Genomic DNA, 72,089 nt, shown 5'->3' with positions numbered 1-72,089 from the left:
TTTGTGGGAAACTGTAATCGTGATGGAACATTACACACCTGAATGTTTGACACAACTGGTAGGAGATAACGCTGCATTTTAACCCAACCTCGCGCCTCCTCTCCGCATCCTTCTATGACACGAGCACAGGATTCTCCTCCTATACCGCTACAGAGCTGCTGCTAGCCCAGCTGAGACTTGGCAGCACCGTCAGAACCATTTGGCAACACTGTGACAGTGCAGTCACTTCCACGTATGGTACTGAATTGACTCGCTAAATTCACTTGATGTTTCCATTCCATTTGAATGACTCGTGCTATATAATCCTCATGTAAACTAAGACACTGAGACAGAAAATTCAATTTTTTGACTAAAGAAATGCTGTTCTTCACATAAGTGACAACTTTTATTATCTTTCACGATGAGTTATGAGGCTGAGCGACCAATACCATGATGAGAGTGGCGTGCTGGCAGCAGTGTGTCCATAGCCCCGTGGTACAACCCGTGTCTCGTGTCGCAACAGCTCAAGGATTCGTCAGTTCTAACCGTGGAAGGGGACAGCGTGTGCGAGCTTTTTTTGTGGTTTATTTTATGGAGCTGCGAATTTCTAGAAAAAATTCTGTAACGAAATCAGAAGAAAACCTTCACACATCAAATCCCCTTGGCAGCTCAACTCAGTAACTTGTGTTAATGGTCATAGATCTCGGTTTTCTGACTGCCAAGCTGCTTCACAATACAAGGGTCTCTAAAGAAATTCGAATTGACTGTCAACGATATGAAATTCAGTATTGTGCTTCACTTAACACTCGCACGCCAGGATGATAAGAATGAAGGAAATGAATTGATAAGCAAATCGCAAGAAAATATTTTCAGCTCATAGTGCAATGGTGAAAAACTTACAATGCTGCACAACAGGTAACGCCTCTTTCCGCTGCAGACAAGCAAATTTTGGGTTTCTAGGAATACATAACTTTATTTATGAAATGCTACATTTGCATACCTGTTGAATATGACACAGCATACCAATTAAACACAGACCCAATCGAAATGTAAATAGCCGGCCGGTGTGGCCGTGCGGTTCTAAGCGTTTCAGTTTGGAACCGCGTGACCGCTACGGTCGCAGGTTCGAATCCTGCCTCGGGCATGGATGTGTGTGATGTCCTTAGGTTAGTTAGGTTTAAGTAGTTCTAAGTTCTAGGGGACTGATGACCACAGCTGTTAAGTCCCATAGTGCTCAGAGCCATTTGAACCATTTGAAATGTAAATGAATAGTATTTTACTAATTCGTGCCAATAGAGGCACACTTGTGTACAGATACTCAATTTTATTAAAACAGACTTTCGTCGTAAGGTTATCGTGGGTAGTTTTATTTCATTTCTTATAATACAGTGCACTAAGGTTTCTTTTAGTGTTATGAAAACAATACCAAACATAAGAGAGAGACTAATCATCAACGACATATGTGAATTCTCTGATGCTATCTATAAGAGTCTGACAATGCACATGCAGTTTATTGATTACATGCATGTAGGAAACTTGTCCTGAGTTAAAACTGTCAAACAAGGTTTGAAGAAGAATAAAATTCCATTACCAGACGACAGCTAATATATATAATTTTTTTCCCACTATTTTGGCATGATGCGCTCTCCCCATATTTAATACAAAAGCTTCGAGATGTATCTGCTGCCTGGCTGTCTATTAAACATTAAAATAACAAAATGACACAGAAGTTAGCCCTTTTTTCACATGCGACTACTTTTTGTTGAGAAGTGAAGGGAATTATGTTCAAAGTTCCATTAAATTGATAACTTCAGCAGACAACAGAATTGCGTTTAAAAAAATGTAGCATTGAATGGAACAGAACTCGCGACGTTTTATCTACAACGCGCGATGCTTACCGTTATGGTACTAGTTGTCACGTAGCTGCAGAACGTCCACAAGTCAACAACAGTTCCTCCAGAACTTCCGCATTCCACAGTGCAGTGAGATAATGCATATGGCTGGATCTAGACTTCTGAGAGACAGACTGTTACAGATTTTCTTTTGCACTGCACGACAGTTTCAACAAACGGATAACACAATAGAGTAGCTCAAATGGAAAGGAACACTTCCCATTTAAATTTCTACATCCCACACTGTTGGCAGTTCTGTGTAGGTGGTAGCTACTTTATTTTATTTTGGTGAATGCAAAAGAAGGTCCAATGTATGCACTGGATAGCCGAGGCGATTCGGCCAACCAAACCACTACAGGGAGCCTGTGTGTCAGAATTCTCATCAAGTGTGCCGCATTGGAGTTCTGATAGAAAAATCAGTCATAGAGCAGAGGGTGTGGTCGTCTGTTGGATTGATGATATGTTCATATACTGAGGGTCTAGGTTCGATTCCAACTTCTGCCGATGCTTTTTGATAGGGAGAGACAGATTCTATTCGCTTCTGGCTACGCCAAGTGAAGAAGGTATAATGTCATTGTGGTCTGAAATTCATGTTAAACATGATATTCCTTCTCTACCATGTAGACATTTGGTTCAACCACAATAAAGTCAGGAGTGGAGACATGTAGAAATTGTATCACCAGTATCCTTTCTTATACTAGTTACTTATTTTTAGTGATGAAACAAACTCTATCTAGGGTAACAGGTCACTTATTCCATCTTTTATTTGAGCTTCTGTATGCCGATAAAATTGGTTCTGAACTCAGACCGCCCTTAACACGGAATTTGGTCCCTTCGTGACAATACAGCTTGATTAAAATTTGTTGTTTGTTGAAAACTGCAGATTCCTCGACATCTCCACATATTGCGCGTGAATGGGTTCGAATCCTGGACCAGCACTCTGGTTTTCATTATGAAGTATCAAGCTCTAGCATGAGAGCACCTATCTGGTGGTGGATAATAATTTTGATTTTTAATGCATTTTCATTCGTTGTCAACACTAACGATATCTGACGTTTTTGACTCCCAGTGAGAAATATAACTATTTGCGAGATCACTGTAAGTCAAGGATGTTATTCAGAGCTGCTGGTGGAGAAAAATTCGGTAGCTGAAGTCTGTTTGTGTGTAGCCAACAACGATATGTGTGGGGTTAGATTTCCAGTCAGCACTGAACTCTTCGTCATATTATTTCTAGTTCAAACGTGGTCACATATCGCTGCTGGTTTAACAAACCCATATTTAACGTTCGTTTTCTCTGGAATATAACACCGATAGGTGCCAATTTTGAGTCCTGGGAAGGAAAACATGAATGTTTCGTCTCGTGATTTGAGTTAAAACATCTAGCTAATGCCGAGAAAATCCGATATGTAGCAGTTGTTTGTGCTCTGATAACAATCCGATTAGGTTCTGGGTTCGAATCCCTGTCCAACACAAAGCTTTACCTCACGGCATTTCAAATAAGTTACTTGTGAAGAAGCAATATTTAATATCTCTAGTAGTTCGTTAACAGGAACAATAGATGCTGGTTAGGAATTCGCATCTGTTAAAAATGTTTACGTTATGTAATTTAAAGTTGATATTAGCTAACTGATACTGTATAAAATCGAGGTATATCTCTCTCTGTATGCCTAGTCAGGAATAACTGTTAGTTTCCGTCAGTCACGAAATCTTAGTCTGCATGATCTGGGTTTGAATCCATTTGCAGAACGAAACGGTTCGTCGTGTCATTTGAAGTTCATACATATTCTCAACGAACTCCTCGTGAATAACGTAAATTTTTAATGTTATTTTGTGATAAATAACTAAATCGGTATGTTACTTTGAAGAGGAAATCATGAGTACGACGAACTTACTATGTGCATTACCTATCTGGCATAATAATGAGAGTGGAAACATTCCAGGTATGTCATTTATTGCAATAAATGTGAGCTCACAAGCCTTAAGGCCAGTCTTATCTGTGATAAGGTGCACCTTGATATTTATAGTATCGTGGTATTACTTTATTTCTTGAGTTCTTGCGATACAGAGCAATGTTTTCTAGTGGTGACTTGTTGGAACCATTTTCAATAGTCTGCACCAAGGAGCGATTAGAGAACCAGCTAGACAGCTGCGCTATATGGGTTGCATGCGAATCAGGTGAAATGCAATTCCGGTCGTTCGGATACTTTGAGCATGACTGTACCTAGAAAATAATATCATTGTGTTATGCCGGAGCCGAGGTAGCCCCTGAGGCCGGCAACTCATAGTACACCACAGAGGACGGGGTTGTATATGTCCAAGGCGTACCACTTGTGTAGTGACTGACAATTCGCAATTTTTCACAACACAACTTTTATATATGTACGTTTATAAGAATGATGACTGAACAACGAAAGAAAGATAACAATAACAATGCCAGTAAACGTCTCCTAATCGAGGCAAAAAAAAGTTCACTTCAAATTTTCGACATAGGTTTGTGATAACCTACACACACTAGTAAAAGTTCAGTGCAGCGAGGAAGACGTAATCTTCAGCGGTAGAAGTGCACAAGGTCGGCATCCAGAGTGAACTTAACTTTGGGGCTGGCTCTAGCCCCTAAATAGCTGTCTCCAGCCAATCAGGATTTGAGGTAGTGATACTTCCTGCAGGCTATGGCTCGAGCTCCCCCTGCTAGAAGTAGTGCTCAGAATGTCTGTTTCCACTGGCACGTACATTCACTGTAGAGCGACAGGTAAAAGACTTAAAGCTTATATTAAGTCCTTGAATTCGGATCACATATTAGCTGTAATCTGGAAAGAAATATTGTAGAGGTAAGAGCCACCAGTCTTCTACTGGTTGGGGGTAACAACGTGGAGAGATAAGGGGGAGGAGAAGATGGACAAATCGGAGAGGAGGAAGGAGGAGATAGACACATATGAAGGGGAGCAGGAGACAGACAGGGAGGGGGCAAGAGGAAGTGGACAGAGAGGGGGAAGAGGAGGGGAGAGACAGAGAAAGGAAAGAGAAGGAGATGGACAGAGAGGAAGAGATGGACCGAGAAATTAAAGTGAAGATGGACAAGCAGAGGAGAGAGGAGGAGATGAATAGCTAGAGGGGGAGGAGGAGATGGACAGGAAGAGGTGAGACGAGAAGATGGACTAGTGGAAAGCTGGAATAAATATATATCCAAGCGATGCAGGATACTCAGCTACATATGTATGTGCAGGATAGCTTTCACACAATTCGTAAAATACATTATGTTAACGCACAAGAGGTATCAAATAATGTAGAAAGCATTAAATAATAGCATAATAAAATCTGCCGGTCAGATATTCGTCTTTCCCATTAGCTACAAGCAACAGAGAGCTGTAGATGGCTACATCCGTCGAACCCACAGAGATCGAGCAGGACATCGACCTTCATGGGAACTTAAACGGTTAAAGATAACGAACTGTGTATCATAATTATACTATTACTATCGCTTTGTATCAGAAAACACAGCCCCGCAGCACTTTTACACAATCTTGTTACATAAATTAGTGACCCTGAATGATTTTGGATTCGCCTGTATTAGGCTGATATCAGTGTATGTGACTGGGTAGAGAGTAAGTGATTCGAAGCCTGTGGTGAACCACATTCACACATCGTTGACTGTACACAGAAAACCGGCTTCTCTTTCTGTACCTCGAATTCCCGATCAAGTCTCTCGAGAGACTTTCAAGTTGTCCTCTGTTCTGTATAGTCAGGAGAAATTTGCTTATTTTGTGAAAGCAACTCTTCACAAAACTGAGGACTTTTACAGATCCATGTTTCCTCAGGTGTCTTTTCAAAGATCTCTCTTGTTCTAAGGGACGTCTTTTCTTAATTACTAAAGGTATTCTAAGCCCGCTTTTGCAATTAGTAAATAATTTGTATTTCTTTTACCATATGCGTTTTATCCTTTCAAATAATCATAAATGGTCTGGAACGTAACATATTTATAATACTTATCTTCTTCTGGAATTAAATACAGTTCGTTTGATAAGGTATTGAGGTGTTGCTTTCACTTCCAGAATTTTTGTGTGATTTCCGTTTACATCTGAAATAGGAGATGTCATACAATTCTGTGCTCTATATGTACATTTTCAGAAATTACTTTCTGAAGTTATGGCTTATGTTTGGTACTAGCAGACCTTTTGGCGAGGAACGCTCTCTTTGCCTTCACCAGCCTGCATCGTATGTCCTCGTTGCTTGATGCGTTATTTTGCTCCACTTCGTCCATTTGGAGGCCCCCATTATGTTTATGGAATTTGTCAGTAATCTCATTTCAGCTGCTGATCAGAACATTCTCCTTTCTGCACTCATTAGACTATTCATTCCCATTCATCATGTCCTGTAATTCTTTCAAACTTTCACTAATAATAGCACTGATAACAACTTGATTAGAAGAAGCGATCGGTTGGTAGGACATGTTCTGAGGCATCAAGGTATCAGCAATTAGTATTGGAGGGCAGCGTGGAGGGTAAAAATCGTAGAGGGAGACCAAGAGATGAATACGCTAAGCAGATTCAGAAGGATGTAGGCTGCAGTAGGTATTGGGAGATGAAGAAGCTTGCACAGGATAGAGTAGCATGGAGAGCTGCATCAAACCAGTCTCAGGACTGAAGACCACAACAACAACAACAACAACTACATTTTACCCTGAATTTTTACCCAATTTCTAAACCTTTCATTTCCTTCTTTGCTTCTTAGAGAATGACTTCATCCCTGCCTTGCTTCCTATTCAATCCGAGCACTTCTCACTTGTTCCTCCTTTTCACTGTTCCCTTTTAGGTGTTGTACATATTGTACATCAACTATCATTTCCTATAGTGCACATCTACTTTTCTGTGCATATCCGTCATCTCGCACTGCTGTGCGTTGTCGATAGTTTTGTGTACGTTGACAGATCCTATGAGAGTGCCTTAGTTTTTCGTAAGTCTGGCTCAGATTACAAATCATAAATTTAGGACTGCCTCTGTGGTAGTTTTAAGTTCCTAAAATTGAAGTGATCGTAATCTGACAGATCGTCTACGTACTAGACACAACCGCTGTTGCTCTGAGGGTCTTGTACGCCAGATTTAACAGCAGCCAACGTAGACTATGCGCTGTGTGTTTCTGTCATTGGCAATCGAGGACTGCATGATTAATGTTCTGTCGTTCTCCGTACCCACAGTTACGGTACTACAACCTCCCAATTCAATGGAGATGTTTTTGCAAAGTCCATGATTGAATTCTGAGTGTGATGGCTAGTTTGCTCGGTAGGGCCTGCTTGTAGTTAGACAGCCATAAATCCCCCTTCCTCCCTCCCGCCAATAAATCACTCGGCAGGCAAGCCATAAAGTCGTAGATCAATAACGCCCCTCTGCTCATACCTGCCATTAACATCTGGCGAATCCCTCGATGTCTGATATCCAAGGAGAGCCGTAAACTTTTTTTACACTTCTCGTCCTCTTTTAACTGCTTTTAGTGTAGGGCGATAGCAAGTCACGGAACAGTTTTCTGTACAAGCTGTACAAGAAGACACATGTCGCCGCGGAATCCATGAATTGTGTTTCCTTAGATGCCCAGGTTCCATGCAGCAAATTGTGCGTGTAGGAGGCAATCGCGGAAAATAGTGGAATAAAGTCGGAAGTTTGAACGAGCTGTGACAGCTTCCGTCTTTGGTGCGAAACACATTACGTCTGACCAGTCACACGATGCGGAGGAAGTCAGTTTCTCCAGAAGGTATAGCATAGGAGAGACCAAAAAATCGGAAGACACCCCGCAGTTAAGATGCAGACTCTATCTGATGTTTCTCATAGATACTCTGCACTTTCGTCTGTATACACCGATGTTCGCCATGGGCAATAGATCGAGACTCCATTACTGACTGACTGACAAACCCAGCAAGGTGGACAATAAACGACATCATGAGGCCCTCCTTCCTGTCGTCAGCCCTATGACCTACCCTGGACCTGCTGGCATGGGATTCCCAGTTTTCGAAGTGGGCTCCTGATTGAAACTTACAGGTCATATGTAATGTGCCAATACAACTGCCTTTCGGAGTCCGCAGAGATACTACTTTATCTGTCACCCAGGATGAGCGTCCTAGAGATGAATTGGGTAAATGTTTAATTTCCTAGTTTCTTAGAAAATGGAAACTAATAATGGATTTGTTGTTTTGATACAGTCGCGTTAGATGCTTTTCCTCCATACGATATCCTCTCAACTTCACTTATTGGACTGTAGTCTTTTATCTTGAGTGAAACGCTTCACAGTAATTTTTAAATTTTCTGATAGTTCAAGTGGAATATTACTCTCATGGAAAGACCAACAAAATAGAACTGTAGAGTAGAATCATCGAGTGATTTCTTGTTACTACCAACATAGCTGTTTTTTTAATATGACTGTCAAATGTTAATAACTAATGTTAGTATGTTTGACGCATTCACAGTTGTGAATATGGACAACCATCTGCTGCAGAATGGAATGACTACAATGAAAATTTGTGCCGCACTGGGACTCGAACCCGGATTTGCCGCAAAAGGCGGGCGGTCACCTTATCATTTGGCTGTCCATGCACGACTCACTGAGACCAACTTTCACTTGTCGTCAACCATGCGTCCACGACCTGTATTCGTACTTTGATTATGCGTATTCCACTTAGGTAAACATGTTACATGCTTATACGCTACTGGCCATTAAAATTGCTACACCAATAAGAAATGCAGATGATAAACGGGTATTCATTGGACAAATATATTATACTAGAACTGACATGTGATTACATTTTCACGCAATTTGGGTGCATAGTGAAACGTCCCCTTAGAAAAATTATACATGACTGTGCTTAAACTGACACACACTACTTTTGGCGCAGCGCAGTCTGACTTTCAGTAATCCCTCCAAAAGAATGGCCCTGACTAACATTAACCTATACGTTTCACAAATCACTTACCTCACAAAAATCTTCGTTACTCGAACTACTGCAATACAGCGTGCGCCACTACTGCCAGCTAAATAAAAGATTCAAACTACTAAAGGCACTAACTACTGATAGGCATAGTTACAAATGAAAGATCTTGATAGATAACAAACAATGTATTTACCTTAATAGTGTTCAAAAGTCATAATATATATCTAGCAGTTCATGACATCCAGTCTTACAAATTTCAAAACTCCGCCATTTCTCTCCCCACATCCACCACTGCTGGCTGCTCACCTCCAACTGCCCAACACTACAATGGCAAATTCCAACAATGCCACCCAGCCACAGACTGCACACAGCACAGCCAGTGATTTTCATACAGAGCGCTAGGTGGCGTTACCATTAAAAAAACCTAAACAGCCTACTTACATAGCCCCCATGCTCCCCGCAAAAAATTTTACAAATTGTTTTGGGCAGTGGCCAATACAGATTTGAAAAAATTTTTCATAATTACAATAACAAAGAAGTCAAATGCACACACTTATCGATACAATGTTGGTCAAAAGCTAAAATTTTCTCACAGTCCATAAAGACAGTCCTGATCGTTCATCACAGTAAAATTGCAGTGTTTTCTCAAGGTCTGAGCAGCAAAACAGAATGCACACGGAAGTAGTGGATTTCCATGCATTCTTGAAGAAGTAGTGTTGTCCTTCCAACGCAAAGACACTGCTGATTCTTGACATGCACACAGGTAATGGGCCACAACAGAGCAAACCCACAGCAGAGTCAGTCGAAGTTTTAAAGAATATTGGTAGGTAGGTCATCACAGAGCAGACCCACTGTAGTCCTGGTAGAGACGGCCAACAGCCATCTGTTGCGATTGTGCAGGTGCACAATGACCATCGAAGTGTCTTATTGACCAGACTTTTCAATTCGTGAGTGATCTGGAGAATGTGCTGGCCAGGGCAGCAGTCGAATATTTTCTGTATCCAGAAAGACCCGTACAGGACCTCCAACATGCGGTTGTGAATTATCTTGCTGAAATATAGGGTTCCGCAGGGATGGAATGAAGGGTAGAGCCACGGGTCTTAACACATCTGAAATGTAACGTCCACTGTTCAAAGTGCCGTCAATGCGAACAATAGGTGACCATACCATCACGCCGGGTGATACGCCAGTATGCCGATGACGAATACACGCTTCCAATGTGCGTTCAACGCGATGTCGCCAAACGCGGATGTGACCATCATGATCCTGTAAACAAAACATGGATTCATGGATTCATCCGAAAAAATGACGTTTTGCCATTCGTGACCCAGGTTCGTCGTTGAGTGCACCATCGCAGGCGCTTCTGTCTGTGATGCAGCGTCAAGGGTAACCGCAGCCATCGTCTCCGAGCTGATAGTCCATGCTGCTGAAAACGTCGTCGAACTGTTCGTGCAGATGGTTGTTGTCTTGCAAACGTCCCCATCTGTTGACTCAGGGATCGAGACGTGGCTGCGCGATCCGTTATATCCATGCGGATAAGATGCCTGTCATCTCGCCTGCTAGTGATACGAGGCCGTTGGGATCCAACACGGCGTTCCGTATTACCCTCCTGAACCCACCGATTCCATATTCTGCTAACAGTCATTGGATCTCGACCAACGCGAGCACCAATGTCGTGATACGATAAACCGCAATCGCGATAGGCTACAATCAGACCTTTATCAAAGTCGAAAAACTGATGGTACGCATTTCTCCTCCTTACGCGAGGCATCATAACAAAGTTTCGCCGGGAAACGCCGGTCAACTGCTGTTTGTGTACGAGAAATCGGTTGGAAACCTTCCTCACGTCAGCACGTCGTAGGTGTCGCCACCAGCGCCAACCTTTTGTGAATGCTCTGAAAAGCTAATCATTTGCATATCACAGCGTCTGCTTCCTGTCGTTTTAATTTCGCGTCTGTAGCACGTCATCTTCGTGGTGTAGCAATTTCAATGGCCAGTAGTGTGTATCCAAACGCACTTTCTGTGGTGTCACCGCCAGACACCACACTTGCTAGGTGGTAGCCTTTTAAATCGGCCGCGGTCCGCTAGTATACGACAGACCCGCGTGTCGCCACTATCAGTGAATCCAGACCGATCGCCGCCACACGGCAGGTCTATAGAGACGTACTGGCACTCGCCCCAGTTGTACAGCCGACGTTGCTAGCCATGGTTCACTGAGAATTACGCTCTCAATTGCCGAGACGATAGTTAGCATAGCCTTCAGCTAATTCAATTGCTACGACCTAGCAAGGCGCCATTTATCCTTTGCTATGTATCTAATGAAGCATGTACAGTAACAAGACCAAAGTTCACCAATTGTGGATTAAAGTTAAGTATTCCAGCAGCTACGTACTTTTCTATATAGCACTCATTACGTATCCTGTCTCAGACCTCACGCCACCCTACGTGAGTTTAAGCGCGTGCCTTTCGGTTACCCGTCACTGTGGACTGGCTGTCTTGTCAGTCCACAACACTTTCTATCATAAATCAGAATAACACAGGCACTGTGATATTGTATTTATCCGCCGACACCGGGCCAGCGAGTTTCAAGAAAAATGGCGCACCTGTACTGGAATACACACAATCGATGTACAAGTGCAAGCTTTAGATGCATGTTTGGCAACAGGCAGAAGTTTGGGTCTGGCATCGATATGCAAATGGTAAGGCGACCGCTTGCAATAAGCGGGAAATCTGGGTTCGTGTTCCGGTCTGGCACATAGTCCATTCTGTAGCTGATGATTGTCCATATTCGCAATTGCGAACACACTAAATGAATTTCATGATGACTTTAGTCGTCTGCATGTCCAAAGGAACTTTGTGTCGTAATTCAGAATAATACAGGCACGCAATATCCTATTTATCGTATACGGAAAGTCAGTGTCGTGACTGCTAGTGTTAATAATATCTTTTAGTACTGTATCTGGAATTTACTTATAAAAAAGTATGCGTTGATGTAGCAATAGCAGGCCTCCGTGACCGTGCGATTCTAGGATCTTCAGTCCGGAACCGCGTGAGTGCTATGGTCGCAGGTTCGCATCCTGCCTCGGGCATGGATGTGTGTGATGTGCTTAGGTTAGTCAGGTTTAAGTAGTTTAAGTTCTGGGGGACTGATGACCTAAGATGTTAAGTCCCATAGTGCTCAGAGCCATTTTTTGATGTGGCAATAGAAAATTGGTAGCGGTAGACTTCTAGTAGTAATATTAGAACAAGAAGAAGAATATAAGATGAAAATACAGAAGTAAAAGAATAGCTCTGTCGTAAGCCTATTAAAATATGGACTTGAAGCGTAAACAAATCAGAAACTAATTACGTTTTTCGTATGCAAGCCAGAAGAACGATCCCGAACAGCTCAACACGACCGCTCTCTGGCCTGTGACGCAGAGGTAGGCCGGATCCAGATGAAGGGAATATTTACCATCTTTGGCCCGAGAAAAGGATGTTCTTTGAGAATTGTTTTTTCGGAATGTGTTATAGATATCAATGTCAAATTTGGGCAAAACTTGTATGGATATTTCCTCTGCAAACTGGAATTTTTTCGACCGGAAATGTCGAAGAGCAAAGGCGGAAGTGCCGTCGGAACGAAACAAAATTTCGATGTAGACTCCCACGCACGGTATGTCACAGGTCAGCCGTCTGAAATCAAAATTGAGTTGACGTTAGCGACGTATATAAGATTCTTTAGGAGGATGTGCCTAGCTAAAGTTTTTTGGACCATAGGAAACAAAATGGCGGCCATTTGAAGAAAAATAGGGTTTTTCATCGATTTTTCGACTTCGTCGGCCACGTAAAAATATTTATAGTTGATGGCCCGCAATAAAAGTGGTACTACTCCTGGACAATTTAGTTAGCTTCGTCGGAAACAAATAATCGTGTCAATCGGTTAAGTTACCATACTGCGCGATAAGAAAACGTAATTTCGAGCAAAACGCGTTTGAAGTTTTGACTACATATAAATGCAATATTATGCAACTTACGTTCAATCTGATTTTCCGGGTTCATAAACTAGTCCTTCCTCTACCACATAGAAGGCGTTTTGCTCGATCTGGGCCATCCTGCGCTGCTCCAGAGCTGCTCGTACGACTGGTGCCAAGCGGTGTTCGGCCGCTTGAATCCGGTGGTCGTCCGAATGCTTGGCGAACTGCGTCGAATGGAGCCCCAGGGTGACGTCCATCGTTGTAATGATCTTCAGAATTGCTGAATACCCTTCGTTGAAGCTGCTCACTGCCAGAACAGTTGCAATCTCCACAGTCGCACCATAATGCAAATGCTGGGGGGCTAACTTCCAAACACACGCGTTCAAATTTTCATTCGAATTTTGTGTGATTCCTCCAAGCACCGGTACAATATCTCGTCCTCCGAAAGAAAAAAGACTGGTGCGTGGAAAAGGCCGATTTCAGGGAGGTGCATTTTTTTTGTTCAACCGCGAATAACAAACATTTCCGTTCCGTATTCGGAAAAACCGTTTCAGGAGTGGATTCTAAACACTTTTATCGATCCAAAAATGCAATTTAAAAAATCGGTTTTTCAACCAAAAGGTAGTAAACCTTCCCTCAAATCCCTGCACTACGTCAACACGAGTCCGTCTACGTGTGTCTTTACCCAAATCGATCCCTGCTCCGCCTGAAAAACAGAAGACAAAAAAATGTTTCAAATGGCTCTGAGCACTATGGGACTTAACATCAATGGTCATAAGTCCCCTAGAACTTAGAACTACTTAAACCTAACTAACCTAAGGACATCACACAACACCCAGTCATCACGAGGCAGAGAAAATCTCTGACCCCGCCGGGAATCGAGCCCGGGAACCTGGGCGTGAGAAGCGAGAACGCTACCGCACGATCACGAGCTGCGGACAAACAGAAGACAGAAGTAGTTAACATACAGATGTCATTCAGACCAAAGTTCGTAAGATGGACAGACAGAGAATGCCCATTAGTGCTCTCTTTTGGGCCAGATGAATTCAGTGTCAACTGGAGGAGCAACCAGCTACAGAAATATTATTAATAATGGGCTAAATGTCAACAATTCTTCCGCCATTAACGGTACAAATATTCTTTAAAGGGTTATTATGACATCGTAGCACATAATGTAAAGGAGGCCGCTACTGATTTACACATGTCAGATAAATCTTATGGAGAGTTTCCAGAACCAGCCGACAAAAATTCATAATGTGCACTGTTCAGGGTACAGGTTGTCGTAATAAATAAAGCAGCAGTCAACAAATTTGCTATTGCCAACTACTACAATTATAGCACATAGGTGGCTGACTCATAGCAATACAATAAAGGCTTTCACGACCGGATGTTTCAGCTGCCGAGAATTCTTCCGGGTTGTATGGCCGTGGTCCAAATCTACATTGGACATCCTCAGAGGTGCTCCTGGTTGTGCTGAGTCTTGCAGACTGACGAGTCGGACGTCGAAGAACGACCTAAATACCGTGTATAGTAGGCGTGGTATGGGTTTCACATGATAATAGAGATAAACCTTGCCAAGGATAAAATATAACTGTCGATCACAGTACGTTAAAGATAAAAACTTCTCATCGATTCTGTAGCGCCACTGTACATATATCACTGAATTTCATAGCTCCTTTTTTCTGTTAAAATAATACTATGGAGAACTACACTCCTGGAAATTGAAATAAGAACACCGTGAATTCATAGTCCCAGGAAGGGGAAACTTTATTGACACATTACTGGGGTCAGATACATCACATGATCACACTGACAGAACCACAGGCACATAGACACAGGCAACAGAGCATGCACAATGTCGGCACTAGTACAATGTATATCCACCTTTCGCAGCAATGCAGGCTGCTATTCTCCCATGGAGACGATCGTAGAGATGCTGGATGTAGTCCTGTGGAACGGCTTGCCATGCCATTTCCACCTGGCGCCTCAGTTGGACCAGCGTTCGTGCTGGACGTGCAGACCGCGTGAGACGACGCTTCATCCAGTCCCAAACATGCTCAATGAGGGACAGATCCGGAGATCTTGCTGGCCAGGGTAGTTGACTTAAACCTTCTAGAGCACGTTGGGTGGCACGGGATACATGCGGACGTGCATTGTCCTGTTGGAACAGCAAGTTCCCTTGCCGGTCTAGGAATGGTAGAACGATGGGTTCGATGACGGTTTGGATGTACCGTGCACTATTCAGTGTCCCCTCGACGGTCACCAGTGGTGTACGGCCAGTGTAGGAGATCGCTCCCCACACCATGATGCCGGGTGTTGGCCCTGTGTGCCTCGGTCGTATGCAGTCCTGATTGTGGCGCTCACCTGCACGGCGCCAAACACGCATACGACCATCATTGGCACCAAGGCAGAAGCGACTCTCATCGCTGAAGACGACACGTCTCCATTCGTCCCTCCATTCACGCCTGTCGCGACACCACTGGAGGCGGGCTGCACGATGTTGGGGCGTGAGCGGAAGACGGCCTAACGGTGTGCGGGACTGTAGCCCAGCTTCATGGAGACGGTTGCGAATGGTCCTCGCCGATACCCCAGGAGCAACAGTGTCCCTAATTTGCTGGGAAGTGGCGGTGCGGTCCCCTACGGCACTGCGTAGGATCCTACGGTCTTGGCGTGCATCCGTGCGTCGCTGCGGTCCGGTCCCAGGTCGATTGGCGCGTGCACCTTCCGCCCACCACTGGCGACAACATCGATGTACTGTGGAGACCTCACGCCCCACGTGTTGAGCAATTCGGCGGTACGTCCACCCGGCCTCCCGCATGCCCACTATACGCCCTCGCTCAAAGTCCGTCAACTGCACATACGGTTCACGTCCACGCTGTCGCGGCATGCTACCAGTGTTAAAGACTGCGATGGAGCTCCGTATGCCACGGCAAACTGGCTGACACTGAAGGCGGCGGTGCACAAATGCTGCGCAGCTAGCGCCATTCGACGGCCAACACCGCGGTTCCTGGTGTGTCCGCTGTGCCGTGCGTGTGATCATTGCTTGTACAGCCCTCTCGCAGTGTCCGGAGCAAGTATGGTGGGTCTGACACACCGGTGTCAATGTGTTCTTTTTTCCATTTCCAGGAGTGTATTATCCACTGCTATACAGAGAAGCCATCGAAATATATGAACATGGAGATAATTTTAACAGAAAAGAATAAGCTATGAAACTCAACGACATATGGACAGTGGCGCTGCAGAATAGATGAGTAGTTTTTATCTTTGACGTATTATGATCGATAGTTATATTTTATTCATGACAAGGTTTATCTCTGCTATCACGTGAAATCCAGACTACGTCCCTTTCCAAGGTACTTTCGGCGTTCTTCGACATCCGACTCGTCAGTCGGCAAGACTCAGCTCAATCAAGAGCACCTCCGAAGTTGTCCAACGTAGCTTTGGACGAAACGTCAGGGATAGAAGAGTTCCATGGACCACGGCCATACAACACGGAAGAATTCTCGGCAGCTGACTGATAGCAAACTTAACATACTGTAACATAGGCCATAAGAATTTAATAACCAGGTGCCACCGTGGTCTAATGCAGATTTCTAGCCGGGAACATGACAAACACTTTGTTTAAGCCTTAAACATTATAGTTCAGTAACCAAAACACACTAGTCATAGTCCAAAACAGTATGTTCCAAGTACATACCGATATGTGTCAACATATTCCATCTCACAGTTTATCGTCATCTCACAACAACTTCGGAATTGTCTTTCTACGACGCTACATCCACTTTCATTCATAGTTCTGCACACAGTCTAAGCTGGAGTGCAATTCTACCAGTAATTCACAATATTACTCAAACAAATTTATTTAAGAAAGTTTACAATCGTATAATTTAGTCAGTACTATAACACAGTATTATTAACAGAGTATTTCAGAGTAATTTGTCACCTCTAAATATCAGTCAATCAGGCCCTACTAACTTCGTGTGAAATTAAAGCAGTATTTATTATTAATGCAGCTACGTAAATAATAATCTATTTAAATTTAAATAACTTTCATATTATCGGATATTAGGTAATATCACAGTTATGTAATGGAGGAGTTTCAAGCGGTTCAATATGATCTGTCTGATTATGATTACTTACCGTTTGCTCTGTTTTCTCGTGATCATAAGCCCTAGCTACCCTCCGTGCTATGGTAAGAACGCTCTAGAAGAGAAATGAGCTTTAGTATACACCTTATGCCCATATATTTTATTCTATGTGTTTAGAATCCCTTCCTCTTAGTTCAGTCTGTGAATGGGAGGAATAAAGCATTATTGTTTAGATGGTCTGAATTTCCATCTTCCGCCTGTGTCGGCAGCCTGTAGTTTGGGATAACAGTTTCGCAAACTTGCGTAGCGAATAGTTCAGGGAGGTGGCCTATATCGACTGCACGTACGCTTGCTGTGGGACAGTTTCCATTAGCTGGTGATCCCTCTGACCACTTCCGGCCGCTTTCATCGCCAAATACAGGGAGTGCAGCCAGCGTGCCCTAGCGAGCTTAAGGTCGCGTTTGGTTGGTAAGGGCAAGTGCTTCCTCAAAACACTGCGATGAGTTGGATTCAGGTATTGGAATTGTGCTTAAGTTCGCCACAGTAATGTTCTAACATTTCCATTACAGCTTTTCGTACTTCACAATATGTTCTTCGCTGTAGCGAGTCAAGCACTTTATCATTGTAGGAACTATCGCGATTTGAATGGGAGATGGTTTTATCCGTAACGAGCTGCTACCACGTGGCACTGTAACACAAAGAGGCCTTGTGTTTCAGAACCAGTATTCAATGGGTCTTCGTAATTTACATGGGATAGTTACTATTCATTTCATTTTAGTGATCTATAATTCTTGCCAGTATTTTCTCCTGTGCTCATGTTACTGTACCTGAACCATGTGTTGCTATTCTGTATGTAAAGCACGAACAAATTATTTCTTTATGGTGTATACCATGTTTTCATTCTGATGAATACCTGGATGTGCCAATGATCTCATTTGGTGTGGGAAGTATTTAACTTGTTTTCCGTGACTAGCCCATCAGGCAGTCACATGCTTCTGTCCTTAGTGCAGTGCATGAAACGAATTTTTTTCGGACAACGTGTGATCCAGACGTTCTAATGAGTAGTTAAATGGGCAGGGCCATTCTTTGAATTTGGGAAACAAAAAATTTAACAGATTTTTGTGATTTCATGTCGGTCTGAAGATGACCACACTTTCTCTCTCTCTCTCTCTCTCTCTCTCTCTCTCTCTCTCTCTCTCTGTATTGGGTAATATAATGTGTGGATTGTTGATTGCGTGTATGGAAAGACTCATGCGTGTTCCCTGTGGCTACTTTCCATTCCCATTTTGTGTGCGCTTCTAATGGCCATTTCTCACGCCATTTGTCTTTCACTATCCCTCCATACTTGTTAGACATTAGCTGTATAAATATATTATGATTCAAGGTGTATATCCGCAACAGTTGATATTTTTATTGCGACAGAAATCTTTCAAATGTAATCTCCCCCTTTTTTTGTATATGATTTCTTTTTCTCTTCCTTACAGTAAACTTTCTAAGCGAAAGGTAGTATAATCCCGAGTTATACATCAGAATTCCCCCGCCGTTTTACATTCTCTGAATTCCCTTGTTAATGTATTATTGTCCATTCGGCACATCAAAGAATTTTAGAGGAATTCAGGCAACAGAGAGAGGCAAGGTACTCGATTTCCCCTACCCCTCTCCCCTTCCCTAATATGTCGAAAACATTTTAAAGTGCATAAAAGTAGATGAAGATCATTTTGTCGACCCTTCCGCAGCATTACTTAGCTCTTTCAGACTCGATATATTAAAATTACATATTATTAATTTTCTTTCTTTTCTCACCAGATTATTAGACATATATTGCGACAGTGACAGAGGACACTCCCATCTGATTCCGTGGAGTTCCATCTTTGTGCCACAGTGTACACAGTGCCTTGAGGTGACAAGTGTTGATAGATGCTTTGCTTCTGTTGAATCTTTTGCCACAGGAACAAGGGCCTTGCATTTATTTGTTAATCGTTCTGACGATGTACTTTTACGTCCAGGACTTTCTGATCGGGCTAACGCTATTACCGTCTCCACTTTTACGGCCGCTGTCAATCTGAGTCGGTATCTGAAGAAATCCCTTCCAAAAGGCACGCCAGAATTTTCTCTTCCTTTAGGTTGCGAGAGTACCTCGGTGAAACTTGAATTATAGCCTGTCACAGTTAGACATATTGCCCATAGTGCTTCAGTGGTTTCAGAAGGAACCACCAAAATGTTTACTAAAATAAGTATGTAAAATTAATTATGTATTGCAGGGCATAGATCGTGAATGTGAGCAGGATATTTTCCTTATTTCATGTATACACAAAACATGCCTTGCAGAGACAAATTCAATCACAATTTGAAAACAGACAATCATGTACAGCACACGAAAATGGCTCCTAAGTTTTCTCTTCGAAGCATTTGAAATTTATGAAGTAGTTACAGCTAAAGATGCAAGATGGCAGCACGTACTGGAGACGAAACGTGGCTAGAGATGTAGCTACGAAATGAGAAAATCATTGGGGGTTGAAACGGAACCACATAATATGAAAGGATTAGCAGAGCAAACAGAGTAACAAGCGCCGGCCGCAGTGGCCGAGCGGTTCTAGGCGCTGCAGTCTGGAACCGCGCAACTGCTACGGTAACAGGTTCGAATCCTGCCTCGTGCATAGATGTGTTTGATGTCCTAAGGCTAGTAAGGTTTAAGTAGTTCTAAATTCTAGGGGACTGATGACCTCAGCAGTTAAGACCCATAGCGCTCAGAGCCATTTGAGCCATTTTTAGAGTAACAAGCTTTCAAGATTAGTACAGCGTCGTGAAGATAAAAATAGTGCGAAGACATTTCATGTTCCTTAAGATAGACAACCCAAGTTACTCCATCTGCTCTGGTGTGTGGATGATGCAAGCTGGACCATCTGTTTCGCAGTGCCACCCTGTACTGGAAATAACATTAATAGTAAGATCGAAATTTTGTAGTGCTAGCCTGCAGATTACTGCGAAATATGAAAGATCTAGTACTTCACCAAATAAAATTGACTAGAAGATGAATATCAACATGAGATAAATTACATAGTATTTTGTAATTTTGTTTGTATATGACTGCTTGTACTTTTATGTTTTTATAAAGACGTCTCTGCTGGAAACCCTCGGTATGTGACGTCGCTTTCTCTTTGAGTGCACTTGCCGTTGGTTTATCATATAGGGAGACCAGATATACTGCAAGCGGTTCCTTGATGTAGGTTCACTCATTTCATAATTTTCCATCATAGCGAGTCCCTTGATTTATCGTATCAGACCCGAGATAAATGTTTGCTAATACGAGATTCTAGTACACCACCACCATTTGCCCCTCCATAGCATTGCCAGAATAAAGTCACAGATTCCACAGTTCCTTAACGCTGAGTGATCCTTAAATGCAATCGTACCTTTGATAGGCTTCAATTATTTACCTTCACAGATCCCTCAGACATTACATACCGCAAACATTGTTAACGGTATTTTACACGATTTCGTCACAAATTCTAATGGTTGTAACCATTTCTTATCACTCCATGTACCCAGGCGTACATTCACCTACTGGTGCTTAAGCCTTATTGACAACTGAACTTTGGTACACCGTAAAACTCCAGTTGATTGACTGCTAAAATGCAAGTAATGATTTTTTACGAAAATTTCTACAGTTTTTCTATTCTTGCATGTTTGACAAATAATTTTAACAATTTTTATAAGAATTGTTTTTTTTTATAAAATCCTATTCTTAAACTTGAATTTTAACTAGCTGAGCTTCACCTGAGGCTGCACCTGGAACGATGCGAATCCGGTAGTGTGCCCAAAAAACGACTGTAAAACAGTTAAAGCAGCTTTAAGAATATTCATTTACTGTGAATGTCATCCATTCATAAGATATTTTTTAGTAAAAGACGGTTTGAAGATTCTGAAATATTACCAACAACTCAAATTACCATCTTAATAGTAACATTTTGTAAAAAATAACATTTGAAGTAGTTTCGATATTTACTGTGTCATTGTAGCCCAAAAGTAAATTGTAAAATGAACAGAAAAATTAGTATTTATGCACATTAGTAGTGTCATCAAGGTAAGTGGAGGTTCTTAACCTTGTTGCGTTTCACAGTCATTATGTGCAATAGTTACGTTGTCTCAGCAAGGATGTTTTACGTCTAGATAAAACTTCGTTGACCGTGGACGATTCCGTCGGAAAAATAAAGCGAGATCGTTTTTTGTTGAAGTAATCTCGTTTTCGGGTATCATCGCAGCGGCTGCGTCGTGCGTTATGAAGCCCCACCCCCTTCCCGAGTAATCTGTACGGCCGCCCGCGGCGCTGTTTTCAAACACTGCGCCCGTGACGTCACCGGCTGCAGCGGTGAGGCGGCGGTCCCATTCGCATGCAAATGGCGCCGGCAGCGATCCTGCCGCGGCCTTCTGTGTTGCTAATGTGTTACACGGCGCCGCCGGGGAATGTTCTCTCGTGCTTAGCTGCGCGTGCCTTCCTTCGCAATTCGTTTCCCAGCCTCGCTGAAACTCGGAATACGTTGTCCCTATGCCCGGTCGTACTTTTTTCTGTTCTGGATATTCTTCTAACAGTTTTTTAACTCCGAACTACACACTTTATTTAGTCTGGCATTAGTAACCATGTAATGTAGTTTTCGACCCCAAAGCAAAAACCATCTCAAACTTATTTACTTGTATGTTTACCTAACCTGTTGTTAAAGAATCAGTAAAAAAAAGTCTTCTATTTATGAAAAATCAGTCTTTGTTAAAAGAGAAAACATGATCTTACTAAAAATTAAAGCTCTTGCATTACCAGTTGCCCTCTTAAACAGAATGTCTGGAATTAGCTTAGAAAAAAAAACAAACTACTTCAACATTGTTCGGAAACTTGTTTCGAGATCAAAGAATGATCAATTAAGTAAACTATTGGCTTGATGCGTAGAGGTTTTCCGTATATTTAAGGAACACAACAGATACACGTAATAGAACTTTAGTCATTAATAATACGAGGATAACGCCAAAAGTAAGGTCTTTTTATAAGTACATACAACATGGAAATACTGGTAGAAGCAGACCTAGGGGAAGATCAGTTTGGATTCCGTGGAAATATTGGAACACGTGAGGCAATACTGACTCTACGACTTATCTTAGAAGCTAGATTAAGTAAAGGCAAACCTACATTTCTAGCATTTGTAGACTTTGAGAATGCTTTTGACAATGTTGACTGGAATACTCTCTTTCAAATTCTGAAGATGGCAGGGGTAAAATACAGGGAGCGAAAGGCTATTTACAGTTTGTACAGAAAGCAGATAGCAGTTATAAGAGTCGAGGGGCATGAAAGGGAAGCAGTGGTTGGGAAGGGAGTGAGACAGGTTTTTAGCCTATCCCCGATGTTATTCAGTCTGTATATTGAGCAAGCAGTGAAGGAAACTAAAGAAAAATTCCGAGTAGGTATTAAAATCCATGGAGAAGAACGCTGAGGGAATTAGATTAGGAAATGAGACACTTAAAGTAGTAAAGGAGTTTTGCTATTTGGGGAGCAAAATAACTGATGATGGTCGAAGTAGAGAGGATATAAAATGTAGACTGGCAAAGGCAAGGAAAGCGTTTCTGAAGAAGAGGAATTTGTTAACATCGAGTATAGATTTAAGTGTCAGGAAGTCGTTTCTGAAAGTATTTGTATGGAGCGTAGCCATGTATGGAAGGGAAACATGGACGATAATTAGTTTGGACAAGAAGAGAATAGAAGCTTCCGAAATGTGGCGCTACAGAAGAATGCTGAAGATTAGATGGGTAGATCACATAACTAATGAGGAGGTACTGAATAGGATTGGGGAGAAGAGAAGTTTGTGTCACAACTTGCGTAGAAGAAGGGATCGATTGGTAGGACATGTTCTGAGGTATCAAGGGATCACCAACTTCTTATTGGACGGCAGCGTGGGGCGTAAAACTCGTAGAGGGAGACCAAGAGATGAATACAATAAACAGATTCAGAAGGATGTAGGTTGCAGTAGGCACTGGGAGATGAAGAAGCTTGCACAGGATAGAGTAGCATGGAGAGCTGCATCAAACCAGTCTCAAGACTGAAGACCACAACAACAACGACAACTGAACAGTTTATTTCTACAATGGTTTACATCAGTTTACAGCTTGAACATTTAGCTATTTTTCGACATAATCACCATTTCTGTCGGTGCATTTTTGTAGACGCTGTGGCAGTTTTTGTATGCCAATGTCATAACAGCTCGCCGCTAGCTCCGCGGCTTTGGCGAAGAAGGATGCCGCCACTGGCGTGATTGTTGCTTGGTCTCAGGTGTGAAGTGGCATGCCCAGGTTTCGTCCCCCGTGACAATTGAGTCCAGAAAGTTGTCCTGTTCGGCTGCAAGGCACTGAAGAAATGCGCGGGAAGCATCAACTCATTGCCGCATGCGCTCCTCAGTCAGCATCCATGGCACCCATCTTGCGGACAACTTCCGGCAGTTCAATGTTTCCGTTAAAATTCTGTGAGCGGTGCTTCGGGAAACCTCAGGAACCAACGTGCAGAGTTCATCCAGGGTGATCCTCCGATCTTCACCCATGCTCAACCTTCAACACTGTCTCCTCAGAAATTGATGGTCTCCTGCTCCTTTCTTCGTCGTGAATTTCGGTCCGACCAGCTGCAAACTGTCTACGCCATTTACGAACATTTTTGACATCCATCCACGACTCACCATACACTTCCGTCAATTGACGATGAATTTCAATCGGCGCAGTGCGCTTTGCGTTCAAAAACCGAATAACTGCGCGCAATTCGCACTTGGCGGTAACATCCAACGGGAGCTCCATTCTCAACGGCTGCCAAGCCAAGACTGAACGCCTCGCGTAAAGCACTCTTCATAACAGTGTGACCAACTGCCACACAAACAGGAGACCGTACTTTTGGGATTATCCTCTATATTCCCTACCACTATTTAAAACAGTCTGCCAATGCTGAGGGAACTTTTCAACTCCGCGACTGTAGAAATCTCGTGGTTTTGAGGCGAAGAGCTCGCCGAACCGGAACCGAACCGGAGCGCATTTTCATCCGGAAATCCAGTTCCTTGAAGGTTGCTCGTTAGAGAGCGGAAAAGGTCAAAATCTGATTGCGCACGATCAGGTTAATAAGGTGGGTACGGAATGACTTCCAACTACCGTATAGTGTTTTTTTGTCAGTAACAGAATGCGGGTGGACGTTGTTGTCGTGGAGTAGCGTCACTTCACGCAGTCTTTCTGGTCGTCTTTCTTGGATTGCTTCTGCAAGACACCTCAGAATGTTGACAATAAATGCCTGCAGTGATGGTTACACCTCGGGGAAGCAATTCGTGGTAGACCACACGGTCGCTGTTCCATCAGATGCGAAACATTATCCTTTGTGGAAGCGCGCGGGCCTTCGTATGTGGACTTGCTTCCTTGTTTGGACTCTACCAGTCCTTTCTTTTCCTTATTGTTAGTATAAAGACACCATTTATCTTCGTCCGCGACGATACAAGATATGAATGGTCTGTGTTGTTCACTTGCCAACTGACGACGAGCAAGCATAGATGGACATAAGGCTACCTGCTGATTTTTATGTTTTTGGCTTAGAGAATGTGGAACCCATACACCCAATTTTTGAACCTTCTCCACTGCATTCAAACGTCGCACGATGGTGAAATGATCACAGTTCATCATATTTGCCAGTTCTTGGATGCAAAGGGGTGCCTCATGTGGATTAATGCGTTTGAACGATCGTCATCAAACCCCGAAGATCTTCCCGTGTGTGCAGAGTCACTAACGTCAAAACTATCCTGAACATATAACATATCAGCCTCAGTTGCAAATAGGAACCAATCTCTACCTAGGTTTCAGACAAAAAATTTTGCCTTCTTCAGAAGCTATTGACACTAAACTGTTGCATGCCAAAGTTTGGCAATGTCAAGTATAAAACTATAGCACCGTAGTACCCAGTCATAAATCTACATTACTTATCTGAAGAGAAACACCAGGCCCCACTGCACAGACGAGGTCGGTAGGCCGCGAGAGCTGCGCCGGAACTACGAGTAATCGCAGCGAGCAGCTATGTACCCAGCACCGCTGATGGTCATGCGCATACGCACGGATAACAGTAGCTACCTTTACGTTATGAATTGGATTAATATAACCATTAAAACTGTTAATGGCGTAATATGTAACTGAACTTACTTCTGAGGAGAACGAGGAATCCTATAAACGGAACAAGCTATTACCCGGCAAAATCATTCCTCAATTTTGAGTACATTACTATTCGACTACAGGAAGTGAAGTCAGGGATCGGCGACTGCAAAGGGCACGTTACATCAGGGCCGGTGAAGCAAAGGTTGAAAACCTTCGAAAAAATTCTTATTTCTCAATTGTAGCTGGTGATTAAGTAGGTTTTCTTTATCAAGCAACAGGTGTTTATAGATTTGCAACTCCTCAAGGAAGTCAAGCCTAGTGCCTTTAACGTCGCAATTTAATAGCTCTGTGTTATTTGGAGGATTGCCCGCATCTAGTGGTCGTGCGGTAGCGTTCCCGGCGGGGTCAGGGATTTTCTCTGCCTCGTGATGGCTGGGTGTTGTGTGCTGTCCTTAGGTTAGTTAGGTTTAAGTAGTTCTAAGTTCTAGGGGACTGATGACCATAGATGTTAAGTCCCATAGTGCTCAGAACCATTTGAACCATTTTTTTTATTTGGAGGATTGGGAGTATGGGCCAATTGAACAAGGTGCTCGGTAAAAGTCGAGCCGCGCGTGCCGTCAACACTTTTTGTGGGTATATGTTCTTTATCTCTGGCTGAGAGGGCTCTCCCTGTCTGGCCGATGCAATAAATCACTACAGGTGATTTTGTACACCCCAGGGAGAGATAATTGGTCATTAGTATATTTTTGACGAGTGGACCAAGATCCTTTCGAGGCTGTTATTCGTAGAAGAAGTCGTTGATCTTTAAGAGTCACCCCATTTTATAAGATGCTTTGCCTATGAAGGGAATAGAAATGAAGCGAGTGGAGTTATCCTCTGGTGCGACACCTAGTGTAGATGAGGTCTCAGTTTTTCTACCTGATTTCTTGTTAAAGAGATGTCTCACAATTTCTGGCTTATATCAATTTCTGGTTTATATCCATTTCCGGCCGGGGTGACCGAGCGGTTCTAGACGCTACAGTGTGGAACCGCGCGACCGCTACGGTCGCAGGTTTGACTCCTGCCTCGGGCATGGATGTGTGTCACGTCCTTAGGTTAGTTAGGTTTAAGTAGTTCCGGGGGACTGATGACCTCAGCAGTTAAGTCCCCTAGTACTCAGAGGCATTTGAACCATTTTTATATCTCTTTCTCCTAGCGCCCACAACACCACCCACTCTTCCCGAATGACAAAATAACAATATATAAACTCAAATAGAAAGAATTAACTAGAAATAAAAATGACACTCGATAAAAAACCATAGCAACCAAAATACCAACATGGAAAACAAAAACCCAAACCAAATGTACAGAAAAGAAGTAAACAAAGACTTTCAATTAAAAAAAGGGGCAATAGGTATGTGATCAAACAACTAAGCACTTATTTTTGTTCATCACAGTCGAGGTATTTTTTTACGTTCAGGACAAGATTTGGGAGTTTTTGTGTCTTTAAGGCATGGACATATATGGCATCGTAACACCTTTGACTTTTTTGCCTGACTCGATGTCACTTGGAATTATGTTGCACATTTGTCGATCCTACTATCATTTACAAAAATTTCTCGAGGAACATTGTCCATTGCAGCCTGCAAGTCCCTCAAAATATTTCTAGCATTCATTTTTCTCTCTTCGATATTTGCTTCGATCAATGCCGTACTGAGTTCTTTTACAAAATTTTGCTCACAATCTTGCCATTCTTATTTACAACAGGCTTTTTCCATAAAAATAGATAGTTTGTCTTGCTCTTTCTTGGTTTCCTTTTCGAAAACTCTCTTCTCTGCCTCTTTGGCGCCGTCTATTTCACTGTCAGTTCCATGAACAGATATCTCTATTTCATTATCACTAAACTCGGCAGCATCTTCAAACGAATCTGGAGTATCGAACATGACAGCAGTCTTCACTACCTAAGAATAACTCAGAAATTTGATCAACGTTCACAATTTGCTCCATTCTCTCTAAAGCAATTAAAAACAAATTTGTAATAAGAGATAAGAAAAATAACGCTTATAGCGTCGAGGGATAGATTTCGAGCCCAACTGGTATGTACGTATGGAAATAATGGTCACTGCACAGTACGTGCCCGCACAATGCGAAAGCACCGGCACTGTGAAGATAACACGAGAGCGGAATAACGACGGTTGCAATAGAAACGTAATTGTAAAGAAAGGAGTGACGCATAGGTGAATAAATTACTTTAAGAACGTTGTTAAGGGTTTAAACCGGACGTTAACATTTACGCATCTCTTATACAACGTTAAATACTTCGTGGCTAATGTGTAGTTCACTCTGGGGCATATAATTGTCACAACTTGCAAGTCTTTCAGTATAGTGGTAGAAGGAATCTGTAAATCAGTAAAAAGAAAACATATGCCTTTGTTGTTCTTGTACCTGGTATAGGAGGCACAAATAAATTGGCAAGACTGAAACAACGAGCTCATTGCAGATACGTGGCGTCCTCCCCCCCCCCCCCCCCAAAAAAAAATCCTGTTGCATTAGTTAAATAGTCGGTAATAATTCTTATCATATTCTTTGATTACATCAAAACGAAATAAAAATATGTGCAAAACGGCCCTCTTTAGTCCTTCAGAAAACTTGTACACCAGAAGTTGGAGCAATTTTACAGTGTAATGCACTGTTACATCGTTCAGTGTCCACTTGACTTTGTGAGGAGAATGATACCGTGAGTTCAAATGATAAAATTCTGTCTACCTCCAGTCACTTTGTTGATATCCTTCCAAATGGAAATAAAACGGAGGGATAGCTGCATTGCCGGCCGATGTGACCGAGCGGTTCTAGACACTTCAGTTTGCACTTCGGCCACAGGTTCGAATCCTGCCTCGGACATTGATGTGTGTGATGTCCTTAGGTTAGTTAGGTTTAAGTAGTTCTAAGTTCTAGGTGACTGATGATCTCTGATGTTAAGTTCCATAGTGCTCAGAGCCATTTCAACCATTTTTGATAGCTGCATTACTTTTTCGACAAGTCTTTAAATGCAAAAAGTTGATCGAAAAACTCCTCTCAACTGTTGGAATGGCCAAGAACGTACTTTCAATGAAATGTTACCTCATACACAAGACGTCCTCTCTGAACGAATAACGTCAGTACAGACATACAGTGTTTACTTCTTGTGTCATGTTAAGATGTATGTCTGACAATTTAAAGCGTAAAATTTTCCTAAGAAACTCTTCGACAATAGTTTCATGAAATAATATTCTAAGCACAATTTTTGCAGTCTACAATTTGGAGAAATATATCAAAAATATGTTACTATACTCCTGAACGAACAATCAAATTTCAGCTTCAGTAATCATAATGAAATGGTGGCCATTATTGTGTAAAATTAATTTCTAAATATTACTCATGTGTAACAGCATTTCCACTATACGTACCAACATAAAAAACTACAATGTGAATGTAAATCCAAATAAACATTTTAGGCATAGCTGTAAGTATTATTACCTCCTCAAACATCTACTGTTTAAATTACGATGTCTACAAGAATTGAAATAACAAATGGTTTTTCGAATAATTAAATGGACACTACTTTCCAGAAATTATATTTATTTCATTATGTTATGTTTGATCGAATAATACACTGCCTGGTGATATTAATGTGATCACATGTGAAAATTCACAATAAACACATTTTACAAGATGTACCGCTGCGACACGTGCAGGAGTGGAGTCTGTGAAGTTGCGGAAGGTACCGACAAGTTTGTGGAACCACAGTGTCTCCACTTCGTGGGCAGCTACATTAGGTTCCCGGTTGAGGACCAATTGGGCGTAGAGCGATGTTGACTCACAGGTTCGCGATTGGGTTTAAATTCGGTGAGTTTGGCTGTCAGGGGCGTATGGTAATCTCACTTTGGTGCTGTTAAACCACGCACATACACTACCAGCTGTGTGAAATGTTGCATTGTCGTGCTGGTAGATTCCATCATGCCGAGGAAAATTAGCAGCATTTAGAGGTGGCCATGACACCCAAGGAGAGGTACAGCCTTGTGTTCATCCAGTGTGCCTTCCAGAATGACGAAATCACCCGGGAAATGCCATGAAAACATTCAAATCAAATGGTTCAAATGGCTCTAAGCACTATGGCACTTAACATCTGAGGTCATCATCAGTCCCCTGGACTTAGAACTACGTAAACCTAACTAACCTAAGGACATCACACACATCCATGCCCCAGGCAGGATTCGAACCTGCGACTGTAGCAGCTGTGCGGTTCCGGATTGAAGCACCTAGAACCGCTCGGCCACAGTGGCCGGCTTGAAAACATTCCCCAGACGGTAACGTGGCCCGGAGGTTTCAAGTTGTTTGCTTTCGGACGTTTCACGCCGTGCACGTCAACGGCTGTCTGTCCAATGCAGCATAAAACGTGATTCCTCTGGAAAGGACACCCGTCGCCATTCAAGGGACTCCCAGTTCCAGTACTGGAAAATTCCAGTCTTCGTTGCCGGTTAACAGCTCTCAGCAAGGGTGAATGAACCAGGCACCTGCTGCAAGGGCCTTTACGCACCGAGTTCACTGAACGGTCGTTGTGGAGTCACTGTTGGTAACTGTTTGTTTCATTTGGGCCGTCACTTGCTCAACATTGGCATGTCCGTTCGCCCGTATACATCTCCGCAGCGTTGATTCATGATTCATGGCCCGTGGAGTATCACATTTGTCTCGCTGCCGGTTGTAATAGCACCATTTTGCCAAGCACGGTACACTTCAACCATGGCAGCACGCGACATCTTACAAAATCGGTCCTTTGTTCTTGAAGTGATTGTGGTGTAATTATTTGACCACAATGAATGTCTTGAAAGTCTTGAATCTGCGACTAATAAATTTAGGAGATGATTTACAAGTGTGTAAATTGTTGCCACAGCCCTTTCTAGATGATTTGAATCGGATTTTGTCCAATATAAATGCACATTTTACCACACACTTGAGAGCGTCATCTACGCAACTCCACTTCCTGATAACTATCGTGACAAAAAAACATCTACAGCCGTCCTTATGATTTTATTTTAGTTGGTCGCTACCAATTTCGACGCTTCATTGCGTCATCTTCAGGCTGTTTTGATGGGGTACCGGTTGATACGATCTCCACACATAACCCATCAGTTGCCAGCACTACTGGATTCGCAAATAATGTGCCAGCACTCCAACCATCAACTGTCAACTGACAGAGAAACATAACCTGCGAATCCAGTAGTGCTGGCAAATGATGGGTTATGCATGGGGATCGTATCAACCTATACCGCATCAAAACATCCTGAAGAAGACGCAACGAAGCGTCGAAACTGGTAGCGACAAAATAAAATAAAATAAAATCATAAGAACGGCTGTAGGTGATTTTATTTGTCACAATAGTAAACGGCCGTTGTCCCAGAGACGTCCTGCTAAAAGGATGGACTTGCAAAATCTTGATAACTAATCCCATTCAAACTCAAAAACAATTTTAAGTTCTTCCCGTCGTCACTCGTGTTACGAAAATATTTTAATTCATTACACGCTTCTAGTTCCACAGGACCAGTCTGAAGAGCCAAAGCTCTATGGCCGTGGATCGAGTAAGTACATTTAATTAACATCAGAAAAGTAACAGAGAAAACAAAACACACAGGAATCCTACGCAGGTGTTAATTCTCGTGGTAGTTCACGGAAAAAGGGTGCAGCTGAATACTCCACACTTTCGTACAAAAGGAGTTGTGATTCAAATGCAGATTGAGTCTTTTTCCAGTGACTCCCCGACAGAACAGGAGTGAGCCATGAGGAAATTCCTGAGTGTAGTCTTGATAGTGTGAGGATTACTGCTAAGAATTCTTAATTCTCGTGGTAGCTCATGGAAAATGGGTGCAGCTGAATACTCCACACTTTCCGCACAAAAGGAGTTGTGATTCAAATGGAGGTTCGACTCCTGCCCAATAATAACTTGCGAAAGTTGTAAATTCTTGGGAAAAACTGATAGTGTTAACACAAACTACATTAAACTAAATAAACACCTGGAGGCCAATGTCAGAATCCCCAGACTCCTGAACAGAGGACTACGAGAATTTCACTAACTTACACCCCATATTGCTCAAACTGCCCATTTTTGAGACAAAAATGCCCTTTCTGAGTCGGGAGAGTTACCTTAACACAATGCCATATGTCATACCGCATATAAATAAGCAAAGTAGACTAATTTTCATGTTGGATTATCACTTATTACACGTAGTGTTCTTATAATATAGCAGCGTTCATATTTTGAACAAAATTCTGAACGTTGGCTTTCCATTGAGGCACACTATGTATACGAACTCCTAGAAATTGGAACTGTTCAGGCTTACTATTGATATATCCATTATGTGTAACCAAAATGTTAATTTTAATTCAATTGTGTGTTATAAACTGTAAAAACTGCGTCTTACAGTGATTTAGCATCATTTGACTTCCTATAAGCCGTGAACTTATGTCTTGAACTGTACTGTTTGCTACACTACAAACGTTGCACTCAACAACCTTCACTAGCAACCCAACGTAATCAGAAGGCTGAAGTACTTTAGAATCACTTGTCATATTATAAGATGATAAACTGAGTTTCCGGCCAATGGAAAATTGAGGTGTGGAGCTCTGTAGTGTGTTTTTATCCTCTTTGACCTCCATCTGTGGTCCAACTTACATAGTGTTTCTCTCTAGTGTCTCTCTCTAGTGTCTCAGGCCAATTTTCTGGGTTGCTTCCGTAGACACCTGCTGTTTCTTGTCTGCAGTGTGCAGCTGGAGTTAACCCAAAGAAACTCCAGTCATCAAATCTTGCATCGCCGCCCAGTGCCGACGGAAATGATTTGTTTCCAGTTACAAACAAAATTATTTTTGATGCTGAATTTTACGTGCCTGATCAATAAAGCTGTCCCACGTTAGTCTAGTACGATATTTGTTTCATCGATATGTATTATCAAACATGACGAATAATCAGTAACCTTGCTACTGCATGACGGTAGCAGTCATCGCAGTCCAGAATAGTGCAATCTCTGCTGGAGTACTAGTTATTCATAGTGTTTCTTTGTCCCTGTTAATACATGCCGATAAAATGAATATCGCACTAGACTAATTTTGGACCGCTCGATCGAATGGATACGTAAAATTTTGCTTTAAAAGCACTTTGTTTGTAATTGGGAACATACTGACTCTTCTGTTGATAATGGGAATCATATGCAAGCTGTGATAAGCAGTATTTGTTTGGGCTGACTCCACCAAAACACTGCAAGTAGAGAAACTGCACATATCTCCGGAGACACCAGAGAACAAACGCCAGACCACTCTTAGGACAGACGTCAGATGCATAAATATATGAATCAGTAGTGAACCTGTCACTGATTGCCGAGGTACTCTACACTTAACATGGTCCCAATCGCATGACATACTTGTTCTCGTTACTGTGGAGAATGAGATTTTGCTGTCAGTTTTTAAGGTATAGAAGCAGTACTACCACCATTTAAAACACAGTTTCATTTTACACTTGCCACCAGACAGGGTATGCATTAGCGTTCTGCACTACAGGTCCTCTCAACATCGACCCTTCATTGTCTTCACCATTATATGTGCACCAAGATCATCCAAACAAATACAGTATGGGAGAAGATTGTGTACTTCTCTGGCTTACTCGGGTTATTGTTGCAAACGCTAATTCAACACGAAAAGGTACCAGGGAGATACATTGTCATTTAAAGTTACTAAGTTAGTTTTACTGGTGCTAGTATTAACAATTATTAATTCATACATGCTCATAAAACATTTACACATTAAAAACAAAGATAATATCACAGTTTCTCTGCCTTCATGTACCAGTAAGTGTCGATTATCATAATATCAATGTTTAAAAACACAACATATTCAACAAAACCTTTCAGCCTTTGTTGCGTTATTAGGTAGTACTGTGTCATTACGTCACATATGCGTCATATTTACTAGACCTGTCCCATGAGGATACCTTCAACGAAATGCATCCTCAATCTGATATACACTCCTGGAAATTGAAATAAGAACACCGTGAAGTCATTGTCCCAGGAAGGGAAAACTTTATTGACACATTACTGGGGTCAGTTACATCACATGATCACACTGACAGAACCACAGGCATATAGACACAGGCAACAGAGCATGCACAATGTCGGCACTAGTATAGTGTATATCCACCTTTCGCAGCAATGCAGGCTGCTATTCTCCCCTGGAGACGATCGTAGAGATGCTGGATGTAGTCCTGTGGAACGGCTTGCCATGCCATTTCCACCTGGCGCCTCAGTTGGACCAGCGTTCGTGCTGGACGTGCAGACCGCGTGAGACGACGCTTCATCCAGTCCCAAACATGCTCAATGGGGGACAGATTCGGAGATCTTGCTGGCCAGGGTAGTTGACTTACACCTTCTAGAGCACGTTGGGTGGCACGGGATACATGCGGACGTGCATTGTCCTGTTGGAACAGCAAGTTCCCTTGCCGGTCTAGGAATGGTAGAACGATGGTTTCGATGACGGTTTGGATGTACCGTGCACTATTCAGTGTCCCCTCGACGATCACCAGTGGCGTACGGCCAGTGTAGGAGATCGCTCCCCACACCATGATGCCGGGTGTTGGCCCTGTGTGCCTCGGTCGCATGCAGTCCTGATTGTGGCGCTCACCTGCACGGCGCCAAACACGCATACGACCACCATTGGCACCAAGGCAGAAGCGACTCTCATCGCTGAAGACGACACGTCTCCATTCGTCCCTCCATTCACGCCTGTCGCGACACCACTGGAGGCGGGCTGCACGATGTTGGGGCGTGAGCGGAAGACGGCCTAACGGTGTGCGGGACCGTAGCCCAGCTTCATGGAGACGGTTGCGAATGGTCCTCGCCGATACCCCAGGAGCAACAGTGTCCCTAATTTGCTGGGAAGTGGCGGTGCGGTCCCCTACGGCACTGCGTAGGATCCTACGGTCTTGGCGTGCATCCGTGCGTCGCTGCGGTCCGGTCCCAGGTCGACGGGCACGTGCACCTTCCGCCGACCACTGGCGACAACATCGATGTACTGTGGAGACCTCACGCCCCAAGTGTTGAGCAATTCGGCGATACGTCCACCCGGCCTCCCGCATGCCCACTATACGCCCTCGCTCAAAGTCCGTCAACTGCAGATACGGTTCACGTCCACGCTGTCGCGGCATGCTACCAGTGTTAAAGATTGCGATGGAGCTCCGTATGCCACGGCAAACTGGCTGACACTGACGGCGGCGGTGCACAAATGCTGCGCAGCTAGCGCCATTCGACGGCCAACACCGCGGTTCCTGGTGTGTCCGCTGTGCCGTGCGTGTGATCATTGCTTGTACAGCCCTCTCGCAGTGTCCGGACCAAGTATGGTGGATCAGACACACCGGCGTCAATGTGTTCTTTTTTCCATTTCCAGGAGTATAATTCCAATGTGTAAAATTTTTAATGTATGTTACATTTACGTATCGAAATCGTATCATGAATTGCGTATTAAACACTTTCAAACACCTTTTCGCATCAAACAAGATTTAAAGTTTTTTGCCTAAATATACACTTTAGCGTATGTTTCAAAAATATTTAATATTTTGTCAACAAGTAATATGAATCTGTTCCAAATACATTATTTTCTTTTAATTTTCGGCAGTTTGGTGAGTCCACTGTTATTATTTTCAACCAGATTTATCAAATTGCACTTTCTCAGCGTACAGGGCGTTTCAAAATGAATGTACGAATTCTAAGGCTTTGTAGCATTTATTACATTCAACTTACAGTTATAAATAATACATCAAATGAAAGAGTAGCTGAAACAGCTTTTCTTACAAGTCTTCATTTAGGAGAAATGTCAAGTCATCAACGAATACGACACGATCCAGAATATCTTCATTATAATGCAGCAACGTTTAGTTTGCAAAGTTGACACACAAACCGTACGATGTAGGCTTTTTGCAGCTTGTAACAACTGCAGACGATAAGGACGTAGTTGTAAGCGTCTCCTTAACTAGCCATCCGAAATTATCTCTTGGTGCTACGCGTGAAAGGCTCCCACTCGTTCAGCACGTTCTTCTGTTACTCTTGGTCGTTCCAGTCCCTTCCCTTTGCGTAAATGTGTACAAACAAAGCTTTTGAGTTGCTCTTTCATTTGATGTATTATTCATATTTGTGAGGTGAACGTAATAAATGCTACAAGGCCTTAAAACAATTATGTTCATTTTGAAACACCCTGTATTACTTCAGTGCTAAAATTAATTTTATCTAAAATTATATTTCATCTTTCAACGTTCCTTGTTACTTTTTCATTGCTTAAAAGCAGCATCCTTTCTTGTGTTTTTTTGTCGAAATTCATAATGTTCGCGCTCCTTTCATTTTTCTTTCAGTCCTCGTTCCATTTATATTTCATAACATTTTCCTCTCCAACTCTCAGTTTCAGCATTGGACGCATTCAATATTTTACATACATCATAGTTTACCAGATGTAGCGGATCATTTCTTGGCCGCAGCCATCGGCAAATGTCGGTCATTGTTGTGAACGACAGAGTCAGTTGTCCCGGCCATGCACTCGTGCCTGAACTGAGGTTAATGGTCTTGCTTAATCCCCCTAATTGGTGGGTGTCTAGCCCGACAGGGAGGTTTTGAAAGTCATTTCCTACAGAATGGCAGCTTTTCCGAAGAATCATTTGGAAACGAACTACTGAAAGTGTCGACAGGCAGCAGCACTTTACAGTAGAACAATGAGCTTTAGCAGGAAATGCTCAATAGTAGTGTTTGCTTTCTGTTCAAAAGGCTGATTGACCAAAACATTTGTATGTGAAAAGAATGTTGTGGATCTGTGAGTAGCTGGCAAAATCGAGGAGTCGGTCGCTGGCCCTGTAGAGTGCAGGAGGCGAGTTCGGTCCCCAGGGGCGCAAGTGCTGAAGATTTCGGAATATCGTAGTCAGCGATGCCAACGGCCTTGCCACAGTGATAACCCTGGTTCCCGTCAGATCACCGAAGCTAGGCGCTATCGTGCTGGGCTATCATCTGGCTGAGTGACCATCTGCCCTGCCGAGCGCTGTTGGCGAGCGGGCTGAACTCAGCCCTTGAGTGGCAAACTAACGAACTACTTGATTGAGAGGTAGCGGCTCCGGTCTCGTATACTGACATACGGCCGGGAGAGCGGTGTGCTGATCACATGCCCCTCCACATCTGCATCCAGTGACGCCAGTGGGCTGAGGTTGACACGGCGGCCGGTCGGTACTGTCGGATCTTCCAAGGCCTGTTCGGACAGAGATTGGTTTAGTTTATCGTCAGCGATAAGTACGGTGTTCTCTGCGTGGAAAACTCAGGAAGCGCTCAGAAGAGCGTATCCTTGGCTGTCTGTAGTAAACATGTAAGTCTATCGCGTATTTGGATGCTGCTGTGTAGCGAGTGTACAGAGACCGTTTAGGAAGAGGCTGCCTAGTAGGGTCTGGGGCAATTGGCCAGTTAGAGATGTCTAATAGACGAAGCGGTCATGGACAACGGTTACTACGAAATAAAAAAAAACTGAGTTCTCCTCCAACATAAACCGGAAATGTGGAGTTTTGATGTTTTTCATCCTCTTTAACTGTGGAATGTGTTTCTCTGTAGCTTACTGGACAGATGGCAGGAAGCGGTTGATGAGATTGTAGTGACTGATGGCAGTGTTAGCTGTCCAATCATCTGGTCGGACTTGGGAGACTTTTGAGAGTAAATATATTTTTTTAAAGCAAATGTACTTAATCACAAAATATATTCAAGAATATGTATAAATTTTTATTGTATGGTTTTGTGACGCTGTCACACATTCATTTATGGATAAATTAACTATCATCATTCATTCTTTATTCTATGAAATCTATATCCTATCCATTTCCTAATTATTTTATGATGTTTCACGATCCTCTTCTGTACCAACATTGAGATTAGGTCTCTTTATCCAACTTGGATTTTGTGTGATATGTGTGTTTGGTTTGGTTGTCACAAAAATTTCAGAGATAGTTGTCTCATATGACAAAATATCCTGGCAGGATTTTAATAGCTTTTTTGTTTGTTTCAGAAATGAGGAAGATGAGAAGTTCATAAAACCGTAGATGATTATCAAATCAGTTTATCGTACTTCATCTGGGTATTTTGAGAAAATTTCTAAAAATGAATCTCTGAATAAAAAGATACTTCGGTCTTCAGCCCTTGTTGATCATTTACAAAAAGGAACAGCTTTTTACGATGACAACAAGGAGGAATGCGCCTTTAAGCTGCCGATGCTTGCTGCAGTTTAATTCCAAATCAAATCAAAAGTTTGATGTGTAACCTTCCTGTTTATTGTGCACAAGTCAGAATTCATACTAGGAGGTTTATTAGAGGCAGGTGACAGGCAAAATACAGATGGAAGTAATTTCTGAAAAGAGATACTGTAGTTTTAAAAGATTCACCAGATAAAAGAAAGCATGAAGAACTAGTTGAACGTGCAAGTAAAGAAGTCTGTCTGCTTAGAAAAACATTTGAAAACAACTTTTAAATATAAAAAATGAGAAAGAAAATGAAAACAAGAAACGGAAAATATCCCTTAGGCCAGAAGATGACAATGACCACTTTTTTTTTACTGTATCTTGAACCATTTTCCTTTAGCAAAGCTAAGGAAAATGGGTCCAGTGTATATAATTGTGCTGCAGAATTTGGATGGGAGTGGAATTTGGTTGCACGTTGTGCAAACATGGGTTTTAATCAATCTTTTTTTATTGAACAACAATTTACTGTACCAAAGCCCTTACAAGTAAAACAAACCCTCACGCTCAGCGTGCTGTAACAATTAACTTCACATCACAAATAATGTGATAGAGACACAGACTTATTATTCGCCCCACAGTAATAAAATAAACTGATTTGCACGGTGGGAAAAGATAAAATATTGTAAAAACTTACCCTAAACACTCATTTTATAAATGAAACAATATATGAGTAGCTACTACCCACAATGACTTTACAAGAGCTCACCACATAAAACAGCAACAAGCAGAACGGGTCAGAAGACTGATTTACAGTCCACTACTGACACAGTTCCACTATATCCCAGATAGGACAACACGGTATACCTAGGTACATAACCTACTATAGAATCTACAAGAAAAGGGCATAAACATGCAAAGAGTACTATGGCATATCACTTACACACAAAGATCTCCCAATAGCCTCAATGTGGTTTTAAATACAAAACAATAATCGTACACTTACATGCTACCATGTAAATGCCTTGCAAACACACTTCTGTATAGTTATGGTACCATCTATTTTCTCGTAGCCTCGGAGTGCTTCTTCCGAACTACAATTATAATACTCTAACTTCACCAATCATGGTACACATAGTCGCACTGTATTTTGGTATTTCAAAACTCTGGCAACAAACAACCCCACCATTGCAGTTATAGCACCAATGAAATCACACCTCTCTTGATGGTCTGCACTGCAGTGCCATAACCGAAACTCTCCACAGCGTTTCCTCCCTGTGACCATCCGTGTTCTTCTGGACATTCGTCATCTGCTTTCATAGCTCAAAATACACTCCTACGAATAAATAGTTCATGTTTTCTGATCTAAATAACGAATGGCAACGAACACCAATATCTGTGATAACTAAATCAAGAATGAAGCAGGTTCTCACAAAAATTTATTTTGGCAGAACTTTTCCGCTGAAAAGCAAAATGCCGCCACTCGCTCACGTTAGTGGGAACATATAATCAGGGACGCATGTTACTACAGACACTATTGATAGAAAGAGAAACTGTGAAAACCTATTTTCAAAAATTATAAATCGTAAATTGTGATAACCTGGCCCAGTCTCCCCTACATTTTCTGATATTAAGCAGATAGGTATTTTAGCATGAAACTAACAGCACTAATAAGTGAAACTCGCTCATTCTCTATGTGAAAATGAAACGACAAACCAGCAAGTTCAGTCTCCGTTTCAGGCCAGGATACGAGATAAATGTACACTCTGTCTTTCTCTGTTATCACAGTCTTAAAAAACTGCGTCAGTCCATTCAGGTTGTAATTTTGAATATCTGTTAATTTTAGGTCTTTTGAATTTAAAAGTCAAACAACAAAACAACAATAGTTTTGTACACTACAAATAACGTAAACGTTGTCTTTGATGACGGTTTATAGATTAATTCTGCTGTCTGAGCTGTTTAATATAGCCATGACTACATGGCAGACACTTTTGTTGGATGCATTTGTTATTTCATTTCTTAAGCAATCAGTCTCTTCACAGATATGACGCTACTCTGCATCGTTTTCTCTCTGGTGTCAGGTTTCATCTCTACGTAAAGTGAACATACCCTTAAACTCTATTTTGCATGTTTTGAACTTAAGTGTCCCCTTACTACATGATGAGTAAAATAAAAATGGTCTGAATAATATTTCATGCACATTAATGCTGGCAAACCAGATTACATCATCCACGGTTGCGGTAAATGATGTAAGTTGAGTGTCTGCCTTAAGGTGTAGGAAATGTTATCCAGACCACATTTTATTTTATTTATTTATTTATTTTTATTTCCCTTTTTTTTAAGCATATCCAAATTTTTACTTGTTCCAGCATCACGTTAACTATTCCTGGATGCCATAGCATATCTTACATCTGTCCCTTCTTCTGGAAGGTATCTCCCACATACCTCTTTCCTCACATAGTCTTATTAGTGTTACCCATACTAATTTCGTACTTTGTCCACTTATTTTTTAACATTTTTCGGTACCATAACATTCCAAATTTTTGTAGACAGCTGTTAAGTGGTACGTTTTGGTATCTACAGTTGCTCTGTGTACCAGCTCCACATGTTACCACGTAGTTAGTGGACTGAAGATGGGCGTGTTTGACTGAAACCAGTTACAATAGTTCATTTATCCTTATTTTTTTAGTTCTTTAACCTGATGTGGTTAGGGTCATCAAGCCCTCTCTTACGACGGACCAAGGATTAATACGTGCAGTTCCTTCTTTATATTAAAGTTTCGTGGGATATGTCTATTTCAGTATGACGAATGGTATTAACATGATCTGAGTGTCTGAAATGGGAATGCGAGTAAATAATATTGATTTTCAACTAATAGAGTTAATATTGCCAACACTTGTTCTGCTGCAGAATAGTGCTAATAATAATAACAGCAAGGAGAATAATAGTGATAAGAATCATGACAACAATGATAGTGGCAGATGTAAAGAGAATTTACAGGTACACAAGATAGATGTTTTTAGATACAGCGAGTTTTAAGTAAAGAAAGCTAAGAATACTGGGAAAAAAGAGTTGTGGTGGGAAAGAAGCATGTGTAAGGTTAACGAGTGTGTTCAGGGACAATGGTAATCCTTATTGTTGTTTTGGTAGACGTGTCACTAACTGTCTTTTGTTGCAGGAGATGATATTCAGTTCTATAAGAGTGTGGGGTTTCAGACAAGAGCGACGGGGTCGATGAGAGATATGAGGGGCAGCGTTCGTTGATAGGACAGTAGAGAAGACGGCATGGAAATCTCTGAGGTTGTCTGCACGCACCCTGAATAGCTGTGCATGTCATGGTGAAATATGATCAAAGAATTAAACATCAAAGATATAACGAACACAGGAATTTTTAACCTATTCCAGGGCCCGTGATATTCCTGAGAAAGATCTCGAAAACTAGTTATCTCATCAGACGCGCATACACACACACACACACACACACACACACACACACACACAGACACACACAACAAAACAAAACAAACAAACAAACAAATTTTCTATGAAATGTGTGTAGCAATCAGATAACACAATTCAACGTATTAAAACACTGTAAATATATGGTTTAGCCATTACACTAACGTGTATGCCTCAGTGAGCTCGATCTGACTCGAGATGATTTACTCTGACGTCAGAGACGGTACGTTAGTTTTCGTGACATAGTGATCTGTGGAGCACACCTGTTATTGTGAAATGCTAGGAACCAGCTGTTTAGAGCTTTAGGAGAATTGTGATGTAACTGTTCGATGCGAAGTTAGCATTATTTGACCATTTACTAAAGGCGGTGTTCAGGTGACACCATATTGTGCGTGCACGATTATCCCGGTCGCAGCAGAAGGTGAAGCGGTCTCTGTCGGAGACATAGACAACTGCCGCCTTTTTGGAAAGGGTAGCTACCGCTGCGGCCACGGTCCTTCCTGGGTTGGCGTCGGCCCTGAAAATGGAGCCAGATCGGCTTCCCCCGCAGCTGGACGCTATCGTATCAATTAACCGCCCGCGGCTTTCAGCCGGATTAATTTGAGGGCCCCATTAGCGACCCACGGCTCTAATGGGCAGCGACCCGTCGAGTTTTCATTAAACGCCTTGTAACGGTGGCCCCGGCCTGTCTCAGAACTTTGGCTGCCATGCACGAGTTCCAAATGTACGCCTCCGCAGTGGAGAGAACTCTTTAATTATCGGAAGCAAGAAGCTCGAGGGTACCGCTCTGGTTTCCTTTGGCAATCGCCGTGCGACAATGGTCGACAGCAGAAAGAATGGAATTTAGGGCTTTTTCTCCTCCGTTTTAGTATCGACGGCCAGTTTGAGATTAGAATGCGAACTTTGATCCCTTACTGGCTGTGACAGCGCACGTTCGGTTGCTCGAACATGATAACAAAATTGAAAATGAAATCTAACTTAGCTCTGCAGTAAAGTAAAGTTGTCTTTCTGATAGTGATTCATATTTAAATATGCCAAAATATACACGTAAGACAAAGGTACTAAAAGCTTACAATTCATGAGGTTATTTACCGTCAAGGAAAGGACTTCTACTACCATTCACGTTGTGTATTTTCTCTTCTTTTGATAAGAACGACGCATTTTCGGATCTTAATTATAGTCACTTGTCGACTGCTCGATGGTCGTTTGGGTTATGTGGACGTGCTGTGATAATCTCTTCATGGCATCCTAAACGTGCTCGATGCATTTACGTGTGGGGAATAGACAGGCCAGAGCATTCATTCAACGAATATACTCTCGTTCCAAGAGTCCTCCACCTGCAGTGTCTGATGCGGTCGCACGCTGTCTTCATATATTTTTTTTAATTTTTCAGACTCGTTCGATGCCACCCACCAGGAGCATCTGTCTTTTACCAGCCTCTTCATCGCACAGTAGCAGTTACAACCTGTTGTTGTTGTTGCTGTTGTTGTTGTTATTGTCTTCAATCCAAAGATTAGTTTGATGCAGCTCTCCATGCTACTCTGTGCTGTACAAGCCTCTTCATCTCCAGTAACTACTGCAACCTACATCCTCCTGAATCAGTGTATTCATCTCTTGGTCTCCATCTACGATTTAATCCCTTGATGCCTCAAAACGTGTCCTACCAACCGATGTCTTCTTCAGTCAAGTTGTGCCACAAACTCCTCTTCTCCCCAATTTTATTCAACACCTCTTCATTAGTTATGTGATCTACCGATCTAACCTTCAGAATTCTTCTGTAGCGCCACATTTCGAAAGCGTCTATTCTCTTCTTGTCTAAGGTGTTTATCGTCCATGTTTCACATCCACACATTGCTATACTCCATAAAAATACTTCCAGAAAAGACTTCCTGACACTTAAATCTATACTCGATGTTCACAAATTTCTCTTCTTCAGTAACGCTTTCATTGCGAAAGCCAGTCTACATTTTATATCGTCTCTATTTCGACCACGCTTAGTCATTTTGCTGCAAAACTCATCTACTACATTGTCTCATTTCCTAATCTGATTTCCTCAGCATCGCCTGATTTAATGCCACTAGATTCCATTATTCTCGTTTTGTTCTTCATCTTATAGCCTCCTTTCAAGACCCTGTTCATTCCTTTCAGCTACTCCTACAAGTCCTTTGCTGTCCCCGTCAGAATTAAAATGTCATCGACAAACCTCAAGGTTTTGATTTGTTCTACCTGAATTTACTTCCTGCTCCAAATTTTTCTTTGGTTTCCCTTATTGCTTGTTCAATGCACAGATTCAATAACACCGGGGATAGGCTTCAATCCTGTCTCACTCCATCCTCAACCACTGCTTTCCTTTCGTACCCCTCGACTCTTGTAACTGCCTTCTGGTTTCTGTACAAATTATAAATAGCCTTTAGTTCCCTCTGTTTTACCCCTACCATCTTCATAATGTGAAAGAGAGTATTCCAGTCAACATCGTCAAAGGTTTTCACTAAATCTACAAATGCTATAAACGTAGGTTGGCCATTACTTAACTTAGCGTCTAAGATAAGTCTCACCTCACGCCCTAATTTACTTATTCGATGTATCTCTCTCTCCCATTATAGTTTTTACCCTCTACATCTCTCTCTAGTACAAGTTATTTCCTGACATCTTAACACATGCCCCACCATCCTGCCCTCCTGCTATAGGACAACATATCAAATGCTAAGATTCTCTTCTTTTCCACTTTTCCCGAAGTCTGCTCTTCACTAATATACACCTCTGTGTTCCAAACGTACATTCTCAAAAATTTTGTCCTCAGATTAAGGCCTTTTGTTGACCAGGAATGCATCTTATGTCCGTGGTAATCTAATTTTAACGCCCTCCTTCCTTCGTCTGTCATGCATTATTTTGCTTCCGAGGTAGCAGTTCTGATGTTAAGTTACCATTAATCTCATTTCTAATCCTACTTTCGTCTTTCTATGGTTTACTCTCAATCACTATTCTGTACTTCTTCAGGTACCGTAATCAGTCGTCACTGAGGATAGCAGTGTCATCATAAAATTTACCATTGATATCCTTACACCCTAAATTTTAATCCCTCTTTTCAATCTTTCTTTTATTTCTACCATTTCCTTCTGCACTAGTGGATGAGGTTGACAGCACGATAAGTTTGTCTGCCGCACCGCCATGTTCGCTTTTGATAAATTCCTTGTCCCAGTGATCCTCCGTATTCTTGATTTTTTGGTAGCAATAAGTCTTTCCCTTATTTCACTCCTGCGTCGTGCTCAGTTTGGGTGTTAAGCAAACCAGTATTCTCCTTTCTGAAGCGAACTCTTTCATGAGACAAAGAAACCGTGATCTGCCTCTTAGTGATCTAACGGTATCAGCAACACCACCTAATGACTGCTGTCTCTAAATTACGGGTCGTAGATACCCGATGAATAAAATGTAACAGAACTGCGCCTGATTTCGAGCATCATCGTACACAAACATTAAATCAGGGACGAATCCACTGTCGAAAACACCCACATAACGTTGGCAGGTGAATGTACATTGGTAAAAGACTTGGCGGTCACTACGCCCTTGATACATCATGCTTCCCCACACCATAATGTCTGGACTACGAAAATGATCATTTTCGACAATGCTGCTGGGTGCAACATACACTCCTGGAAATGGAAAAAAGAACACATTGATACCGGTGTGTCAGACCCACCATACTTGCTCCGGACACTGCGAGAGGGCTGTACAAGCAATGATCACACGCACGGCACAGCGGACACACCAGGAACCGCGGTGTTGGCCGTCGAATGGCGCTAGCTGCGCAGCATTTGTGCACCGCCGCCGTCAGTGTCAGCCAGTTTGCCGTGGCATACGGAGCTCCATCGCAGTCTTTAACACTGGTAGCATGCCGCGACAGCGTGGACGTGAACCGTATGTGCAGTTGACGGACTTTGAGCGAGGGCGTATAGTGGGCATGCGGGAGGCCGGGTGGACGTACCGCAGAATTGCTCAACATGTGGGGCGTGAGGTCTCCACAGTACATCGATGTTGTCGCCAGTGGTCGGCGGAAGGTGCACGTGCCCGTCGACCTGGGACCGGACCGCAGCGACGCACGGATGCACGCCAAGACCGTAGGATCCTACGCAGTGCCGTAGGGGACCGCACCGCCACTTCCCAGCAAATTAGGGACACTGTTGCTCCTGGGGTATCGGCGAGGACCATTCGCAACCGTCTCCATGAAGCTGGGCTACGGTCCCGCACACCGTTAGGCCGTCTTCCGCTCACGCCCCAACATCGTGCAGCCCGCCTCCAGTGGTGTCGCGACAGGCGTGAATGGAGGGACGAATGGAGACGTGTCGTCTTCAGCGATGAGAGTCGCTTCTGCCTTGGTGCCAATGATGGTCGTATGCGTGTTTGGCGCCGTGCAGGTGAGCGCCACAATCAGGACTGCATACGACCGAGGCACACAGGGCCAACACCCGGCATCATGGTGTGGGGAGCGATCTCCTACACTGGCCGTACACCACTGGTGATCGTCGAGGGGACACTGAATAGTGCACGGTACATCCAAACCGTCATCGAACCCATCGTTCTACCATTCCTAGACCGGCAAGGGAACTTGCTGTTCCAACAGGACAATGCACGTCCGCATGTATCCTGTGCCACCCAACGTGCTCGAGAAGGTGTAAGTCAACTACCCTGGCCAGCAAGATCTCCGGATCTGTCCCCTATTGAGCATGTTTGGGACTGGATGAAGCATCGTCTCACGCGGTCTGCACGTCCAGCACGAACGCTGGTCCAACTGAGGCGCCAGGTGGAAATGGCATGGCAAACCGTTCCACAGGACTACATCCAGCATCTCTACGATCGTCTCCATGGGAGAATAGCAGCCTGCATTGCTGCGAAAGGTGGATATACACTGTACTAGTGCCGACATTGTGCATGCTCTGTTGCCTGTGTCTATATGCCTGTGGTTCTGTCAGTGTGATCATGTGATGTATCTGACCCCAGGAATGTGTCAATAAAGTTTCCCCTTCCTGGGAAAATGAATTCACGGTGTTCTTATTTCAATTTCCAGGAGTGTATGTTTACGAGGTGCACTCAAGTTCTGAGGCCTCCGATTTCTTCTTTCTAATTAATTACTCACCCGAAATCGATGAAACTGGCGTTACTTCTCGACCTAATCGCCCTGCAGACGTACACATTTTTCACAACGCTGACGCCGTGATTCCATGGCAGCGGCGAAGGCTTCTTTAGGAGTCTGTTTTGACCACTGGAAAATCGCTGAGGCAATAGCAGCACGGTTGGTGAATGTGCGGCCACGGAGAGTGTCTTTCATTGTTGGAAAAAGCCAAAAGACACTAGGAGCCAAGTCAGGTGAGTAGGGACCATGAGGAATCACTTCAAAGTCGTTATCACGAAGAAACTGTTGCGTAACGTAGGCTCGATGTGCGGGTGCGTTGTCTTGGTGAAACAGCACACGGGCAGCCCTTCCCGGACGTTTTTGTTGCAGTGCAGGAAGGAATTTGTTCTTCAAAACATTTTCGTAGGATGCACCTGTTACCGTAGTACCCTTTGGAACGCAATGGGTAAGGATTACGCCCTCGCTGTCCCAAAACATGGACACCATCATTTTTTCAGCACTGGCGGTTACCCGAAATTTTTTTGGTGGCGGTGAATCTGTGTGCTTCCATTGAGCTGACTGGCGCTTTGTTTCTGGATTGAAAAATGGCATCCACGTTTCATCCATTGTCACAACCGACGAAAAGAAAGTCCCATTCATGCTGCCGTTGAACGTCAACATTGCTTGGCAACATGCCACACGGGCAGCCATGTGGTCGTCCGTGAGCATTCGTGGCACCCACCTGGATGATACTTTTCGCATTTTCAGGTCGTCTTGCTGGCTTGTGTGCACAGAACCCACAGAAATGCCAACTCTGGAGGCGATCTGTTCAACAGTCATTCGGCGATCCCCCAAAACAATTCTCTCCACTTTCTCGATCGTGTCGTCAGACCGGCTTGTACGAGCCCGAGGTTGTTTCGGTTTGTTGTCACACGATGTTCTGCCTTCATTAAATTGTCGCACCCACGAACGCACTTTCGACACATCCATAACTCCATCACCACATGTCTCCTTCAACTGTCGATGAATTTCAATTGGTTTCACACCACGCAAATTCAGAAAACGAATGGTAGCATGCTGTTCAAGTAAAGAAAACGTCGCCATTTTAAGTATTTAAAACAGTTCTCATTCTCGCCGCTGGCGGTAAAATTCCATCTGCCGTACGGTGATGCCATCTCTGGGACGTACTGACAGTGAATGCGGCCTCATTTTAAAACAATGCGCATGTTTCTATTTCTTTCCAGTCCGGAGGAAAAAAATCGGAGGCCTTAGAACTTGAATGCACCTCGTACAACTCTCGTCACATGAAGATACGTCCAGAAATGTATTCAGACTGAATCTGCTCTAACGCGAGAAAGGCACGTGACCCACTCCTCATTGGTCGAGTCTCCATACGCTTCGCACCACCGCGGACGTGCCGCCGATGTGCAGGTGCCAACGAAACACAACGTAAGGTTCATCGGGAAAACAGACCACACCAGGGCAGTCGCTGTGGGGGTGAGATTGCGTGCCTTACAGCGCTGTTAAATGGGGCTGCAACTACACTCCCTGTCTGAAGTGCGTCAGTTCTCGTGTGTGGCACGGTATAGTGATCATCTGGTACTGTCATTGACCAGGGTCGACGACTTCTTCTCCTTCGGACAGCGGTGTCTTTGTTTCGGAACGCTCCCCTTGCACGTGAAATAGTACTATGTTCAATACCAAACTCTTGGGCTACATTAGTGACATTTCGTCCTACTTCTAATTTCTCGATGATTCTTCACCATCTCAACATCTCCGACCCATACTGTAATACGGAACACCATCACAATGCACCATAACTGCTTTCTGTTTGGTACACATTGTGTTTATCCGATCCTTCAAGTACCTCGGTTTGTGAGGTCAGCCCCATATGCCGTTATAGTCACGTTGACGTCGCAGCATGTGACGTCTAAATTTCTGTGCACGACTGGTAGACCTCTGGCAATATTCTCCCGCATTGCCATTCATTATCACCGAGTTCTTAACATGTTGTGTTATTTTATGTCGTCCTTCAGTTTTGCAGAACGGTGTATATCACTAAGTGAAGAGGCTACATTTAATTATAACAACACAAGTGGTCACAACCAGATACAAAAGAATAGATGCACTAGCATCCACATCATTTAAAAAATACAATAGAAGATCCAGACAGGTCACAGTTAACTTTTAAAATTACGATGACACATGGTATTTGCATATAAACGATGTATGCTGAATCGCCACAAACGAGTGACGTTACTTAATTGTTGTAAAACTCTGTGATATGAATTGGTTGCAGGATTGTAATTATTATTTAATTGCCACTGACGCCTTCCGCTTGATTCAGGCACATTTATATTGGTCTACAAAAAAAAATTGTTATAAACGGCATGACACAAATTTGCATACAAAGCGTCCCAGCTAATAGTTACCCTCGTCAAATATCCAGAAACATTGCAAAGTATCCTATAAAGAAATAGAACGGAATCTGGTCGCACAATGATCAAACCCGGTGACCAGCTTTGTCATAAATAAATGTATTACATACAATGAGAAAAGAAATAACAACAGGATAACTTGTTCAGACAAGGAACATAGTGCAATGAACACAAAACAGAATAGATGTGTAAAACTTCTATGAAACTAGTCGTTTATAAATTTTGGGTAATTTATTTACAGATTTGGGCCAAAACAACAAGGTAAAAAGTAATAAACATCAACGACTACATCTCCAACGCGATTACATGGTAACAGATCTATTTAGGGACATTTTGTATGCTCAGTATTCCACGAGCGTAACACCACCTAATATCAGTAAACTGTGTTACAACTTCTTGACAGTAATTCCAATTTTGCCAAATGAGGTCATGCCACTCCTAATAAAATGTATATTCTGTGTAGTCCAATCCGAAGATGCCTGAATCATGTGAAACGCTTTATTGATAAATAAATAATAATTAATTTCTTGTAACTTATACTGTTTGTTGATTCATCCTATATTATTGATTCCTGTACCATCCCTGCTATGATATGGAACAAGTTTTGCTCCCTGATAATTCAAAGAGTAAGAAAAAATACTGACTGCAACAGAAGATCTGAACCGAACTGTTTAAATATTAACACTTATACATAAAAAGAGACAGAATGTAAATTTTGTGAAATAAAAAGGAAATAAGTTCCGTGCTTAAAGTCTTACTGTTCAAACCGAGGTCTACAGAAAAGAACCTGACCCTAAACAGTCCAAATAGCTTTTTATTTGTTCTTAGGCATCGGTTTCGGTTATGTAACAATCTTGAGACCAAAACTTCAGTTATAAAATGGCAGTTAGTTAGTAGCGATGTAATCTACTTCACTGTCACCTAATAAAGGATATTACGCCATCGATTCTGCCAACGATGCCACCGCACAGTAAATATTTTGCTCTGAAGACAGTTTTATGACAGCTCACCAATAATAAATTAAAAGCCATTTTGACTGTTTCAAGATCCTTTTATTCTAACTGGTGGCAGCTCTTTTTTCGATACTGTGTGTAAAAAACAATTAAAGGTCGCCAGAGATGAAACCCAGACATGTGTAGGACAGATCAGGAAGGAAATCTGACATTCGAGTGACAAGTTGCCTTAAGGGTTAAAGGATTTTGGGTAACCTCGGTAGATGTAAATCTCGGAGGCCGCTCAGCAATTTGAGCTGTGTTCCTCCCGAAAGCGAGTCCAGTGTATCACCACTGCGACACTTCGATCGGTATGGGGAAGGATTATACACGGTTTATTTATGATGAGGGAAAATAATGCCGTCATCAAAGGTGTGGTGAAACGAAGACCCAGCGCGAGATTGGTGGCTTTTAAACTGGCGGCTTACCTCGTGACGATGAACGGCAGATTAGCTCTTTTGTGCCTGTACATGAATACCGACGTTGCGCTCATTGAAAACTGAATTGGTGCAAGCATGTACTAGCCTAAACCAACAACCAAGGCATGTAAAGCATGTGATTCGATCTTATATTACGCATATAATACCTACATTAGGTGACGTCCCACAATCGGTCGAGGTTAATGGTTGGTTCTGAGCACTATGGGACTTAAGTTCTGAGGTCATCAGTCCCCTAGAACTTAGAACTACTTAAACCTAACCAACCTAAGGACATTAAACACATCCATGCCCGAGGCAGGATTCGAACCTGCGACCGTAGCGGTCGCGCGGTTCCAGACTGTAGCGCCTAGAACCGCTCGGCCACTCCGGCCGGCTCAGTAGAGGTTAAGGGCGTCAAAAACCGGTTATATAGAGGAAGCCTAAATTTTGAAGGAAACCGCTAATGTAGGGAGTAAATAAATACACACAGTTTGGATCACAACTTCTTTTATTAACGTATACGGTTCCCATTTGAACTGTGAATGACTATCCGGTCCTGCGCCGTCAACTGCTGATTGCCTTTGACAAAAGGGATCACGGATCCTAAAACATGGCGTCATTTTTTAAATATAGGGAGTACCCAGTACTTGACCAATGGTAGTAACTTTTCTTAAAACTACTTTTAAACTAAATAACTCTAGAATGAAGGAAATGAAACAAAAAACCGTAAATACCGTAAGATCAGTAAATTGCAACACCAAGGATCAAAGACGTACATCTATTCTGGACAAACTTAAGAACATGTGTGTCCAAGACACGGACAATTAAACTGCTGAAAGATGACATCGCCGGCCGGCCGGTGCGGCCGTGCGGTTAAAGGCGCTTCAGTCTGGAACCGCGTGACCGCTACCGTCGCAGGTTCGAATCCTGCCTCGGGCATGGATGTGTGTGATGTCCTTAGGTTAGTTAGGTTTAAGTAGTTCCCAGTTCTAAGGGACTGATGACCACAGAAGTTAAGTCCCATAGTGCTCAGAGCCATTTGAACCATTTTTTTGATGACATCGCCGTCAGGGAAGACATCAAGCATCAAGGGATGCAGTTGGTCCGCAGCTGTCAGCGTGTCTTCGATTACTACAACAGACCCCATGTAAGCACACAAGAATGTTTCCCATAGCATAATACTGCCGCCACCACCCTGTATCTGTGGCGGCCAGCACGTTTCGAGCCGCCGTTGTCGATGATGCCGTTTGTGGAGGCGACCATCGACCTAGTATAGCAAAAATGTGACTAATCCGAGGAGCCGACAAACTGATAGCCGCTCGAATCCCGATGGTCCCGTGACCACTACAATCATAAATGAATATGTCGCTGGGTCAGTATGTAAACAAGCAAGTGTGGTCTGCTGTGGAGCTCCATTTCAATAATTTAGGATGAACAGTGCTCTCCGAAACACTTATGCCTGCACCAGCATTCTGCTCTTTCGGCAGAGATGTCACAGATCGACCATCTGTCCCACTGTACAGAGCAGACAAGCCCCCAAACACCAAGTCCGGTGAAGAGTCGTGGACCTCCAATCATTTAGCTCCTGGTGGTAGTTTGTCCTTCTAGACAGAAGCACGTGAGCATTCGATGAACTTAGCCATTTCGAGATACTCGTTCACAGACTCTGCCTAATAATAGTCTGCCCTTTGACAGAGTCGCTTATCTGAATGGTTTCCCCATTCGCAGCCCATATCTACGCTCTAGTGATCCCCCATCCGTGTCTGCTCCGCTTACATACTTCTGTTACCGTGTCAAGTGCCCGCAAAGCTACCAGCAGGCATCCAACGTCGCGGTTGGCAGTGGTCATAATGTTTTGGCTTATTAGTGTATGTCTATATTTATAGTGTGTGGATGCTGTGGAATGAAACGGTACTATAACATTCCCATAGGGTACTCCCGTAGTTACTTTCACGTCTGACGACTTCTTTCTGTTGATGGCGAGGCGCAGTGTTTTGTTTACTAGAACCGCATCAGTCAAATCACAAAGTTGGTATTTTGTGCATTCGACGGCAGTGTGAAATCGTATCGAACGCCTTCTGGAAGTCTAGGAACACGGCATCTACCTACTACTTCCTAGGTCTCGTGGACGAACAATGGGAACTGGGTTTCACACGATCGTTGTTTTAGGGACCCATGTTGATTCCTACAAGGGCGATGTTCCGTCTCCGGAATTGTCATAATACATGAACATACAAAAATGTTCCCAAATTCTGCAATAGAGTAACGTCAGACACAAATGCCTATAGTTTTGGGCATCTGTTCGACGACCCTTCTTGAAACTAGGAATCACCTTTATTCGCAGAATCGAATTAGTATTCCGTTAGTTCAAAAAAAAAATGGTTCGGTTCAAATGGCTCTGAGCACTATGGGACCTAACTGCTGAGGTCATCAGTCCCCTAGAACTTAGAACTGCCTAAACCTAACTAAACTGTCCTGACATCACACACATCCATGCCGGAGGCAGGATTCGAACCTGCGACCGCAGCGGTCGCGCGTTTTCTGACTGTAGTGTCTAGAACCGCTCGTCCACTTCGGCCCGCTGCCGTTAGTTCCAGTAAACTTTCCTCTGTCGAGAGCTTTCAGTTACTTTTCTGTGCTTTTGTCTCTTGCTTCGACGTTTGTCATTTTATATTCGGGCAACGATTTAAAGGAGGTACTACAGTGCCACTTTCCTCTCTCAAACATGTTTGGAAGAACGATAGTATTTTGCCATTTTCCTTGTCACCCTCCGTTTCAGTGCCATTAGGGTCACAGTATTTACTGTGTTTCCATAACGCCAAAACTTCTTAGTATTTCTTCTGAAGTCGGAAAATAGAATTTTACTTTCGAATTGATTGAACGTTTCACGTATTGCTCTCTTTACATTATTTCCTGCTTCGTTTGGTTTTTGAATGTGAGCCTTTGTTTACATTAAAATCTGCAGTGAAGCTCTCTTTGCTTTCGAAGCAGCTTTCTAACATGGCTACCAAACGACGGTGTGTATTTTCCACACCTCACAGTTTTGCTCTCCACGTACGTGTCTAAAGTCTATTATAAAATGCTCTTGAATTTTCCACATTAATACTCACCTTTGTTAGTGCTGAAGACGCAGTTTTCATGCTGACAAGTCGATTAATGTGAAATCTGATTTTTGCCTCTCCTACCGTTCTTCGTATTCATATCTACAGCCGCGTCTAGTGATACTGTGACGACCTCTTGATCGTTGCTTCCCTGTTCTACGCCAACTGAAATGAAACGTTCGGGTTTGTTTCTCACGAGCCGATTTAAGATGTTATCGTCAAAAGTCTCGAGTCTTCTTGCATGTAGACAGTAAGTTAAAACCTCCGTCTACTACTACAACACGAGCAGGAAATAGAAGCAAAATATTCTCTAAGCTTCCCTTCAAATGTTGCCCCACAAGTGCTCTTGATGTACGGGTCTGTAAAAGGATACGACTACCACGTATTATGCAACGCATTTGAAGTTTGTACTACTAGACGTTATAGTATTTTTGTGGGTATAAACTCGCGTCCACATCCAGCCTATCTTTGCGGTATGTGCTCCAATCGGAGTTTAGAATTTCATTCCTGTTAACATCTGGTTTCAGCCAGCTTTCTGTCGGTACCCCTGTGTGTGTCTTCCTACTGCCTATAAGCCAGACTACTTCCGAGACCGTTCCAGAAAAGCTCGTGCAGTTAACTAACACAATACTTTTTCTTTATCCAGTCTTCTACGACGAATACTTCTCTGTCTAGCGGATGTATTTTCGTGCTGTTAATAACATTAATGCCAGCCGTGGAAGCCTTAGTATTGTTTTCAGTAGTTTATTATTCAAATTCCGTGAAACGTATTTGCGGTAGTCATTAACGCTGAACGTACATGGTTCACTGACTCATAACATTCTGCAAGTTGACAGTAAGTGTTGAAGGCATCTAACAAACAGAAGAGTATTAGTTACTCAAAAAAAGTAATTTGTGTCCTTTTAATAATCATCTCCTTCATTTTAAAATATGCATTATATGAATATTATTCAGCGTACCTGCTGTACACGTCACCACTGATGTGGCTTGTTCCGACAACAGAACATGGAACTGTGTACTGAGTAATGGAGTCATCCTTTGTTTCGAATAATTTTGAAAAGGTCCCTTAGGCGAAAAGTTTCAGAAATATACCAATGGTATAAAGAAAAATAAACACGAAACTTGATATTTACCGAGCGAGGTGGCGCGGTGGTTAGCATACTGGACCCGCATTCGGGAGGACGACGGTTCAAGCCTGCATCCGGCCATCCTGATTTAGGTTTTCCGTGATTTCCCTGAATCGCTCCTGGCAAATGCCGGTATGGTTCCTTTGGAAGGGCACGGTCGACTTCCTTCCCTGTCCTTCCCTAATCCGATGAGACGGATGACCTCGCTGTTTGGTTTCTTCCCCTAAAACAACCCAACCAACTTGATATTTCTGACAAATAAATTAATGTAATAACTTTCTTCGAAATTCAGTTTAATACTACCGAGCTGTATTTCTCCAATCTGGCTTTTATTTTTAGCAACAATCAAGGTTCCATCAAAATCAGAGTATTACTTTTCGCCACACACCCCCATCGATGGGCAAACATGTGTAAAGGTCAACAAGTGTCAAACATCAAAACAAAAGGAAATAACATATCACATCACATGACACTCGATGGAAGCAACTAGCAAAAGACAATAGCCGCAGATTCATTTATGTCCACCCACAGGTCCATTTCTTATTAAATTACTTAGGTACGGTGTTTTCTCTCAAAACAGAGATACAGAGACAGAGCAGTACTGATTCGGAGCTATCGTAGCTTGTGTTTTCCCGCTAAATCTGATATACAAAAATCTGAATTTAAACGAATACTCTTTCACATTGCAAATGCAGCGAACGCCGTAAGTGTGAATGCATGAGGAGCATCCGTTCAAGAAGAAGAATGATTTTAATACATGAAATACTTCACCTTATTTTTTTATTTATGAACTCACAAATTATGTCGAAACCGGTTTCAGCGTCTTTTGTAAATAGGCATGGGATGATCTGTTCGAAGAGGGGGAAGGAAGGTGTATAAAATATACTACGAAAGTAAACTACAAAATTTTAATACATTACATAGTGACTCTTCAAAGTACAACCGAATATGCTAGGAGAGGCTACCACAGTGTCAGCATACCTCCGATCTGAATGTTGCAACAGGAAGACACATAAGTGAAACTTTAAAGTTGGCGACTCTATAATCACAAATATAAGGCCCAAAACATTTAGGATGCAAAACTGCGTGTCAGGTATACGCCTCTAAAAGCCTAAAAGCCTAAAAGCGCACTTTTTTTTTTGTAAAAATTCCAATTTCTCCAAGTATAACCAGTTGCCATCGTTTAGGAACTTAATGACTGATTTCAAAATATTGTTTTGTGTGTGTGTGTGGTGTCGGTTCTTTTTTACACGTCTGGAAGAACAGTCAGCCGTATACATACATGACGAAATTGAAATTCCGACAGTAGTTGCAATCGGGCATTGAAATAAATTCAGCGGCGACAAGTGAGAAATTTTGCCAGACTCGTATTTCCCGCTTCATTCGAGCGGTCGCCTTTCCCGTGACGGCTCTCCGCGCACGTCTCTCATCAAACCCAAATTCCAAACATGTTGCACATTACACGTGTAACTGCCCTTGTCCATTAATCTCACTGCTCACAGCCTTACGCTGATTACCGCAAGTAGTCGGAGCCGCGTATACTAATATCTGTACTACCTGTTCTTTCGGACATGGTGGGAGCTTGAGTTGCACAGGAAGTGTGATCGGATAGCCGAAGTGGTTAAGGCGACCGCTCGCGTGTAGCATACAATCCTGTTTCTAATCATGGTCCGGCATAAACTTTCGCTTCTCACCACTGAATTTATCTCACAAGGGGAGGCCACGACATTGGGATCAATGATTTACTTCAAACTTTGTACTCCTTTAGTAGGCCATTAAGAAACATAATGCGCAACTAGCAAGGTGAACTACTCTGGCAATTACAAGAAAATCGCAAGAGAAATTTTACGCGTCTGTTACATGGCTTATGCATCCGTGCATGAATACTGGACGGTAGAGTTCATGGTGGTCAAGTGATCATCGTTCGGGCTTCGTAAGACGAATGTGTATGAGGCGACGGATCGACTACCGCTCAATCTCATTTACTAATTAATTTTTTCTTCACTGGTCATATTACTTAATTTATATGACATTTGAGAGGTAATATAATGAAAAAACAGGTGTATTTGCATGAACTATTTGGATGAAGTTTTAATTTATGTTTTCCCTGTCTGTATGCCAAATACCATCCTGCTACCTGTGATGTCAAGAGCACATCCGACGGGTAATTGTGCATTACTCTTGTGGTCTGGCGCTTTGTGACTTACTGCATTAATGATTGTGAATAACGTCATTGGTATTATTATGTATCGAGGTTTGACTTGGGCGTTCACGGTGTTCAGCCTTGAAAACTTAATTAGAAACAGGAAATAGTCAAATTACATACGAAATTCACTAAGCTTCATGAAAATGCTCGTGTTTTTTTTTTTTTTTTTCATCGTATTATCTCTTAAGTGTCGTATGAAATAAATAATGTCGCAATTGATGAAAAAAGATACAGATTAAAAAGTTTATGTCAGCGTTATTTGAACAGTCGCCTCGTCCAGCACTCTGTTGCAAACTGCGAACGCTAATTATTTCACCACATTGACTTTTTGCGGCTGGTACCTCCGCACGGATACAACAGTTACATAAGAAGCTGCGACATTGTCGCGAATAAAACAGTGATCCGTGTATACAATAGGTTTCCTTCAATTTACTTCTATGGTCACAAACTTTTTGTTAACAGATTACCGGTTTCGGTCTATAATGACTATCATCAGATCTGTTTATAAAAACAAAGCCACTATGGTTGCAGTATATTAGGACTTTGTTTTTATAAACAGATCTGATGATGGTCATTATAGACCGAAACCGGTAATCTGTTAACAAAACGTTTGTGACCTTAGACGTAAATTAAAGGAAACTTGAAGTTACACACTGGCAACGGCCTTGCCACAGCGGATACACCGGTTTCCTCCAGATCACCGAAGTTAAGCGCTGTCGGGTGTGGCTGGCACTTGGATGGGTGACCATCTCGGCTGCCCTGCACTGTTGCCGTTTCTCGGGGTGCACTCAGTCAATTGAGGAGCTACTCGACCGAATAGTAGTGGCTCCGATCACAGAAACCATCGTAACGACCGGGAGAGCGATGTGCTGATCACGTGCCCCTCCTATCCGCATCCTCCGCTGAGGATGACACGGCGGTCGGATGATCCCGATGGGCCACTTGTGGCCTGAAGACGGGGTGCTGCTGCTAATGTTACATAATAGACGCGTAAAACACCTCTTGCGATTTTCTAGGAATTACCAGTGTAGTGCACCTAATTAGTTGTACGTTCTAGAGGTTTGAAGTAAATACGTGATACCAACGCCGTGGCCTCCCTTCGTCAATGTCCGATTGTGGCTTATTTTGTGATTTCAGTTTCGTCACAGATTGAACTATGCAGTCTATATTATGTCCAGATTTTTTCAAATGAATAATTTTCACTTATTTTTCAAAAAAAATACCAATATCATTTGTTAAGTGAGCAAAGTAATTTCTGTGATCTATCACGATGTTCCTTCCCCCTTTTCCCGTTGTTGGCTTCCTCTATCCGCCTCCCGCACTTTTCTGACGGTAGCTCGATTTATCAGTAGTTTCATTCAGGTTGTTTGTTGCGCACTTAGAACCTCCGGTGACCACCTTGTCTCTCGCTTCCAGCGTACGCCTAGCCACTCGGACTGGTAACGAACGGAACCGTGTCAGGAACAGAAACGTTTGGCAGAGGGCACGCGATGTGCGAGAATAGTTTTCTTTGATTCTTAGTCTCTTCGTGGAAAGAGTGAGAGAAAACTTTGCGATGCACATGCGCATAAGCCTGTGTTCTCCCTGTGCTCTCTATATATCTCCATAGTCATTAAACAAATTTGTAATGTAATTCTCATGAATGTTCCCCTCTAAACATTCACACACTGATTACTTATACTTCATCGATATCTCTTCTGCTGTTTCCTAAACTAAGTATCACATGTCAACAATTTCCTCTGATGCAGCTGAACATTCACCTGCAATATAAGATTGCTCAATAGTTCCTGTTTGATTCAACAATAAAAATTTTACATGCGTTTATTCAATCACTCATCAAAATATGATGTAGGTTTTTGCTTTTTGTAAATTACAACGAACGTTAATAACATTAACCTTTCAGTCGCCATTTTGAGAGAAATACCCTCAGAAAGTTAACCCTACCAAAATTGTAAGAATGCCCTGCTCCTCTCGATGTGAAACACTTCTTAGGAACAGTTGTTTGAAGTAATTTCAGCTGAACCGAAGTAGGATGTCAGCATATCTCGATTCAGATTGCTCGTTTCACACACCAGCCGCCATATTATAAATTAATTAATACATATACAAACAATGAATTACTTTCCACACACGTTGTCTGGGCAAAATATGTCTCCAGATTCGTATTCCACAGATCATATGCCATAATTTCACCTCCATGGCGATGGCTTTCCATTCAGTCGTTACTCTGGCAATATTATGAAATTACTTGTGTTTCGAACCCCGTCTTCATCATTTCAGTACCATTAATCAATATCTTGCAAACCGTTTGTACAGATATACAGTAGAACCAACACTGTGTGGAGAACTTCCCCGTATGCTATAAACCATTGAATTATACAGCAAATTTTCATTAAAAGTAAGGTACCAATACGTCGACTAATAATTGCATTATGAGTGATGTCATTATTATCAGGCACGAAAGCAATGTAACGAGCCTTTAAGTTAATAGAAACTGCTAAAGAAAGAACGGCAGTGTGTGGAGCCTAGAAGAAGATGCACTATATGTGTCACACGTTTCTGCTGTGTAGCTAAGAGCGTGTTTAGATAACACTGGTACCTTAAGTACATAGGATATCAGACATATCGAAATTCTGATATTATTTGGAGACTTCAATACGGCAGTTTTAGGTGCAGGGAGATTTCTACGATGGTTGCTTGGAATGCCGTCAGGGGTCGCATGTGAACTGTCACGTTTACGGCTTGCTAATAGACCAATCGAAGTCCACCATGAGATTTGAGCTCGACACACGATATAAATCAAGCGTTTTGGATGGTAGTTCTGTGTGAGGGAGTCGTGGTTTGTTGGCCCGTGCCGCATCCCTTACCTCGAGTAGTCTGAGATCTCGACTGGTTATTCTCATGGTCGATTGCCACACTACACCGACAATGCTATCATCTGTTTTGTTTGCAGTTGGTATACTCGTATAAACAAACATATTGCTTAAAGTTATTTCACCCTTTGGCCACACCAACAAAAACATCAACTCTATCGATCTGTCGTATATACACCGACGGAGGAAAGTCGCCACACCAAGAACGGGTTGTGTGACATAAACGAAAGTTGGTATGCGTCCTTCTACATCTGAAAGACGATGTCGTGCTAAACTGGCAGTAGTTGCGCCACTGGGAGGATGTACGTCATGTTTTCTTTAAATGCAGGCTGTAATGGTCGTGAGGCTTAGTTACCTTTGTGACTCGACATGGTGAGTTGATGTTAGTCAAGAGTGCCTTTAAAGCGAAGGAGAAGCCATTATCAGCATCTCACTGAGTTTGAAACAGTGCGTTTGATAGGGCGGCGAGAAGCTGGATGTTCCTTCTTCCATAATGCAGAAATCCTTGGCAGGAATGTAACCATTGTACATGATCGCTGCAGCGGTGTTCACGGGAATGTACAATTGCAAGAAGACCGGGCTCCGGATGGCAACATGGCCATGTGTTGGTTAGAAGGACAGTTAAGGGTCTGCAACCAACCCATCTGTGTGCTAGACGCATTGGACGTGCGAAATTAACTATAACGGTCTAGTTCGCAAGGCACATTTATTAAAAAAAGACCGGTTTCGATCATCATACGATCATCTTCAGACCTACAACCAGACTAATGGACAATGGCTGTGCATGGAGCAGGAGCCACTGAAGCCACTGAATCGTCATTCAGCGGTTCCTGCTCCACGTACAGCTTTAGTCCATCAGTATGGCTGTAGGTCTGAAGATGATCATGTGGCAACCGAATCCGGTTACCATTTAATAAACTGTGATAATAATTTCCTAAGATTATATTTTGACCACTAACATCTTCAATAATATTTTCAAAAACATTGGCCCTGCACATGGAGTTATGGCCTGAGGTGGTATGACAGCAGATGCATTCTCGTGGTTATCCCACACACCCTGACTACACAAACTGCACGTCAGTCTGGCGACTCGACCTGTTGTGCTGCCATTCATGAATAGCAATCCAGTGGGTGTTTTCCAACAGAGTAACGCTGGACCACATGCCACTGCTGTAACTCAACATTTTCTACAGAGTGTTGACATGTTGCCTTGGTCTCCTCGACGACCAGATCTGTCACCAATCCAGCACATATGGGACATTATCAGACAACAAATCCAGCGTCATCCCCAAACAGCATTAACTGTCCCTGTATTGATCGACCTAGTGCAAGGGGTATGGAACTCCATCCCACAAATTGACATCCGGCACCTGTACAACACAGCTCATGATCAGTTACATGCTTGCATTCAACATTTTGGCGGTTACACCAATTATTAATGCACTAGCATTTAACATTTGCCGTCGCATATCTCACTCTTACATTACCATGTGACTTGCAATGTTAATCACTTAAATATATTGAATAGACAGATGTATTCCCGAATTTCATTACTCTAAATTAATTACTTTTTGATGCTGCGATTTTTTCCGTCAGTTTATATTTCAGCGTAATAAGATAGATAGGTCGAATGAATCCTTATTTCTCAAGGACCTAGTACCACACGTTTTATTAATGCGGACCCAAAAGCTTTATGAAATCTATTAATCCTTGACAAATTGAAGTCACAATAAATGCTACGTACTATAATTTAATTAACGGTTTGCTCATCTCTTGTGTGATAGTCACTCCCATCGCCAGCTTGCTTCTGATCGTTAATCAAAATATAATGTTGTTTCAAAGCAAATGATGAAAACGTTGGTGTAGATCTCTAAAATTGCTGAGACAGAGCTGATACGTCGGTAGATTTTCTTGTCTTATCTCCCCACTTTCGTGTGCAGTAAAACAAGTACAGCATTGCTTGCACATGGGTACCAAGTAAGTTTGGCGTCTATAAACTATGTGGAATACTTTTACGAGATAAACTGTATCTACATTTCAATGATTTTACGTTTTGATGTGATGATGACGACTTCCGAAACTAGCCATAAGGAAATAACAGAATTTGTGATGTAGACTAAATTTTGTGAGAGATTATTAAAAATGATCGCTGACGTGTTTAGGGATTTTCTGTCATGTATGGTAATACCTTCAAGCCTCATTTTCCGCTATTAGTGCTGTGCGTCCACCAGGGTAAGAGGGAACCGATTGCCCTTCCACTATCCCACCAAACCCCCCACCCCTCCCCTCCCACCAGAGGTATTACCCTGTTTCTCACCCTCCACGACAACTTCATATCTTAATGCTTGATCATGAAACTTTGCATTTTAACACTTTTTTTCCCATGTCGCATTCTCGATTACCTATGTATTCAGTAGAAAGTTTGCAATTGCTATTATATTAACGTCCGAAGAGCTAGAGTTTTGAAAATTCATACATAGCTCAGAATTGGTTTGACAATGCGATACTAACTCCATTTTTTGCAGGTTTGATCTGTAGCTCCATAATGGTGTAGACTGTGTTTACATGGAATGAACAGGGTGCTCTGGTCCAGTTGAACCGATCATTGGTGGAAAATGGTTATGGTCGGCTACTTGGACACCATCTGCAGCCATTCTTGGACTTCATGTTCCCAAACAACGATGGAAATGTTATGATTGACAACGCGCCGTGTTACCAGGCCACAATTGTTCGCGATTGGTTTGAAGAACATTCTGGACAATTCGAGCGAACGGTTTGGCCTTCCAGACCGTCCAACATGAATCCCATAGAAGATCGTGCACAAAATCTTGCGCTGAGAACACTTTCGCAATTATGCACGGCTGTTGGGTCAACATGGATCGCCATTTCTGCCTGGAATTCCAACGACTTGTTCAGTCCATTCCACGTCTAGTTGCTGCACTGAGCCGGGAAAAAGGATACCCGACATGATATTAGGAGGTATACAGTGACTTTTATCACCCCAGTGTAGTTTGGAGGTGAACTATTCATTCATCAATTATCTACTGCGTGCGCCCCACATTTTCGTTGTAAATCTTATAAGTCTGTCATAGCTATTAAAGATTCATAAGCGCAAATTTTGAGGACTATGAGGGATCTACGTCGGGCTAGGACGACTATTCCATACTTTTTACTCAGATTTAAAAATGTGTTATATTAAAAATATATTTTTATCTAAATTATTACTTCTCTAGTCGAATTAAATCAGTGATTCTGAGTAAATTAGCTTAGGAAATGAGGCACTTATGGTAGCAGCTGCGTTTTGCTATTTGGGAAGCAAAATAGCTGAGGATGGTCGAAGTAGGGAGGATATAAAATGTAGACTAGCAAGGCAAGAAAGGCGTTTCTGAAGAAGAGAAACTTGTTAACATCAGGTATAGATTTAAGTGTCAGGAAGCTCTTTCTGAAAGCATTCGTCTGGAGTGCAGCCATGTATGGAAGTGAAACATGGTCGATAAACAGTTAAGACAAGAAAAAGATATAATCTTTTGAAATGTGGTGCTACCGAAGAATGCTTAAGATTAGATGGGTAGATCACGTAAGTAATGAGAAGGTACTGAATGTAATTGTGGAGAAGAGAGATTTGTGGTAAAAGCTGACCAAAAGAAGGGATCGGTTGGTAGCACACATTCTGAGGCATCAAGTGATAACCAGTTCAGTACTGGAGAAAAGCGTGTGGGGTAAAAATCGTACAATGATACAAAAAGATGAATACAGTACTCAGATCCAGAGAGATGTCGTTTGCAGTAGTTACTCGGAGATGAAGAAGCTTGCACAGGATAGAGTAGCATGGAGAGCTGCATCAAACCAGTCGTTGGACTGAAGGTCACAACAACAACAACGACGACGACGACGACGACGGCGACGACAACAACAACAACAACATATTACTCCGTTACCTTTTACTAGTGCAGATATTTCGGCAGCTTACTCTGCATAAGCGTCATCGTAATGCTCTGTCTGAGCTACGATTTCTAACCTGCCAGTCTCAAGGTTCAAATGGCTCTGAGCACAATGGGACTTAACATCTGAGGTCATCAGTCTCCTAGAACTTAGAACTACTTAAACTTAACTAACCTAAGGATATCACACACATCCATGTCCAAGGCAGGATTCGAACCAGCCACCGTAGCGGTTGCGCGGCTCCAGACTGGAGGGCCTAGAACAGCTCGGCCACAGCAGCCGGCCCTGCCAGCCTCCTGCACTGCTACGACGAGTTACCAGGATTTCTAAATAGGAAAGTCCTGTAAATGTACCAAGTAATTTAAATTTTGAGAACGTAATGAGGCAAGGGAAATGAACTTGTTACAAATTAGGTAAGTACACTATTGTCACAGATGGTTTGCATCAGTCCATTTACTGTATCTCATATGGAAGCAGAAGCTGTCCCACGTTAAATTGTGGACATGGGACATTAAAGGATACGGTTTAAAAAGTCACATCCTAAAACGTTAGGTTTACTCTTAACAACCTCGCTAATTCATTTCAACATCACTAACTAGCCAAGTCTAATTTACTAAACTGATGTTGTAATCAGTTGTGCCGTGTACGTCATCTGAAGTGTAGTTGCACTGTTTAGTATGTGTCCAGCAAATGTAAACAGATGTGCAGTTAAGTACTTATTTGTATCATTTACCAGGCATCTCTGAGCAATATGTATATGGACATGGCCTTTTGGACAAGATCCTGTGTGTTTTTAAATATTTTAGCGATGAAGAACGTCTATAATGTGCTGCGTTTTATCCACTTGATATAATGTGCACGAGTTCAACTTAAAATGAACGTGTTTTACTACAAAAATATGTTTAAGACCTGAAGATGACAGTTGACACAGTCGAAACCGGTTGTCTTGAATAAAAATACCGTTGGAGATCTTGGCCTTTGAATGGTTTTTAACAATGAAAAAAGATCGTCCTTCAATATTCTGTCCGCAGCTCGTGGTCGTGCGGTAGCGTTCTCGCTTCCCACGCCCGGGTTCCCGGGTTCGATTCCCGGCGGGTTCAGGGATTTTCTCTGCCTCGTGATGACTGGGTGTTGTGTGATGTTCTTAGGTTAGTTAGGTTTAAGTAGTTCTAAGTTCTAGGGGACTGATAACCATAGATGTTAAGTCCCATAGTTCTCAGAGCCATTTGAACCAACCAATATTCTCATAATCAGAAAATTCAATTAAATTGATACGTCAGTAATATTGGGGCCTGGCAGCTCCCTTTCTATAGCTTTATCTTCAAGTTTACTTCAGTTTACCCTCGTTTGCTGAGTACTGGCTTTCCGTCTGAACTCGCAGATAGCTGCTTCTTTCCTCCAAAGGTCTCTTTAATCCTTTGACATCTGCAAGGATTTCAGTCCACGCTCACGGAGCATTTCCACGAAAATTATGTAGTGACTGAACTAACCGATTACAAATCAAGGAACTGGCCTCTAAATTTGCTCTATGCCTTCGCTTAAGCTGACCTGGTTGGGATCCTAAACACTCAAGCTATACTTAAAAGCGAGATGCAGAAGCACTTGGATTTCAGTAATACTGGATTGTGCGGGCGTTAGACCATCGCTACGAAGACGTGTTGTGCGTATCCAGATTAAGTTTGTACTTGGCCACCTAGTTCGGCAGAGCTCTGTTAGCGAACGTCAAATGAGGAACAAGAACCTCGTTCCAAGCGGCCCGCTAATTAGCACAGTAGCCGTGAACTCGCACGGGCCCATATTGTGTACAGCACGAAAGCCAAAGCAAACTGCGCCAGCAATAACAATTCTGGTTCCCGAGTTGGCACAGTATAGCAGGAACAGGCGTTGCAAATGGTGTCCAGTTGCGAGAGCGAGTGTCTGCTGCTAGTTAGCGCGGTACTTGAACGGAAATTATTTGTGCCCCTGTCTCATATTTCACTTCGGCCTGCCTCCAGAATTACTTGCACAATATAAATGAATCTGGACGACGGTTCTCTCGCACAAGTTTAGCACGCTCTCTCGCGCCTATGCCTAGCACCTCACACCTTACGGTATAGCAATCTGAGTGACATAAAATTTTAAGAACCCAGAGGTGAGGTCCAGTGTTAGCGAAATACGTTCGTATCAACAGCAATTTGGAGAATTATTGCCGGTCGGTGTGGCCGTGCAGTTAAAGGCGCTTAAGTCTGGAACCGCGTGGCCGCTACGATCGCAGGTTCGAATCCTGCCTCGGGCATGGATGTGTGTGATGTCCTTAGGTTAGTTAGGTTTAATTAGTTCTAAGTTCTAGAGGACTGATGACCACAGATGTTTAGTCCCATAGTGCTCAGAGCCATTTGAACCATTTTTTTGAAAATTATTAGGGTTGCAGTGATCCGTGTCGGCTAGGACAGCTACTAGAGTGTATTGGTGCTGTTACCATACGGTCATGTTATCGGACCTGGCAACATCTTAATTTTAAAAAAAGTCACGGCTGTAAACACACAATTACCGAAGCAAGAGCTTTCCAGTAAAAACGGGTCCAAGAATGAGATATTGGCGAGTTACTTGTAATAGCTTATGTTTGGCTACGAGGTGCCGCTGGCTTCTGAATGGAATAGCCTCAGCGGACAAAAAATTTGTCACTACGGTCCGCATCCGTAGAGGAATCGTTAAGCCTTTGCAAGTGGTCCAGCGATCGCGTCACGTGCGCAGCTGCGCTAACACTACCTCTTCGTGAGCATTAGGCAGTAGCTATCAGTACCGGGAGATCAAAAAGTCAGTATGAATTTGAAAACTTAATAAACTTGGGAATAATTTAGATAGAGAGGTAAAAATTGACACACATGCTTGGAATGACATTGGGTTTTATTAGACCCAATAAAAAACACCCCATATTGCTAGACGCGTGAAAGATCTCTTGCGCGTGTCGTTTGGTGATGGTCGTGTGCTCAGCCGCCACTTTCATCATACTTGGCCTCCCAGGTCCCTAGACCTCAGTCCGTGCGATTATTGGCTTTGGAGTTACCTGAAGTCGCAAGTGTATCGTGATCGACCGACGTCTCTAGGGATTCTGAAAAACAACATCCGAAGTCAATGCCTCACCATAACTCCGGACATGCTTTACAGTGCTGTTCACAACATTATTCCTCGACTACAGCTATTGTTGTGGAATAAAGGTGGACATATTGATCATTTCCTGTTGAGAACATCACTTTGCTTTGTCTTACTTTGTTATGCTAATTATTGCTACTCTGACCAGATGAAGCGCCATCTGTCGGACATTTTTTGATCGTTTGTATTTTTTTTTGTTCTAATTAAACCCCATGTCATTCCAAGCATGTGTGTCAATTTGTACCTCTCTATCTACATTATTCAGTGATTTGTTCAGTTTTCAAATTTATACTGACTTTTTGATCACCCGGTAAGATACATATGTAAACATGGGTAAATATATGTGTAGATATAAGGACGTGACAAAGTGGCAAAAATGGGAAATCGTAATTCGCCGTGCCCAAACCATACTGTGTGTGTAGTTACTCGATACGTAGGTGTTTCTCGGTATACTGTTAAACGTGCATACAACCAGGGTGTAACACACGTATCTACGAAAATTAATGTTTGAATTGGGGACGGAAAAAGATCAAAACGGAGATGGACCGGAGACGAGTTTCACGGCTTGTGATTCAAAATCGCTTCCTAACTGAAATCGGTCACCTAGCAAGAGGCCATTGGTCACACAGGAATTTAAAGACGACAACAGCAAAGTTCATCGGACTGGAAGAATATGTGAATGGATTTCTGAACACTCCCCCACCCTATTACATCTAGAATGACCTGCACAGTCACCTGTCTTGAAACCCAAAGAACATCGTCGATCAAGTCCTGAGCGAGTGGGTTAACCTGGATGCAACGTAGCTGCACAACCTTGCAGACTCACTTCCTAGCAGAATTCAGTCGGTTATGAAGTACAGAGCTATTAAATAATGCTTGTAATGATTGCTTTAGTGGATGACAAATTTTTTGTCCAGAGAGCTCACTAAAAATATATTCGAAACGTAAACTTTCAACTTAATTCCCGATCTAATTGGGCACAAATTTCACGTATGGCTTTCCTCAAAAAGAAACACAGTAACGCTTTAGCATGTTATATGTTACAATTTTTTGCCAACTCATACCTACTTAAACAGGTGTTCCACGTGTCGACTTTAAAATGTAGATGTGATACACCTCTCGTCTCTACGTTGTTTCGACTTTCTTCAAATACCAGCGACTTAAAACGTAAATATTGGCAAGACTGTACAATCCACTGTCCCAGTTATTCAACTGTATATCAACTGGAGCGCAGCACACTTCACTTCAGAGATGACCACAGACAGAAAACTCCAGATGATAGAGGTCAGGTGATCTTGAATACAAATGTAGAAGCCCTACACAAATTATCCATCCTGGACAATACGGCCTCGTTAGATGTTGTATTATACATTCCCCAATCGTGGGTCATGGGTGAAATTTGACTCGAACCATTTAAGGAAGTGATCGTCAAACTGCGGCCCGCTGGCCGCATGCAGCCGGAATAAAGTGTTTATACAGTCCAGTGATCTCAGAGTTTTTGTGATAATACTCGCAGAGCACCAGTCGTTGACCGGGTATGTATTTGTTACAATCCCTTGTTACTCCATGTCCACCTTCCCCTCTGTCCTCCTCCTCCCACACCCTCGCTACTGCCCATCTCTATCCATCTCTTTCTGTCATTCTGCATCTGCTCCTCCCTCCTCTGTCTATCTGCTCTTCCTCCTTTCTCTGTCATTACCTCCTTCCCTTCTCTAAGTTCATCTCCTCTCTAAATTTTTCACCTTTTCCTTCTCACCATCTCCTCCTCCTCCTCCTACTCCTCCTCCTCTCACTGACAATCTCCTCATCCCACCTCTCTTTGTCAGTCTTCCCCTGCCAACTCTCTCTATCGCTTTCTTCCAACTCTCTCTTTATATCTCCTCCACCCCTCACTGCCTTTCCACTGCCATGCCTCCACTCTCTCCACTCTCTTCGTTCACCTCATCGTCTTTACATTCTTTCTCCAAGTAGCCCTTCCCCTCTCTCTGTCCACACCCTGTGTTCATCTCCTTCTTTCTCCTCCCTGTCCATCTCCTCCTCCGCACTTGTCTCAAAGTTATCACACCCACCACGGTAGCAGGCTGATGGTTTTTACCAGCATAATATTTCTTTTTGGATTATAAGCAATATGTGTACCAAGTTTGGTAGAAATCGATCAGGGGTTCCGAGAGGTCTAAGGCGCTGCAGTCACGGACCGTGCGGCTGGTCCTGGCGGAGGTTCGAGTCCTCCCTCGGGCATGGGTGTGTGTGTTTGGCCTTAGGATAATTTAGGTTACGTATTGTGTAAGCTTAGGGACTGATGTTGCTGGTGTTATCAGAGCGAAAAAGTTTCGTAAGTGTTCGAAATTATGTGTAAAGTTAGTTTCAAATCACTAAATGCTCCCACCCTCAAAAACCGGATAAATGAAGCCTGAGTATCCACGCGTCGTGGGCTTCACTTCTGTGTCACTCGTCACCCTCATCCCTTAGACAGTTAGGTGGTAGTTATCCCCACAGCGGCTCTTCGCAGATGTATAACACGTTTCTTTGGAATCGGTCCAGTCGTTTAGAAGGATATGTGAAACATACATATGTGCTTATTATATACGCACATACTTACAGACACACGCTATTATAGTATGTTATGGATGAATCTAGCAACGGCCGGCCGGTGTGGCCGAGCGGTTCTAGGCGCTTCAGTCTGGAACCGCGCTGCTGTTACGGTCGCAGGTTCGAATCCTGCCTCGGGCATGGATGTGTGTGATGTTCTTAGATTAGTTAAGTTTAAGTAGTTCTAAGTTCTAGAGGACTGATGATCTCAGATGGTAAGTCTCATAGTGCTCAGAGCCATTTGAACCATTTGACCTAGAAACTGAGAGCCGATTCAAAAAATATCAACTCACTTTCAAAACTTCTTAACAGTGTACTTTTCCCGCTCAGTAAGAAACAAAAATACTTACTAAGTCCATAATATTTCAAAATGTGCATAATTGTAATGACTGGTGGTTTCGGTCGTGAGCTAAGTTAGTTGCCTGCCTCGGGGGCAGAGGCGTAAGTAAATTCAAAAATGGTTCAAATGGCTCTGAGCGCTATGGGACTTAACTTCTGAGGTCATCAGTCCCCTAGAACTTAGAACTACTTAAACCTAACTAACCTAAGGACATCACACACATCCATGCCCGAGGCAGGATTCGAACCTGAGACCGTAGCGGTACCGCGGTTTCAGATTGTAGCGCCTAGAACCGCTCGACCACCCAGAATAATAGCACGTTTTCCAATTCGCGTACACACACCAACGAAATAAACGTTAGTCTCCAGGAAGGAGCGGAGGAAATTAAATGAATTGCATTGAGAGTTTATGTTTCTTGATTCAAAAATCTAATTAAAAGATAACGAGATTAGCATTACGAACGCCTAGAACCGCTCGGCCACCCCGGCCGGCCTAAGTAAGTAGTACAGCCACAGTGGAGTGGGAAGATGTGACAGGGGCAATGATTTATTGTGTGTATTCTCACACTGACAACTCACGGGTCTTCGTGAGTCGTACCTATCAGCTGCTGTGGTATACATTTTGACACGGGAGTAATATCGAATTGTGAATACGCATTACAGAGACGGTCATCTTCAAATGCGGTACTTATTCGCACTTATTTGTAGCAAGGAACGTCAAACTGATTAAGGTTGTTATAACACAACACAATGAGTAGAAAAATGAATATAAGAAAAATGGCATTAAAAGCATTTAGCGAAAACTTGTCATCGTGTCACATATTGCCTGATGTTTTTAAACATAAAGCGGTTACTGTTATTCAACAGTTAATCATCCGCTAACACAGGTACCACGACAACACTTCAACAGCCAATTAGAGTGTAACAGCTTTAGGATAACTGAGACTGACAGCAACACTAGATTTTCAAATGTACTTGGCAGCCGAGTCACCGCAACCTTAGTACAGCTAGTCTACTAGAGGCCCACATTATACTTATTTACATAGGTCACTAACTAATAATATCAGTATACATTCGGCCCAAGATTCCGCCTCACAATGCCTCTGTTGGCTCTTGAGCAAAAGCATTTGATGCCTACTGGTACAGGGTCTTAATCCAAAACTTTGCATTTCAAATTCGTTTGGCGGCGGGATTCCAACGGCTCTTGTCACAGCTCAGCGTCCATAATAAAATATATTGTGTGGCTTCAACGGTCAAACTTCTATTGTTCCTGCTCCCTTCTATACCTTGAATAGATGTAACTCGTGTTCTTCTGACATTTCCGTTTGTCGATCTATATTCAACCATATTTTTCGGTATTGTTTCCTGCCTCATTCTCATCACGTGACCAAGCCTAAAAGTTGTCTACGTTCTATTTCATCCATTATAGTATCTTTCTTGTGTGTTATTTTCCCTATACCCTCAATTGCTCCGTCATCCATTCGGGTAATGCTTTATGCTCTCCTTAGAAAGTCCATTTCTACCGACTGGAACGTCTGGCGGCTCTTTTGAGTGACGGCAAGTTGTACTAACGAGGGCAACATTTCATACAGATCCAAACCACGTAAAAGCGAAGATCGCACAATTTTTTTTTTTATTCAAGACAACCAGTTTCAACATCCTAGCTGTTTTTTCAGGTCTTTTTCTTTTTAGTAAAACATGTTTAACACCTGAAGATGACAGCTAAGACTATTAAAACCGGTTGCCTTGAATAAGAAAAGCATCCTCGCTATTGAATGGTTTCTAACAATTAACGCAGATCGCCCTTAAATACTCTCATTATGAGAAAATTCAGTTTCAGACTGATACCAGTGGCAGGTCATACAGTCCACATTATCTTGCAAAATATTTGTTTACCAACCCATATACACTGGGGCGATATTACCTTATGACGGTGATTACTTTTAATGGCTGTAAGTCCAGATAGTTTTACATATCGTACGCGCGTTTCATTGTCCACAGACGTAAATGCACCATTAAGTGGACTACGCCTCTCAGTATAGACTACCCATTTTGCGTCCAGGCATCCACACTTCAACGCCTGATCTGCTGTTCTGGGGGAAGTAAGCATCAATGGCTTGCTCTTCCCACTTGTACTGAGAGGTACTCCCCAACCTAGAAACATACGAGTTTGATAACTATAATTGTTAGTCTACAAATTACACCGTCCTCATTCACCAATAGAAGTATCTGCACTTACATTTGTACGCTGTAAAATTGGCACGAAGTGTGCAACATCACACCCATCGTCATATATCTGGTCAATCAAGTCTGAGCTAACCAAGGGAAGAATGTCCAACTCATCGCCAAGTATCTGGCGTAGTTGTTAGATCGGTTACTGCTGCTACAATGGCTGGTTATCAAGATTGAAGTGTGTTTGAACGTGGTATAAAAGTCGGCGCCCGAGCGATGGGACACAGCATCTCATAGGTAGCACTGAAGTGGGGGTTTTCCCGTACGACCATTTCACGAGTTTAACGTGAATATCACGAATTCGATGAAACATCAAATCTCCGACATCGCTTCAGCTGGAGAAAGATCCCACGAGAACGGTACAAGCGACGACTGAAGAGAATCGTTCAACGTGACAGAAGTGCAAACCTTCCGCAAATTGCTGCAGATTTCAGTGCTGGACCATCCACAAGTGTCAGCGTGCCAACCATTCAGCGGAACATCATCGATATGGGCTTTCGGAGCCAAAGGCCCACTCGTATATCTTTAATGACTGCACGACAGAAAGCTTTACTCTTCGGCTGGGCCCGTCAACATCGACATTGGAAATCTGATCACTAAAAACTTGTTGCCTGGTCGGACGAATTTCGTTTCAAATTGTATCGAGCGGATGGGCTTGTACGGATATGGAGACAACCTCATCAATCCATGGACCCTGCAAGACAGCAGGGAACTGTTCAAGCTGGTAGAGGCTCTGTAACGGTGTGTGGCGTGTTCAGTTGATATGGGACCCCTGATACGTCTAGATACGACTCTAACAGGTGCCACGTACGTAAGCATTTTGTTTGAACATGTGCATCCATTCATGTCTCTTTTGCATTCCGACGGACGTGGGCAATTGCAGCAGGAAATAAGACACCCCACACGTCCAGAATTG

The sequence above is a fragment of the Schistocerca americana genome, chromosome 6 (assembly GCF_021461395.2).
Source record: "Schistocerca americana isolate TAMUIC-IGC-003095 chromosome 6, iqSchAmer2.1, whole genome shotgun sequence".
NCBI lineage: Eukaryota > Metazoa > Arthropoda > Insecta > Orthoptera > Acrididae > Schistocerca > Schistocerca americana.
Note: the sequence above shows the minus strand (reverse complement) of the source record.